General features: G+C 45.4%; 1 protein-coding gene and 1 long non-coding RNA gene across 5 annotated transcripts in view; both read right to left on the bottom strand.

The window, feature by feature from the left end:
• Nucleotides 1-1,037, bottom strand: part of LOC119701306 — an 8,357-nt gene extending 7,320 nt beyond the window's left edge. The window contains exon 1 of the long non-coding RNA XR_005257059.1: nucleotides 693-1,037. This is a non-coding gene — a long non-coding RNA (uncharacterized LOC119701306). The remainder of the gene's footprint in view (nucleotides 1-692) is intronic.
• Nucleotides 1,038-20,827: 19,790 nt separating this feature from the next.
• CD82 (CD82 molecule) lies at nucleotides 20,828-59,401 on the bottom strand. 4 transcript variants are annotated; one of them, XM_038137828.1, is made up of 9 exons: nucleotides 59,259-59,401; nucleotides 40,374-40,455; nucleotides 35,144-35,216; nucleotides 31,699-31,823; nucleotides 30,478-30,552; nucleotides 25,671-25,778; nucleotides 23,821-24,012; nucleotides 23,445-23,528; nucleotides 20,828-22,962 (listed from the first exon to the last, which is right to left on the bottom strand). In XM_038137828.1, the coding sequence occupies exons 2-9, from the start codon at nucleotides 40,434-40,436 to the stop codon at nucleotides 22,885-22,887; spliced, it is 798 nt and encodes a 265-aa protein (XP_037993756.1). In that variant the 5' UTR covers nucleotides 40,437-40,455; nucleotides 59,259-59,401; the 3' UTR covers nucleotides 20,828-22,884. The 4 variants fall into 4 exon arrangements, with proteins under 4 accessions (XP_037993756.1, XP_037993759.1, XP_037993758.1 ...); XM_038137831.1 differs by lacking the exon at nucleotides 59,259-59,401 and adding an exon at nucleotides 49,021-49,072; XM_038137830.1 differs by lacking the exon at nucleotides 59,259-59,401 and adding an exon at nucleotides 48,025-48,765.
• Nucleotides 59,402-71,680: the final 12,279 nt, after the last annotated feature.

Genomic DNA, 71,680 nt, shown 5'->3' with positions numbered 1-71,680 from the left:
TGAATTTTCAGATAGTGTCACTATTTCCTATTTTCAATTTAAAAGTCCAGCAGCAGAGATGAAACAATTTTCCCCAGAGAAACACATAACACTGAAGTGCACAATGTGAGAATTGTTTAGAGTCACAGTGATGGGCACCAGCTTTCTGATAGTGTTCTAAGACAACTGGTGGCATTCTGTAAGAAGGGCTTTAAGTTGTGTTTATCTGAACTGACAACAGTTAGAAGTACATTTCATCCTTATCTATCAACCATAAAGCTGATTTAACTGGATAGAGGACCATTTTCATGGAGGGCTGCTGCCCACAGTTGTACTCAGACAAGCAAATACAGACTTCATGTGGCCTGAACCACATGCAGATATTTGCAACAGTGCAAACTGCATGCAGAATGTTTTTCTATCCAGAATGGCAGCACTTTACATTTTCTTGCACATTTTCAGAAGAAAGGAGTCCACAGGGTCAGGACAACAAAGAATTTAACAGAGAGAGTGTCTGCAACAGAGGGAGTGCAATTATTATGAGTTACAACACTGTCAGGATTAACATGTCTTTTTAACAAAATGTGCAAAGGAATCTCAAGCCATTAAACTGTCTAGCTCCTAGCTATTATATTTGATCCATAAACAGTACCTTCAACAGTACAGTGCCCTCTAGCACTGTAATAAAGTATCAACCATTAGTTAATACTTACCCTCCAAATTGCTACTTAGGAGCCTCTGTAAGTCCTCCCATTCAAAACCTATCAAAAAAGAACAGTTGATTCTGAAAGGGCTGCAGCCCCATTTAGAATCCGTGTTTGACTGTCTTCAGACTGTTAACTCTTCCTCAGCCCCAGGGGAAGCAATACTATCACTCATATTTTACTGGTTTCTAAATTAATGTTGTGATTAATCTTCCCCTGGAGTTTTCATCAGCTCCTTATGACAATGCAGGTTACTCCCTGAAACAGGAATGGCAGTAATTGAGAAGTGGGAGCAGTTTAGGAAATCATGTTTTTGAAATGTGGCTAGGAACAAAGGAACTAGATAAGAAAAGAATTGGAGCGATTGACACCATATTAGACACCATATAGAATTGGCCATTTCTGAGAGTAGTAGCTGGATGTGTAGAACCATAACAAACTACACTCAAATTGGAGTCAGGATGAGCTGAGCTGCCTCCTCACCTCCCCTTGTCAAAATGCAGCTGAACTGTATGTATTAGGCTCTCCTGAGTGTTGGTCAAAAGAGCCAATTTACAGGAGCAGGATCAATCTCAGCTGCTTTGATCCCAGACCCCTAGACTCGAAGATGACAAAGCTCGGTGTAATTTTCTTGTAGAAAAGGACCAGAATATGGCATGGAAAACTAATTTTAACAATCATAGAATCATAGAGTGCTAAGAGGCTGGAATGGACCTCAAAGATCCTCTAGTCTCACCTGCCCTGCCATGTGCAGGGACATCCCAGGTTGTGGGTAAGACTCAAGGCCCTATCCAAACAAATTCACTCTTGAGGCGTGTAGAGTAATGGACCACAGATCGATAACTCCACTCTTAAATGGTCCCAATGGCTAAGAAGGAGCTTATCAGAAAACAAATTATAGCTGTGTACTGCAGTCATTGGGCAAAGCAATGGGTGCCAGCTTTTCAAGAGGAATTAGGGAAAAGCAAGGAAATACCAAAGGCCTTTGATACGTAGTCCTATGTTGCAAAGCCACAGCAAGGAGGCACCAGGCAGGGAACATCCATGTCCACACTCTGCTGACTTCTACTGCTGCCCAGGGGGACAGCTGAGGGTCTGTAGCAGTGTGGATACAGTAAAACCAGTGGGTTTGGTGAGCTGTGTGGCAGCTCAAGTGCCTGATTTCATGCTATGTGTCTGTTTGCAGGGTTAAACAAATGTAATACTCACTACATAATAAACTTTGTTCTTCAGTGAGGCACTTCTAACTGCTTCTTGAGTTGCTGGTCCTGCCTTAAAGTTCTATGGAACTTCAAGCTTCTCCCATGTTCATGTTCTTGGTATTTAGAACTTCTTTGTAGATACAGGCATGGACCTTATAATTGCAGTCACACAGAACCGCTCACCCAGGTTCTGCTGCATGGAAAGGGGGCTACAGAGACAGAAGAAGTTCTGTGCCTTTCCCCAGGCACTTATTTTGGCAAGATACATTAGGCTGTGCCTTTGAGCTCCCATCAGTACTTTTCCCCAGTCCTGTTTTGACTGTAGTGGACACCCCAAGTGACCAAAGAGGAATGGACGAGATAGCACACAGAAAAAGGAGATATTTTCCCACCTTTTATTCCAAATATCTATGATATGGATGTCATGCACAGCAGATTATATCTATGCCTAAAAGCAGCGAGCCACTTGAGGGAAATTGCGCTAATTAAGTGTACAGGCTGATTGTTGTCTCACTCAGTTCCTGTCAGTTCTGCCCTGAAAGAGGACACAAAGAAGAGATTGTGGGGACTTCAAGAAGCATGGATGAGTTTTTCCCGCAGTTTAGGATACTTACATGTTGGAAAGTCAGGAATCAGTTCACTTGCTGTTTTCTTCCTCCCTTACCTGCTTCATCTTAGAAGTCAGGGCCTGTTACTCCAAGCAAAGTCCATTCAGTCAGTGTGGTGGGAACTCTTGGCAGTCAAGAGAATTCCTGAGCAGCAGGAGTCAGTCATCCCCAGGTAGCCAGCTACTCCTTTTGGAAAAGGACACACAGTTCGGCCCAGGGGCGCTAGCATTGGAATCTGGGGGATTAGGTGGAATGCAGAATATGACAAGGGTTTTGGAAGCAAGAAAGGGAATCACAGCCAGACAATCCCTCCTCACATGGCCTCCTTCTATCTCCTTCAGTGGCCTGTAAGACGCTTTTGTTTCAGCCTTTGTTTTCAGTCTCTTTGGTCAGAAAAAAAAAGGAGCAGCTGGAAAATCCTTTTCTAAAGGCTGTGGAAAAGTAAGTTTGGTCCAGCTCACATGGAAGGCAACCAGAGCAATTCCTATTTTTTGCTGGAAGTCTTCTCTCACATGAACTGCAAGATCTCTGAAGTGCTGTCAGTGTTATTTGGGAATAAAAACCATAAGGAAGTTCTATTTTAAAATACTCTATGTGTAGAACCTTGTGAATACATGTGCAGAACACTCTGAATTACTGTACCTATTGTGCAGTTTGCATCATTAATGCATTGAGGCTGGGGCTGCTGTTAACTGACTTTCCATTAACCCAATACATTTAAACAATCCCACAAAAGGCACATATGACCTCTCAAAACACTTTATCACATGGAACTATTTTGAAAAAAATCATGTGCTACTGGTGCTAGCTAGTGGACTTTGAAGTTGTGATATTATGCATGAAAAGCCAATCTTGTCTCTCAAATGTCTCCATCTCTGATGTAGGGTTTTCCTTTCCCTGGAAGCTTGAACACCACCAAAAAACCCTCGCTTTAGTGCAAAGGAGGTGATCAGTATTCCAAATCAAGCCTTTAACCTCTTGGATGCATTACAAAAATACACTGTGGTGAGAGATGTTGGTTGTATTAGTACAGGCTTGGGATGCCCTGCATATCTCAGCTGTAGCTTTGCCAGATGCGAGGTGTCAGCGCAGCAGGAGAGGCTGCTCTGCAAGGGCTGAGGGTGACAGCGGGGCAGTGCTCCCACCCACGAGTGCAGGGCAGCAGGGCATGTCCAGTGGCTCTAATCAGGGCTGGACTCAGGCCAGCAGTTGCCACACAAGTCCACAAAGGCAAGGCAGCTCTCAAGCCAGGCTATGAGTTCCAGTCACTGGGTCAGGGACCACGGGGTAGGAACATGGCCAGGCATGTCTGCAACAGAGCTGCAGTAAGAGCAAAAGGCCTGAGCTTAACAGTGCCTCTCACCACTCTCCCAGGCCTCTCCAGGGGGGAACCCTGCCAAAGCTCCCCACTGATCTCACACAGCTTGTTTCACCCTGCCTCTCACCCCAGGTTACAGCTGCACACAGCAGACCTGCTCCTGGGCAGAGGCAGCCAAAATCCCTTGCTAGGGGCAAGGAGTGTTGCAGAGCCTGTTGGTGCACTCTGGCATGGGAGGGCAGCTCTTCCTAATCTCAGGAGGTGGTAAATGTGAAATCAGTGGATGCTATACCTCTACCAACTAGTGCCCAGTGCCTGAGGATGAGCTACTTTATAACAGTCTGGAAAACCACACAAAGCTGAACTGAACAAAATGTCCAGAACAAGTAAGCAAACAGAAAAACATCTGTAGCCTGTTATGGAGACACTCACAGAGTCACCCACATCCACACCCATTCACACAACACATCTGAGGTCATTGCAGAATTCTATTTGCTTCTGTGAAAGAGAAAGAGAAAAATGTGTGAAGCTTCCTTCTTGATGCATGTTTAGAATCTCTGACTCAACTTCCTCCCACTCTCCATTTGATTTGACTCAACTCAGTATACCTTTCTCCTGCATCAAGCATTTAAGTAGCCTAACAGTCTCTGCCACTGCAGCCCGCTCGTCCAGGACACCTAACAGCTACTAAGAAAGCTCCTGTAGCACACCTGAAATCAGGGACAGTCTCCTGATACCAACACCACAAAATACAAGAGATATTGCAACGCGCCCTGGACACTATCCCTGGGAAAAATTATAACTAAATACAGGCTGGATACTGAAGAGTATCTTCTTTGCTGCAGGAAGAAAATAAAAGACAGCCCTTACAGAGTACATCCAGTCGTTCTCAAGCAAAACCATCTGGCTGAGTCCTTGTCATTGTCCAGACGGGACTTCAGGACTGTATATCAGCACTGGCGTCCAGATTCAGAATATGTGCCACTCCTGGGACACCACGCAGGCAATATTTCTCAGGTGATGGCACAGACAGACACTGAGAAGGTGAGGAAGCGATTCAGTGACAAGCATTAACACTGTTTCGTCACAGTCCTTTGCAGACTCAGATTCAGATACCAGAATTCAGAAACAAACTCAAAGTCAAATGAGACTTGGAGATTAGCATCTGACTGTCTATACAGAGCTATAGAGAGGCTGTTATTGATGTGTTTCACATTCAAACCAATAAAAACTGAAACACTCGGCACTCCAGACAGATAGCAGATTTCTAGGCTGAGGAAAAGAACCTGAAGGGAGTCACAAAATTAATCTCTTGTCAGAAATGAGAAATGTTATCAATTTTGTCAGTGGAAAAACCCACCTAATGCCTGCTCAAACAGCATTTGACTCTAGCTTGTTTCTTCCAAAATTTTGAGATAATTTTGAAACTATGCAAAAGAAAAGGAGTCAAGAAAGAGAAGTGGGAAGCAGAGCAGTGGTACAAATTTAATCTTTTGGTGAATAATATCTCTGTGAAACTCTGACTCCACGGCTGGTGAAGTAGCACACTATGGCAAGAGGAAAAGGGACTAGAAAAACAAGAGAAGGAAAACAAATAGTTCTATCTCACTCAACACCACCAGAGACCATAAAAAAAGGGAAGAGGGTTCTCCTGAGCTTGGTACATCCCTCTGTAATGGGAAGGTCACAGGACAGCTTTTGAAAGTTCCTGACCTGGAGGCCTTCCTGCTCTTTGAGGGCCTCTCTTTCCACATTGTGCTATTCCAGAAAACAGAGACCACATCTCATACTTGCTTTAAACACTAAGTCAAGATCAGAGTATTAGAAAAGCTGTTAAATGTTAACAGGAAAAAATGCTTAGTATTTTTGGGAGTTTCCTCAACTTGGGAGGGGAAAGGTTAAATTAGTAGGTTCACTGACAAAGAAAAACCACTGTCAAATGTAGCCTAAAGGATTAATTTACTGCTAATCAGTGGATTTTCTGTAATCTGAATTAAAAACATGCTGTTGGATATCAAAGCACACAGGCTTTATCACTGAGCAGGGCTATCTGTAGTAGGGACCACAAGAACTGAAAAACAAGACTTCAAATGTAAGGCTTATTCTACCCAATTAATTCAGCCTACAGAAGAGAAGTTTTAGAGGTGACATAATTGCTGAATATAGGGATTTACACACAGAAAAGCATTTAATAGGCGGAGGAGGCAAGCAGACAGGCGTTTCAGTCTTTCTGTCAGAGACATAATGTGAACCAACAATTGCAAGTTCAACAAGAAAAGTTCTTTCTTATTTAAATAAGTTGTAATTTCTGGGAAGTCAGAGCTACTACAGCATAACAGTGGAGGTCACTGTCTTTTGGAGTCTTTTTGACAAGATTATGTATCTTTTGTATGTAAAAACACATACTTATTACCTAGGTTCAGGGGGAAAACTGAAAAGGGCATGTTCAAGCTGGCTCCTTCCCTCACAAAGTCAAGATATTTCTGTTGGGCATTCACCCTTCAAGCCAAACAGAGAAGTCTGGGATGGGGCTGGCTGCAGAGCAGCCTGCAGGACCACCTTTTGTACGACTGTCAGCAAGTGGCCCAGGCGTTGTGTGAGCAGCCAGCGCCCAGAGCCCCCAGCTACCCTTGCCCACGGGAGACAGCAGGCCAGCAGCTTCATGCCACAAAGGTCTAGAAGGATCTTAAGATCAGTTCAGAACAACTCACCCAGTGCAGAGATCATGTATCTCCCTCTGAAGCATTTGGCAGTGGCCAGAGACAGCATACCAGAGGAGACAGCCTCCTGGGCAGGCACAGTCTGGCAGGCGCTGCAGCCTTGGCACAGGCTGAGCAGCACACAGGGTGTCCTTGGAGGTCTCCTATGCATGCAGCGACCAGAGCTGACCCTTCTTAATTTATGAGCTCGTCTGAGATCACAGCCTCATGTATTATGGCTCCAGGCTCCATTGAAATGAACTTTATTAAAATAAATTCCAGCTGCTTGGAAAGAGTTACAGAAATGACAAAAAGAAGGCAAACTCCTCCATTCCCATACTCACTGACAGCAGAAAAAGAAATAGTTACTGGAGACTGCGCAAAATTCAGCTGGCTCAGATTGAAGGGGCATGAGAAAAGGATCTAGTCAAAGAACAAGCAATTTTGATAAAATTAGATGGTTACAAATACCAAGGCAGAACTCCCAGCTAGGCAACAGGCTTAAAGCAGAGAGACAGAAGGACAAAGGGTCAGGGGGGCACCTGATAAAGCTTCTGACTGAAGGTGGGATACATTTTAATAAATCAGATTCATTTGCAAGGGGTCTTGAATGCTTGTACCTTTCCTGTTTTGTCTGTTCCCTGGCCTTTGGTCTGCTGTATTTCCTTCCCCAGGATGCCTGTGGGCTGTTAATGGAGAATATTAGGGAGCAGCACCAGGATGTACCTCACTCAGCCTGTTGTTGCCAGCAGCCTACATGCTCATTATTGTCCCCTGTTCGGTAGATGCTCCTTTTATCCTTGCTTGGCTCCTGGGGAATTTCAAAAGGATGACATTTCTAATGAAGCCTGGCATTCTTGCCCAGCCACAACTAATCAGAAGTGCAGTCTGGTAAGGATTTCAGAAGAAAAGCTCCAGTTTTCTGCCCTTTCATGGGTCAGCAGTGAGGAGATTAGATCTAGACCCTACTAGAGTAGCAGAATTGCTCTCCTTGGACAGAGGATTTCCCACTCCCACCTCAGGTATTGGCACTGAAACTGCCCATTGGAGTTCTAATAGAAGCACCTAAGCTTTCAAGAGCCAGGGACATGAGACATTAGCAGTGCTTCTGTGACCTTGTCCTCATTCCTACCTTTCTGCTTCCCAGCGATGAATTCTCATGACCTTCTCACAGATTTCCCCAGTTTTAACCAGCATTGCCAGCAGCCTGCTTTCCTCAAGAAATTCTGGAGTCTCCTTACTATCATTTTTTAATAGTGCAGGAAACAGCCTTTTTCACCTCGTGTCAGGCATCACAGACAACATGAGCAACATTTACTTGAGGTTCCTAGATCCAAGCCACCTACAATGCAAAAAGAACCCAACAAAACAACCCCAAACCCACCCCAAACTAGAAGCCTGGGATCAGTGAAGTTCAGTGAAGTTAGTTAGTTAGCTCAGTGAAGTGGAAAGAGCACATCTCTAGTACACTCAGCAAAGCTAAAACATTTGCCAGATAATCCAGTAAATCGGGAAGATCTGCAGATCTTCAAAAGTTTAATGGCATGCACTGCTACTGAGGGAAGGATATCACACCTCAGTAAGAACAGGTTCCACTGAATGAGACGAGAACATTCTGTTTCAGCATTAATTTCACTTAATGTCAGCTCTGTAGCAGGGGTTTCATGTGAATAGTGTAGCTGAAAGCCATTAGACTTCTCCCTCATGCTATCATCAACCACTTTTGGCAAGGTCTGTTAAACAGAATAACTTGCAGAATGAGCCAGAAATAGGGCCTGTGGAACAGATTCTTCAGATCACAAATGTTAAACCATGGAAATGGATTGGTGACAAAGAGGGTGGAGGGGAAAGAGAGAAGTTTCCACACACTATTTTTCCCCCCATCATCACTGCACATGTGGTCTACACCCCTACATATGTTTGCCACAAGCGTAGCCCAGGAGACATTCCAGATCTTACTCAAGAGCCGAAACCTGGAAGAACCTGCCAAGTCTGAGATTAATCAAAGGGCAGGGTAACAGTGTGCGATGAGAGTAACAGTCACCCATGCTTAGATTCCACAGACAAGGGACAGAGAGGTACCAATGGCCCTGCAGTAATGACTCTGATCTGCAGCCTGAGGCTCTCTTCGGCAGCCACTGAAGGGCTCACCTCCCAGCTCAGATTAGATTTTCAGCTGTGGCTAGGCTGTCAATTTAGGCACCCCAGGTGTGGTCCCAAAGTTAGAGAGATGAAGTATGCTTTGGGGAGCACTTGGCTTTGAAAGAAGGTTCTTTGAATTTTATGGCTCCTTCCTTTCTTGCCTCTACTTCTGTCTCTCTCCCCACTACCACTGGATTGCTTTACCAATTTTCACAGAACATTCTGAGCATGAAAGAAAATGTCTCTTCACTTAGCTAAATCCAAAGTATGCCAAGATAGATGGTTGCTGAAGAGTGAATGCCATGTCAGGTCATGTCAGATCAGAAATAAGGAAACTAAATTTTCTAGCAAAAAGAAAAAAAATTAAATACAGCAAGAGGGTTACCATGGGACACAATTCTTCTACCACGCTCGTACAAATCTTCTGTAAATTAAAGTTATACATCTATGTTTCATAGAGACATTTAGGAAAAATAAGTTGGTAAGTTTGATAGACTTGGAGTCTTATATCTTTAAAATTCCTGAGAAGATATAACAGAAAACCAGGAATATAAATGTATGTACTAACACATTACTGGTGACATAAGTTAATTTAGGGAGACCTATTAGGAGAATGAGATAGTTTATATAAATGTGTTATTTTATTTATTACAAATGTTTGTGTACTTGATTTAAAAGACAGCTAAAGATTTAGTGGACCTTGGGATATAGGCTGGAGATTTTTATAAAGCTATAAATGAAAAGGGAGAAGAAAGGAGAAACACATTTCAATTTTATATACCCAGTACTGAGACTGGAGCTAAATACAGAGTAACAGAACAGTGCTCCCAAAGAGCCACAACTCTGTCACATGGGGGCCTGGCAGGTAACATATGGAATTGTTAGATGGAAAATGACCCACCAATTTTTGGCTTCAGTAGAACTTTTTTCCCAAAGGAGTAAGAGCAGTAACTAAATAAAAATTCATGGAATAGGCTGAATGTTGCAGGTCCATATCTTATCAGAGCCGGTGCCTGTGTTCAAATGATGGATTAGTTTTGGCAACTGAATTTAGAAATTTATTGCTGTTTTTATTTTCCTTCAGTGGAAGAAAGACGAGCAGTTGGAAAGGAAGCCTATAAATCTTAACATTAGAGAGGGGAAAGGGCAAGGTGTTTTACATACATACAGGGGCTAGACAAGAAATTGTTTCTTCTAGACACAAAGAGCAATGTGCAACAGATTTCTTTTGAAGATTTTTCATTTACTGAAAAATAGAAAAAATATTCAGTGCACATCCCCTTCGTTCTTTTAATTCCAGGTTTTATTAATTTTCACAGAAAAATCTGTAGGCATTTCAACATGAATAAAAACCTACAGCTTCTTTTACACAAAAGAGGGATCACAGATTTTTGCCAGAAAGAGGAAATCACAAAAGAAAGCAAACCTCTCTACCTCTTGGGAAGATGACATAACCAGGGTTTTTCTGGGATGAGAAGAGTTTGGGAAGCACCTCACCCTTTGATGAAGTATCTGACCCAAACAGTGGTTTGCTGCTCTCCACTATGGATCACAGATGGGGAATGCACAGTCCCAATAGGGAAATAGCCAAATAGAACAAGGCTGCTGAAAGGGTGATGGGAGCAGCAATTGTAAATGATAAAAAATCCTGACATCAGTTGAAAGCAGTCTGAGGAGCTCCAGCCTGCACAGGAAAGAACAAGAAGATGCAGCAGATCTTTAACTGTTCTCATAAAACTTTCCATTGGCTATTTGCAGTGATTCCTCCTATCCCCGGGCAAGATGAACAAAATTGCCTAAATTAAGTCACATCTTTGAATGTCCCAATTAAACCAGCTCCTCATCTTCTCTTGCTGAGAGGCACCCTGCATTCTCTGATTGAAGCTGGTGGCAGCATTTAATGTAGTCTGCTGAGAGCTTATGGCTAAAAGTTAGAAGCTCTGAGAATCTCTCCTGTGCCTGCGAATTTGGGATGGAGCTAGTAAGCAGCAGGCTCTAGAAGGAACATGGAGACTTTAGTTCGAAATGAGCCATCGAGGAAGTCCATAAACTCTCTGGTAATAGCAGGTGATGAGGGTAATAGGGGGCTGGCAGCAGCTTCAGAAGAGGTTTGCCTCTTACCTTGGCAACCACAAGGGAAACTCTCTTCTCTGCCTCCTCTTTCCCTTAAACAAAACAACCCCCCTCAGAGCATTTTGGAAAAGAGTATTAGTGCACAAGGCATTCTGCAACATGGGTCTGAGGAGCTGCTTCCAAGAAAGAAATCCTCATACACGCAGATCACAGGAACTTGAGCCCTTTTCATATCAAAGCAACTTGCTCAAGGGCCTTCAAAGTGCATTCTCCATTCCAAGGCCTAATGGAGTTGGAAACCTTCATGGAATGAGAAAAGATAAATTTCTGCCAAAGAGCCCCACTCCCTGGATTTTCAAGAGATCAAAATGTTTCAAGCTGCTAGGTCTGCAACTAAATATGGGATAAAATGGGATATTTTATCCCATTAACTACACTGCTTTCACACTCCTTTTTCTTCAAGTCCCTAGTTTAAGAAGGATTAGAGCAGTGGGAGGTGAGGGAGGGAGAAAAAGTACTGAAAGGAGAAAAACTGCTAGAAGACAAAGCAATGACATTTTAGAGAATGGAAAACTGAAATTAAATATAATTGTATAATTGGAGTAAGGCAGGATCAAATATTTCTGATTTATTACACAGCTTGACTTTGATTTCCAAAGTGCAGAATCAGCACTCTGATATATTGTGTGACTCACAGAAAAACAGCCTCAACTTGAAACTGTAGGATAATGGTGACAAGACCTACAGCTGATGACTCTGCAGCACCACATATAAGCTTTTGGGGTGTGATTTGATCAAGATCAGAACAGCTTGTGGCTGAGGTGAAGCCTTAGATCATGCTAAACTTTTTTTTCCGGATCTTAGTTTTAAATCCAGTCCAGCAACCACTCGCCACATTGAGCCTCATGCATTTACCAAAACCTTCAACCTTTCTCTTAAAACTACAAATCATGGATAAATCCCCAAAACTCCTTTTAGTCCTCAAACTTTCCTAAATGCTCCCAAGCCTAGCCTTACCTAAGGCTGTCCTGACTGGCACCTGACATGGCCCTTCTTGGAACCAGCCTTTATTCTTGCCCTGTAGGCAAGGAAAGGCAGAACAGAATGATTAATCTTTATTCCAGCCCAAATCCTGGCTGCCTCTCTGGTGGAAAGACACCAAGCTGTTCTGTCACCTGTGGCAAAATTCAAAGCAGCCTTACAACTCTGTGCTCCCTCTAAACACTGGATTAGGACTAAACACCCTCCACGCTGACTTGTGTTCATAGACCCATTTACACGGGCAGCCATCAGTAACAGCCCAGAAACTACCCCTACTCTGAGACCTGTGGACTTTAGCAGACCACAGGTAAGACCAGCATTAGGAGGCTGCAATAAACAGTTTTTACTGCAATGCCAGAGGGCTTGCAAAAACAATGAGCTTGTTGTGAGCCGGTGGCTCCAGCTGAACTTGCACGGAGACCTATTGCAGAGCTAAGTGAGCCCCAGGGTTCAGGTTGGATTTATAATTCTTGTTCCAAAATATAGGCATCAAAGAGTTTCAGCTGGACTCCTACATGTAGGTCTACAAAAGTAAGTGTAAGCAAGCCAGTAAGTGTAAGCAAAGCTCCTCCCAAGCCATGATTACTTTCTGGGATGCAGTGCCTCAACAGCCTTCAGCTAAAATTAAGATTATGAATAGGAAGTAACTGGAGGTCATTCTGTTTGTGAATTGCAGAAATTTGCACAAGCAGGCAGATAGAGCTCCCAGACTTGTGCTTTAATTGAGCCTGCAACATCAAACTCTTTTGAACATTGGATCTACAGCTGGGGGTGGACTTTACTTTTGGAAAAGAAGTACAGGCCATGACCAGTTCTTATCATGCCCTCAAAGCTTGCAGCAGAACAAGAAAATAGCAATTCAAGGGCATTATTTAGATGACAGGAGGTCTCAGCAGTTGTGGTGTAACATCAGGGTGTGCAAGAAAAATGAGGAGAATGTCAGTTGTTTTTACATAATAAAAGACTTCCGTGGATCATGGACAGAACTACCTTCAGTAGGATCCTACAGGTTGTACTCCACTGACAGCATGCTGTGACACAGCCTAGGCTTAGGAAGAAATCAGACTGAACTTCTCTCCTCCCTGACCAAGCAACAAAGTACTGGCAGCAGGCTGACCACAGATGCTGGTTTTCCAGGCACAGTCCTGGAACATTGCTGTGCCATGAGTGCTAACATCATAAAGACTGTTCTAGAACCTCGTACCCAACTGGCACCAGAATGTTTTATTTACAGTTTATTTACTGTCTAAACCCAAGCCAGTCAATAGGCTGACATTCTCAACTCATTTCACCCCACAATCATTGCTTCTTTCTCTGGTGTTAGTTTTTCAGAATACAGCAGTAAGAGGTGTTCTTAAATCTGTTCTATCCCACAGCTTACAAATTTAGCCATATATTAATAAGAACTTCCAGTGCCAGAAGTTTTCCTAAACTAGAGCCTTCTTGCATAGTTATTCACCCTTCATTCTTAACTCATGTCTCGTTTTATTCCAATGAGCAAGATGGTGCTGAAGCCAAAGAGTCCTATCAACACCAGCCTTCATTCATTCCTCAGGAAAGGACAAACACCAGCTTCAGCATTTCTTGTTCCAGCCCTCACTGTCCTTGTAAGTAACTCTGCAGAAAAAAAACCCAGGGCTGTTAGTATTGCATTCATACTTTATATTCATTACCATACACAGTGCTCTTCAAAATCTGGATAACCCTAAACCTGATGCAGCATGTCCGGCTGGTCCCCTTGGCACGTCTGATAGCAGCCCTGCTGTCTGGGCAGGCTTAGTCTCAACAGCAAAATACAGGTTCTTATAAAAAAAATGGGGACAGACCTTCTACTAGGACCTGTTGCAATAGAACAGGGATAACGGCTTTAAACTGAATGAGGGTAGATTCAGATCACATATAAGAAGAAACATTGTTACAATTCTAGTGTTGAAACACTGGAACAGGTTGGCCAGTGGGGTGGTAGATATACCTTTACTAGAAACATTCAAGGCCAGGCTGGATGGGGCTCTGAGCAAACTGATCTGGTTGAAGACATCCCTGCTCATTGAAGGAGGTAGTGGACCACCAGTCTAAACTACTCTATGATGATTCTGTTCAATATACTCCTCCTAACCCCCTAACCAGACTATCAAGACATTCTCTGCTTCTGTTACCAAACTGTCTGCTATAAACAGGTGAGCTTCACAGTTTTAATAAATTTTCATTTGTCCTTGCACAGATCCTAAGCATAGTCTTCCATTGTCAGTGAGGTAGGCTTTCCTTTACTGATGGAATCTGACCACAGCTGCAAGCACGACAAGCCTTCCAGTATCCTGAAATATGCCATACTCTCAACCTTCAGATGCTCAGCTTTTATCCTTACAGGAAACTGCTCTGCATATCATAAACCAATTACATGGGCTACTGTAGTTCTTTTCCTGCAAACAACAGTTAGCAAAGCTCTAATAAGGTCCTGCTGGCAGTGACACAAGGATGTGACAGAAGTTCTCTTAGTCTGGGAGAATAAAGTGTTGAGCATGAAGCAGCTGCTCAGGAGATTCCATCATTACGTCAGAAGCTAGCAGACTAACCTTTCCCACCAAGCAAATTTCAGGGTAGAGACAAAGAGACTGCTTTCTCCTCTACTTCTGCTTTACCTTCCCCTTTGCTACTGGAGCACAGGAGTCCCCAGCATGGCTTGTGAGGAATTTAAGAGGAGAGGAGAAGATCTCATTACCATTTTGCTGCCTAATAAAGAGTAAGACAATCGAGCAGTGGTAAAAAGTAAATAGCTGTATGCAATTATGAGAATCGCCAGACATCTCATTTCATGTCAGGCAACACTATTGCCTAATAGGAAGACAATATAATCCTGCTGTTGCCTTGCTCAGATGAGAGAGACTTGAGCTAATTAGCTTCCACTATAGCCAGGCATGAAATTGCCAACTTTATTTTATGATAGCCATCTGAACTGTGATGTGCTGTCTGCATCTTCTCATCACATAAAAGCTGGTGTAACCAGCTTCACTACTCTAACAAGGTGCAAGCTGCTCACTAATGACCACAGGGATACTGAGGGAAATCTAAGAGAAAACAAGAGAAGGCTCCCAAATCCCAGACATACCTCTGCTGTGGAGCCTCGGTCCCTGGAAAGACATCTTCCCACTTCTGCTCACAGCTCACCAGTGTTAGGAGATTCCTTACAGCCAAGAGACTGGACCCCACAGCATTCTGCAGCCAAACCTTCTCATTAAGTTTTGGTATTCATTAGCCAAAGCAGGAACTGCTGGGGACTCCAGGAAGAGGCAGCAAGCGTGAGAACCAATGTTCAATCTCAGTGTTACAGGAGGCTGGAGGTTGTTTTCATAACATCTGTGGTGAGAGTGTATAAAGCAATAGACAGACTGCCAATACTTGGAACTACTCAAAAGTCAACTCTGGCAATCTCACAGATTGTTTTATAAACAATTGGTTTCAAACTGATCCTGAAGTTAATGGGAAAGGCAACAGAGTCGCTTAAGGATAAAGGTGCTGTGGTTTCTGCATTCCCTGCTGACTACTTCTACAACAGCAGCCCTACACTGCAGTGCTCACACTCAGGCACAGAGATTCTGTTCATCTCTCACTGCTGGCAAGAACCAGTGTGGCAAACCTCACTGTCAGGTGGTTTTGACACCTCACTGCACTGAAATACAGCCTACCTGTCTTGTAAGTCCCAGTCTCCTGAGAACAATTCTTCCAGAGAAATTTTCTTCCTACATCTCCCCCATTGCTGGCTGCAACTCATCCTGCTACCCTTCATGGCCAGACCACAGCTTGGCATTTGCTCAGCAAACCCACCTTCCTGACCATGCTGGCTGGCACTTCAGGGCAGGGCTTTGCTCTTTGGGGGCCCTTCCTGTCATTGCCTTGTCAGGCCAAACTTCACACCTCCACTCTCTGTCCCAGACACCTCCCTCACCTCCAGACCATGTGCCAAGGCCTCCCCCTCCTCCTTAGGCAGTTCCTTCCTAAGAGTACATCTCACCTTCCAGAGGCTCTCACACTGCCCCAGCCCACCTTCCACACCACCTCACTTCCACAGGTTCATACAAACCTGGTCCTCGTGCATTTCCATGTAAAAACCAAACAAGACCAAAAAAAAAATCCCCTTAAACAACACCCACCAAACCTCACACAACAGTAGCAGTGGCTGCCTCATTTCAGCTTCTCCACCATCTCTCCCCAGCCTCATAACACACAAGGAGACATTAGCTCCCACCAAGTACCAAAGTGACACCAGGGACACACCTGCTGCCATGTAGGCACTGAAGTCAAGTCCTGTGCAAAACTGTACTCAGTTTTGAGGTGACTGGGAATGCACTGGTCTTGAGGAAAGGCATCCACTGATTTCCCCAGACAGCTTCCCTCATACACTACACGGAGCCCACCTCACTTCTGCTCTGCCCTACTTTGTTCTGCAGCTCTGAAGAATTGCCCACAGTGGTCTGGAGAAGCCTCTCCAAAATACAAAGTGCTCAGGTGTCAGCATCTTTGCCCAAGTAAAAAGTGACAGGATGAGAGGAAACAGCCTCAAGTGGCACTGGGGAGTGGGGAGGAAAGGAGATTAGATTGAACACTAGGAAAGACTCTTCACTGAAAGGGTTGGCAAACATTCCTCAATCTATCCCAGCTCAGAAGACCAACACACCCTGATTTTAGGTCACAAGTTTAGAATATAGCTTTATAATCTTATTTTGTTCAATCCCGAGTCTTTTGCATAATTTTTACTATGAGGTAACCACTCAGAAAGCAGAAGAAATCCCTCAATCAGAAGTTATTCAATTATTTTCAGTCTGTTTATGCAGAAGGAAAAAAAAAAAAACAAAACCACACTTTGTTTTATAGGAACTTGCATCCTCAAGGGAAAAATGGTTTTGCCAAAAAAATCCCAATCACTGCTTGCCAGAGTTAATTACAACATCATATTAAAAGAACAACTTATTTTTGAATACTTGAGAGTATCATGAAAAAACCTCTGCCAAAATTAAAGGTTTGCACTGTGCTGGGTTATTGTTCCAGGCTGTCTGCAGACATCACTGCATGAGTTATACTATTCTGACATCATTTTGCAAGTTCAGTGCACAAAGCACATGCCTATACTATAACATGACAGGACCTCACATTTCCACCCTAGTAAACCCCAAATGGTTTCCAGAAGTGCTATGCAGAAAATACCCGGGAAGCACTCTGGGTAAGCCATTCAGACGATCACATGCTCTGGGATTCTTGCTGTCTCTGAAGAACTTCCATATGTCCGGTCTGTAACTCTAAGGAGGGCAAAAAGAAGGAAAAAGTTAGTCTGGTGCACAATCCTCTGATCTCCTGCACTGTCACAGCTGTTGCTTTGGAGCTGGTTACCTGATGGTGGCAGACAGATTCCAGAAGAATTGCAGACCGACAACCTCCAGAAAAATTGTTTGGACAAGGAGAGACAACATGGAAAAGATTTAAGCTTATGAGCAGCAGATAATGCTGGCCAGAGACACATGATGGAAAAGGTCTAGCATTCTGGTGACATAGTGAGGATCTGGGGTCCTGCAGGAGGCCTAGGTCTGATGTCAGTATAGTTCCTAACCTGGTGAACACTCAGAACAAAGAGCAGTATCAGGATAGTCCCTGAGCTGCTGCCATTGCTCAAAGAAAATTGAGAAGGAATGGGAGTTACTGACATCTGGACCCTATAGCTGGGAAGGAAAATGCTCTCTTGTTTCCTAAAGATAAGGCCTGTTGTAGTTGCAGAGGTAGGTTTCCATACTTTCTGCTAAACTCGGCATTGTTGAGGACAGAGAAGTTACTCCATGATGCCATTCATCAGTGAGAGAGCTACAGGAAAGAAGATACCTGAGAGAAATTTAACTGAAGTGCATGTAAATACCATCCTTGGGACCTAAAGCAGGATTTTGCCCCTCAGATTCCGTACCTCAGAGAGCATCTACGTATTACTTAGAGCATCATCCTTCTCTTAAACATCTATTTTAAATATAGCTAATATTTTTTGTCCAGAGAGCTGAGAATAATTTTTCTCCAGGTACACAGCATCCTAATCCCTCCCCGCAAAAGCCAAACAGCACACAAACCCCAGTCAATTGTATTATTAGGAGCTTAGAGGAGAGAAACCAGACAATTTATACCCGTGAGAAGAAAGAATTCATGGCCAGGGTTACAGAATTTACTTAGAAGGTAATTTCCCATGTTTGGCAGAGAAGATTCCTGCCACAAGGCAAAAAAGTTGCACAAACTCTGCCAGCACACACGTGCTAGAAATGGTTTATAATGGCTAAAGCACACTTAGAAGCTTTACTAGCAATGTTTTACTAATAGCTTTGGTTCACTAATTGTGTATTTTTTCTAAGGGCCTTTTGCCAGTTCACAAGTGTTTGAAGACTTGCATGCTAGCAGGTTTTACACTGACAAGCTTTTAGTATCAACCCGGTTTAAGATGTCATTCAGAAATCCTGGCTGCTAACTGAGGTTTATATGTAATAAAAGGCCAAGGCTAGAGCAGAGTCTCAGAGACTAATGGGGTAGAGCCAGCCCATGAATAATTGAGGTTATGTTCTCCATTTATGGCATTGAGTGGTAGCATTTGTGGGAACCCCAGGGCCCTTTGGCTTTTCAGCAGCGAGCCCCTGTGGCTGCCCGTTCCTCGCTTTGCTCAACAATGTCGCAGAGTCTGACACCACCACTTGCAGTCTGTCCTTTGGCAGCCAGAAACCAGGATTTTCTGAAGTCTACCACGTTCAGCCTAAATCCTGAACAAAGCTGGCAGGAACAAGCCACACCACCACACATGGGAGAATTACAGGGAAAAGAACAGAACAGCTGCCACATGTTAAATTGGAGTATGTTCCATACAGAAAACAAGATGCATTGCGACCTACAGACTTACCCTTAGCCACTCTAACTAATGCAATTCCTCTTCCCACTCCAGGAAAAAGAAACACCTCATGGAAAGAATTATAGCAGCTTGTGAGTGCTTCATGATCACACAGAACAAGAAACTTCACCAGTTCATTACTAGGGGCCTTGCTTCAGGCCACAGGGTGGTCACAACTCTGCTCTTGCAATATTAATTACTGGCCTGGGACAGCCACAGAGCAGCTTATTGGCTGTGCACAAAATGCTTCCATGTGCTGAGCTTCTGCAGAGGCTGCCCCTGTGGGCTTTGCTAGACAAACACTGCAGCTCCCAAGAAGTCTGAGTGCTAGGCTGATTTCTAATTCCACCAGCAAACCTTCACCTCTGGAGAGGAGCTGGGAGCCTGGCCCAAGGAGCAGCAGCAGATTTCTTAATCTCTGAAGATCTGAGGACTTTCTTCCTGGAATCTTTTTTAGATCCAATTTATAAGTATTCAATGCCCTCTCCTTCCCCACAGACTGACAACTCAAAAGAACTGAGGATGGAGGGAAACAGGAAGAAATGGGGACAAGAAGCATCATGGGAATTCCCTCAAACTGAACTTCCACACCTAGGTAGAGCAGAAAAACAAGAAGGAAACAACTCTCACAGTAGTGGAAGACATGCAACAAAATATCCAACTGTGTGCTTCTCCGAGAAATGGAAGGGAAAATTATCCCTAAAAATGCCAAGCATGTAGCACAAATCGTTTACGAAGAGAATACATCTGTAATTACAAGTTAATTTAGCTACCCTGCTGCCAGGAGTAACTGGGAGCAGACGAAAGCGGTCAGCGTCATCTTCTCATTCCCTTGGGACCAGCCCGGGCTGGGTTTTCTTGGTGGAACACCTCCCTCCAGTGGCCAAAGCCAAGTGATTTCCACAGAGCTCGGGCAGCTGGGGACCCAAGCTGGGACAAGCAATTGTCCTTGAGTCCCCCACTCTCTCCTTCCAGCTCCACAACAGGCTGAATGGAAAGCAGCAGTGCCCTTCCCCACCTAGGAGCCATCCGGTCAGGGCTGGCAGTTTTGCCAGGAAGCGTAGCCCTCTAAGTCGTGGGGCCCTGGGAAAGCATTACCACCTGATTAAAGCAGGGTGCCCTGGGAAAACAACCAGAAAGGGGAGACTCCATGTGACCAAGAACCAAGCTCTCCTCAAGCACAGCCCAGGACAGCCTAAAGGAACAAGTTGTACTCACAGGTAGGACAGATCATTGTACACTACTGTGGCTCCAGGATCCATTTAAGCCCGTCTTGCTCTGCACTCATCTGGTCAGGGTTCCTGAAATCTTGACTTAGAACAGTTGCCACCAGTGTTTGCTGGTAGCAACCCAGTACCTTCTCTGCAAACTTCATTCTGTTTCTTCAAAACATGTATGAGGACTTAGGTCATGCTTATTGCTTCCTAAAGCAACAGCTGTAAAATTCATTAGTACACCACCTTAGGCTCTTCTGAGCCATTTCAAATGTCCAGATGCACCAATATGGTGCAGGATCTGAAGGAATTTTGAGATCTAGCTCATATCCACTTCTCAGTTGCTTAGCTGAGAAAAGCAAGAATATTTATATAGTTGGTCTATCTACTTCTGAAGAGCTTTTCAGTCACGGCCAGCATGTGGTGACATAAACTATGAAAAATGGCCATCTAGCTTTCTTCCTTCTCACAGTGGCAGGGCAGGGCCTGAGGAATCCTACTGAAGGTGACTAGGAAAAAATTATATAGTTAAGCTTGCAAGAGCTGTATGCACTGGGGGCATAGCAGCAAGCTTGTATTTCATCAGAATTAGTCCCCAAGGCTTATGACTTCAAACTGTGCAGACTGTGCAGATCTGAAGCAACACCTTCAAATATTTCACTTAGGAGATAGCAGGTAATTCAAGGAACTATTACTCAGTCAGCTCACCCTAAGACAAACATACTTCATAAAACAAGACAAAGTTTACTTTAGAATACAGCCCAGAAAAATTATAACCTCCCCCTGCTGGGCAGGATCTTTACAGCCCACACTGATCTCACACATGCGTATCAGACCTTTTGGTACTTTGAACAAACAAGATGTCAGTGATCTGCACGTAAAGCAGAAAGGGGTGGAGAAGAAGCAAAGGGAAATCACTTCAATACACAAGTCACAGAAAGAGATATATATTTTTTAGCAAAGTCTTTATTACAGAAATATTCACCCTCTAGATTTTTATATCTGTACATGCATTTCTTCCAGTAGGAAGATGTTGCTAAAACCAGACAAAAACAAAAAAGGAAATCCAGAATGGGCTCCTTTTTACTTGCTGCTCAGCATTGGCATCTGTAACTGAACAAGAATCTTACAAATAAGAACACATTAGAGAATAGACTTTGTGTTACAAAAGCTAGCAAGCTTTACTGCTAAAGGTGCCTTCTGCTATAGAAAAGGTCAGCTTGAAGGATCTGTGCAGGAAGGGGCAGATATCTCGGAATTGCAAAGCCTTATCAGACCTCCATAAAAACCAGTTGCCCAGTCACTCTCCCCAGTCATTGCTCTGTCCAAAGATAAGGACAGAGCAGGGACCCACTGCTGGGGCCCTGATTCCCTGCACCAGCCTTTCTTCCCAGAAGGAAAACCAAGTAGGTTTTACTAAGTAGGGTTATTACTACCTGCCCCACCCCTGACAGGAGATAGTCCTGGAACCACCTCTGTAAGGCAAAGGCTCTCTCACCAAGTACCTTGTAACAGGTCCCTGGCAAGGACCATCCACTTATCTCCCATCCAGCTTCCTGATGTCACAGTCATTGTACCATGCCTAACAGCAGGAAATCTGCTGTGCCCAAAACACCTCTAAGAGTGAGGATTTGCACCCAGCTCTCTTATGTAAGCAGTTGGGCCAGTGTTTCTTGTGCATTTCCTACCTTATTCTGGTCTACACCACTCCTTGCTGCTGACCACTGGCTCAATAGAACAAACAGCCCAGCCATTAGCACAAAATCCTGCAGCCTGCACAACTGCAGAACCTGCTACTTATCTGCTGCAGTGCTGGCACTTGAGGCAGAACTCAGGATGCAGCCATGGCTCCGGACCACAGTGGAGTCAGAAGAATGAACAACTGAAATAAAAGCAACTTATCTTTGCATCCCAGCTACAGAACCTATACTGGGCACTGATACCAGTGATATTCTCAATATACAGCATCAGCAATCCAGTCAGATCCCTCCATATTCATATCTAAATCCACAGCTAACAAATTTTATGTTCATAAAGGAGCAGGGGAAGAATCAAAATAATTGTAATCTCTATAAAGTTGGCAACCCGAGAATGCAAACAGCAGAGCCAGCCTGGGGCTGAGTCCACAGTATGCAGCAGTCTCTGAAGTAACCTCCAAGCTGACAAGAGCCAGCAAAGCAGAGCTAGGGGGAAAGGAAAAGATAAAGAGGCAAATGGGAGAAACATGTAAGTGTAAAAACCAAAACCCAAGGGATCCATTCCAGAAGCAGCTGAGCACCACCACCACAATCTGCTAGGTCACACTAGGAATAAATAAGCAGGCTTGGCTCCCTCCTGGTGGCTTCTTATCAGGCTCAAAGGGAAGAGCTCCACTGAAGGCAAGGCATAGCTGACTCCAGAAACAGGAGAAGCGAGTGTGACAGTAGCACTCTGTATTTCAGATGAGAACCTAGGCTGGATGATGTATAGTAGGAGCTGAATCAGGTCAACTGCAAGGGAAGAGAAGGCCTATAAAGCATGACTAGTTACCACCACAAGTCAGTGAAGCAAGTGAAGCTACCAAAGCACTGGAATCTCAACAGAATTCCTGGCTCATGGGACTTCAGAGGAGAGGTGAAAATATGTGCAGAAGAGCAAGGGAGAGAAAAGTTACAGTATGTTAGGTCCAGTGGGTTGTAGAATGAAGATATGAATAGCACTGTTTAACATGGAGCAGGCAGCAAAAGCATTGTCCCCTCAGGTTAATCGGTGTCTCACGTGACACGAGACAGTTTAAGTTCTGCTTCTTGAAGTAGAAATAATCCAGAGGCAGGATGCAGGTGGCCCGAGGACCCTATTGCCAGAAGATCAGGCTGTGTTGCAGCTCTAACAGTTCTTAGCAGAGTGGTATCAGAAATGGGATGTCACAGGAGTAATGGTCAATGGTTGGACAGTCTGGGTATGAGGCAGGAATGTTCTGTTTGCTCCTTTCTCTGTGGTGCCATAGCTCTGGAGTCAGCCAACTCAAGACTTGGGCACTTTGGTGTAGTCTTCGCTGTGTATGTTCTTGCAAAGCGAAATGGACAGTATCATCCCCAGCAGCTGGAATAAGTATGAAGAATGGGAACAAAATCAGCAACCAGCAAATCAGACAGGGGAGCTGAATACAGTGAACATATTTTAATGACACCATACAGGTGAACAGGGTTAGTCCGCAACACAAGGCAAATGCAGTAACTGAAAGGACAAAAAATTTGGCTTCATAAAGATGTGACTTAATCTGGAAACTATGTTATGGGCTTTTTAAGGCAACAAATGGGATTTCACTAAAGTGGGATTTTGCTCGCCTCGGTATTCTGGTTACAGAATTGCCAGAAGTCAGATACAGCAGGCAGAACCACAAGTAGACAAAGCTTTGTTCGATTTTCAATCCAATCAACAAAAGCCACAGTTCGGGCAGACACAACCAAGGGCTAGAACTGCACTGCCATTAAACCAGGTGTCTATTACTTGAGAAAACAGCTTTACCTTTAAAAAAGTCTCCATGATAAAGCAGTATAGGTTCATGTCAGGAAATTACTTACCTCTATAACAGCAACACCAGTGCAAACCCCAAGAATGATACCAAGGTTGTCCTTCAGCCACTCCTCTACACCATCCATACACCCCTATAGAGAAAACACAGCCACAAAGAGGAGAAGCATGGATCTAAATATCTCAAAACTGAAAATCCATAACGTATCTTTGCATGCAGGAATTATCCCAGTTACATGCTATACCATGTTTCATGGAAGCTTTTGCAGAAAAGGGCAGGATCCCTGTCACCCTGTCCCCCCTTGCCCCAAAGTCCACAGGTACTTCAAGCAATAAGGACATCAAAGAAGTGCTCTAAATTTTCAGAGGAACAAAGACAAGGCAGCCTCAGTGGAAGCTTCACAGGGCCCAGACATACTCACTCACCTGCTCATGAACAGGCCAGTCAGCATATGTTGCAGTGCCATTGAGAGGGTCTTCCAGATTGCAGAAACCTCTTCCTTCCACTAAGTCCTTAGATCTATTGGAGCAGGAGCACGGATACTCAGTGTTGCTTTTGTTCCTAAGAATCTCATTATTTTCCCATTCCTTTGCTCCAGTCCAACCACAGCAGGCAATCTAATAATGAGAGAGAGATCATTACAGTCTTACACTTTGCACTGGCAAGATAACTGCACATGACAAGAAGCAGGTAGAAGTACTCAGGAGCTCTCTGTGCAACAGCAGTCAGGCCATACAGTTTACATGAATTAGCAGCACTAAACACCACCCTGGTTACTTATGTGTAGAGCTGTCCAGAACACAGGGACATTATTTCCTTCTAAAGAGCCACTCTGCTATCAAAACACGAGGTCAAGGGCCCCGTGTCTCAGCTGTGGCCCCGGGGCAGCAGCAGCCACCACACGATGGCGTCCCCATGCCACCAAGCCCCAGCACATCACTGCGCACCAGCGTCCGCCTGGGTGCAGCATGGACCAGCTGGAACACGGGACAGGGAGACATTTCCACCCGAAGAAACATTTACATTCCTACAGAGCCACGTGATAAAACCGTATTTGCTGAAGGGAAAAGCACATCGGGAAGTGTAGCAAGGAGTAAGATCCTAAGCATGGATCCCAGCGCTTGCCCACTGGTACAGAGCAGAAAGGCTGTCTATGTCGAGGTAGAAGTTTAGGGAAAATCCTTCTTTGCTCGGAAAGGAAAAGTAACATTTCTGCTATAATAGACATGAGATAAAAGCAGCTGAACATCCACATCAGGACAAGCATTTGGTTTCCAAAAGAGTGCTGTAAAGACACAGCCTCCAGAAGGAACTACATCTCCCTCACAAGAGGTTTGGACTTTACCTGCTGGTTTACAGAACCCCACCCTCTTTCAAATGCTAGCTCCAGTGTGTGAGATGAAGTAGACTCTTAACACTCAAATTCTCCATCTCTGCAAAATCTTTTTCTTCTGCTCCTACATAAAAGAAGGGCCCAAGCAGTAGCCTCCCTCCACAGTAGAATCAGGCTTCTCTTGAGTTCACTACCAAGGAGTTACAACTACAGTGAAAAAACATACATAAATCATTCTCCAAGGAGGAGAAATACTGCAGGTCAGTGTTTTGCAAACCAAAGAACAGATAGAAGACAAATGCTGTTACTTGTACTTACTACACATCAGTCCCACGCTGGCCATGTATTTAACTACAACAGCCAGCCAGCTCTCAAGCTGTGGTTTGGCAGTAAACAGCTGTCATGACTCCAGTGTGCTTGAATACCCTCTAGCTGCTCAAGAGCTGACCCTGAGGCTAAAACAGAAACCATGGGCAGTTGGATGGCTCCCAAGAACGCTGATGCTTGCAGAAGAACCATCACAATAAGCAAGCACCATGCACCAAGTAGTAAGGCAGGTGGTGCTGCTGACTTGCCTAATAGTAAACTAGGGACTCTTTGCTACAAAAATGTGCAAAATGTTTTTCACACATGTTAGTATTCAGAAGGCCCAGCAGACAAAGAGAAGTGTTGGAGTGCCATTTGACAGGCTGGATACATTAGGCCACACAGCCAACACTAGCTAGCTCTAAAACCCAGCAGACAGGAATGGTTCAGGGTCTGACACAGAAGCAGCAAGCAAGACCATTTTCTAGTCTGCAGGCACCAAAGCTCACAGGCCACTTTGTAGATCAGCCAGATCAATGGGCAATAGTTGCTGCTCTGTCCTCAGCCTAGCTTTAAAGGTCATTACCTGCACTGACAAATAGCATCATCTACCTCTTGCTGCCCCCCACAACTCACCTGTGTCTGCACATAGTCCCACGCATCTTGCAAGTTCCTCTTATCTTCATTCGAAGGGTCATATTTTTCAATCAGATTTACAACTATACCAGACAACTCAACTTTCAACTGGCAAGAAAAAAAGAGGCAAGAGAGTTAGATTATCAATTCTTGTAGCCTTTTCTTTGGTGTTTCAGATACAGATATATAAAGCTACAGTCACTCATAAAAGCTGACTGCAAATAGTTAACAAGTACAGATAAGGGGAGCAGCTTTGCTGCTCAACAGCCAAAGCACAAGCAAGTCCTTGCCAGGACATGGGGGAAGCCTACAAATCAGGTGAGCAGTAAGGAAGCAGATCAGGTATGATTGGCCTGCTAAGACACAGGCTGAACAACTAATTGCCTGCCCCAGACAAGACAGATGTGCAAGGTAAGTGCAAGCTGAAGGACAACACTGCCTTAAGGACTCCCAGGTTATGTGTTTCTAACTTCATACTGCAGGCGAGACCCTGGTCCAGGATCTCTGCCACTGCAGTTCATCTTCACTGCTCAAGGAAGGTGTAAACCACTCTGCTCATGAATGCAGATGGGTTTTCTGATACACAGCTGATGGAAACTTGCCTTTTTCACAATGTGTTGCTCAATCTCTCCCCAAACTCCCACAAGTCCTGTTTCTATATTAAGACAGGAAGTATTACAACTACCTAAACTGCTCATTAACAGTCTTATCACAAAGTTCAGGTGTATCAAATCATCCCTTCACCACCATTCCTTTTCCAGAGATATTTACAACACCCTTCAGTTTGATGAGAGGTGCAAGCTACCACCTGGCAGACTCCTTCACCTTCTCCCTCCCACCTCCTTCTGAAGCTCTTCTTAAGCAGGCTGTACATGAAGGACAGACCCAGATGTACAAGAGGTTGGAGAAAAGTGCCATTAGACTGCCCGAGGGATAGGATAGAGTTACATCAGCCTAAGCACCAGGATGTTCCCATCCCACGTATTACCTTTTTGACTGTGGTGCTACAGCGTATTTCAAATAAGTGGAAATGGGTTTTCTCTTTTCTTCTTCTACTATGAAGCATTTTCAATGACCATGGCAAATACCAGGACACTCAGCAAGAGAAAACACTGCCTACTGTTGAGAGAAACTTCTCTACATCAGCAACTCCTCTTCCTAGGAAAACTGCAGCTCAGTTCACTGGGATCAGCTATGTCAGGCCAGACGGATGGGAGCTGCATGATCTTTCTTCTCTTGATGTCTATCTCTTCCCCTTTTAATTACTTCACTTCCCCTTTTCCTTCCCTTCAAATCAAGGCAACCTGACCTGTTTCTCACTAATGAGATTGGCCTTGGCTGCTGCCATAAGCCTTATCAGTCACTGAACCTCTGAGCTCCCACCCTGACCCCTCCTGCACACTGCTGCTCCACATGCAGAGGGAGGCAAGGAGAGCTGGGTTTGTTTTCCTACCCTGGGCCCATCTAGCCCCTTAGCTATTGGGTCAGATGGAGCCTACTGCCACTTCTGCAAGAATCCCAGACCCACCACAAGCAGACAGGACTTGAACCTGACGTCCCCAAACACAGCTACACAGGGAAGCTGTGCATCCGCTTTGCCCTTACTCTTACAAAAGAACAGGCAAGAACAGGCTGTTTGTCCTGCAAACAGCTCCTGTTCTCTTGTTTCAAGAAGTGAGGCATTTCAAATTAAAGAAAAAAATTCAGGCATTCCTAGGTGTTTTAGCAAGCAATCTGAGAGAGGGAGAATATTATGCAAACAAAGGCACAGCTCTGGAGCCACACGGGCAGCTTCCTTGTGGGTTTAACCCATAGAGCAGCCCAAAGGGAAAACACAGGCATCTGCAGCTGTTCACCCCTAAGCACCTGGCAGAGGAAAACCAAAAGAGCAACAAGCTAGAAAGGCACATGGAACACACAGGCTTTCAACATTCTAACCATCTCCACCCATTTAAAGCTATCAGGACTTAGCACTGTGTGAGACATGAATACCTCAGGAAATGGCTACCCTTGCTTTTGGGGCTTCTTGCTCCTTCCCAGCTCTAGCAAACCCAGTGTCTGAAGGCACAATCCCACCACCTCAAAGCAGGGGCACTTAGATCCTAGGCACCAAAGCCACAGCTCACTGCCAGAAAGCAGCAAGGCTGTCAATCTCCCCACCACATGGGCTACTGAAGAGGGAGATGGGGAAAGCTGAATGCCAGAGGGAAGATCAAGTCTTTGATCACACAATGGATTGTGCAGGCTTCTTCCCCTATCAGACACTGTCAGTCATCCATCCTGTCCCTGTCAAATGCCAGCTAGATCTTTCCCTTGGCACTTATTGGCATCTAGCCTGCACACAAAAGCACTCTCAAAAAACAGGAGGGAGCTCTCCTCTGCCTTGTCACTTCAGATTCTGAAACTCATGCATAGTCCATAGCCCCAGACAAGTCACTGCACACAATCACACAGGCCTGTTTGCTGCAAACAATAGCTAGCAAGTAGGGCTATTCCCAAAAAAACAACACTCTCCTTTATTCAAGGCACTTAGAGCCAAGCTGCACAGAACTGTGTGAACTAGGCCAAGAGAGAACTTGCCCAGGCTCTCACACATTTAGGGGCTTGTGATCCACTAGATGTAGGGGATAGCAACAATCAGTTCAAAAAGCAGAATATCATGCGCAGCATTTGTGATGTTACTATGTTGCTCATAAAAAAGCCCCACCCTGCAGTTTCAATCACCAACAAATGCAGGGAAACTAATCTTGTATCAACATCCTCCCAGAAGCACTGGGCAATTCCAGTCTGAAGGGGCATTCCTCTAACAATGCCCATGGGAGAGGCAAAGCAGCAGCCTTCCTGTCAGAGGCTCAGCCTTTTACAGTTAGTGTAACTCTATTTCAGTATACTTTCATTTGTCAGTGTGGGGGAGGATTTTGACACCAAAAAGGAACAGATATGCCAACAATAACTTCAAGTGAATCTATAGAAATAAATACTTCAGTTACAACTGAAGGAGTGAGTATCACCTTGCTACATTCTGGATCCAAAATCTTTTCCTTCACCCTTGTTGTTCCTTGTTTTATATCTACCCAAGTTCCTGAAGTCAGAAAGAAATAAACACAAAGAACACAATAGATATCTAGGGACTGGTTGTTGAGCAGTTTCAGTGTGCCTCACTGTGCTTCAAGCTGCCCTGGGATGACGTACAGCCAGTGAAGCAGAGCGACTTGCACAGCAGCACTGAAGCGCAGCCCCAAACCACTGTGCTGGAGGTTTCAAGGAAAGAGCTTCCTCAAGCAGTTTTTCTTAGTGCTCTAGGCAGGTACTTTGGAGGATCCCTGAAAAGAAAATGGCTCTAGAAGAGCTTTTCCATTAATTTTGTTCATTAGGGACTGAACAGGAGCATCTGTTCAAAGCCCAACTTCCCTGACCATTCTCCCAGATCTGTAAAAGTGATGATCTCAGTCACGCCAGCTCCAACAGCTGTGGAAAACAACCCCCAGCACTTTTAAACTCTCCCTGGTCTGATGAGGTTTAAATGAAGAGCTACAGCTTAAAAGTTGGAGTTTTCTAGAGTAGATTGGCAGCTGGATGAGAAATGCTAACAGAGGTACAGAATTTCCTGGTTTGAAGTCACATTTCCCCATTGCAGGGGAATGCCCATCCCCACACCTCCATATCTGCATTAGTCAGAGCTGTTTGTTGAGAATTATCTTTACACACCACTTTTAGTCACAGTTTTAGTTTCTCCTTCAGCTTCTGCTAGCCCAGAGAGCAAGCTACAGTCATACCACATTTGGCAAAGAACCCAGCCAACAGCTGCTCAGTCACCACAGTACAAAGCTTACATCAGTTATGGTGGAGGCAGACACCTTCCCCCTGTCCCAAACTTCTCCACCAGGCCCATCCGTAACTTCCTCAACTGTTCTGCTTTCTGTAACCATCAAGCTAAAGAGCTGGCTTAGGAGAGGAAAGCAGTCATACAGTGGTATATGCAGCAAAGGACAGGGTTACTCACAACTTGTACCAAAAGCCAGTAGTGACCCCACAGCTATAGCTTGTTTTCACTACATAACTGTGGCTCCCAGTTTAGCTCTCAAGTAGCTGAAGGCCTCATCAGGCATTGCCTTGGCCAGGGAACCTATACCTATGATGGACTGTTGCAATGCTTAGATAGCTCAAAAACAGGTAGTTCCCTTTTACACCAAGCAGCATATTGGAGCTCTAGAAGCACACACTGTGAAACTGCCTTCCTGACAAAGGGATCCACTTCAAAATATTAAGCCACTTGGCTTTAAACTCCAGCTGTAGAACAGGAACCATCAGATATTTGGGTTTGCTCCGGAGGAAAGAGGACAGCTCTTCCAAGAAGAGTTCTACCCGCAGATGCAGAAAGACTGAAAGGACAGAACAAGATGGCACAAGGAGGAAGACCAGTCAAAAAAGCACTCAGGCTGGTAACTCCTCAAGGCACCAGGGATGGCAACATAGTAGTAACCACTGCTGCTACATGTCCAAATAGTTGTCTACAGCAGGATCAAGAGGAAGTGTGGTCTAAAGCATTTCAGGACTTTTCCCACTGTTCCCACTACCCAAAAATAAAGTCTGCATACCAAATAAAATTTCATAATCCTTGAGAAAGCAGCAGTCTTGAGGCAGATTCAGAAAAATCAAATAGCAAAGCTATTGAGCCAGGGTAGAGAAAAGGAGAATCCAGTTATGCCTGCTAACAGGATAGCCCAGTTTGAAAGAAAGAATTTCTAGGTATCACCCTTCTCCCAAGCCAAGACTAAGGAAAAGACACAAGCTAATAAAGACTTACCGTTTCTTTCTGGAAGTAGATGAGCAGTGCAGCAGCAATCTGAGCTAAGAGGATTATCATCAGGCAGGTGAAGTACTGAAAACAAAAAACAATAGGTGATCACTGTCAGTCTTTAGAAAGGTCTGTATATACAAAGTTGATAAAATTACATATACAAGAGAAATCACAACATGAGCTAATGTCTTTTTGCCCGCAGACAAACTCTGCTATCAACAATGCTTTCCCAGGAAAAGGCTGGGACCAACGTCAGAGCAGTGCACTTCAGCACTTCTCCCATTGGGCCAACAGAAAGCCTTCAGGAAGGAAAGGGTTTACACACACTCTCTGCACGAGTCATCTCAACTGAGACTCTCTCTCTCACAGCCAACTCCATTCACAGACCATTCTGGCCTCAATCAAGCAGATGGACTCTGCCTACCTTGAACCTCAACAGAAAAAAAAGAGTCAATTTTACCAGCCTAATTTTTTAATGTGTTTTTTTAAAAAATCAATTACCCTTTTAAAAATGCTATTTAATTTGTTTGAGGATCTCAACTCAAGATTCACCAGCAAACTGCTGAGGTTACTTTTAAATGGTGGCAGCTACTATTGCTAGACAAGGAGATGCTGCTAATACCAGGACACCCAGTGTGTGCCATGTTCGGTTTCCATTACATATTTGCTCTGAATAAGATAGAGTCATGTAGCAAGCAGAGGTGCATGAAGCTGGTATCATCTCACCTATCATGGACAGAAAGCTTCCTATAGATGAACTGTTTGGAAAGAGGTCCTGACATACAGGACATTCCTTGTTGGGTCTCTCTCAACTCCTACACTTTCCGCAGATGTGACATAACAGGACACTGTCACTCTTCCTCTTTTCTTTCACTGCCCTTGGAACTTGCTCTTCCACCACTGAGAGCACAGTACCAACTGGGAAGTCAGGGTTAGGGGGACAGGGTACACTTCTCAGTTGGCAGTCCTCAACTGACTGTGTGCAAGAAGTGTCAGTGACATCCTCTCTCATTCACAGTTCTGAGCTTATTATCAGTAATGTCTGAGGAGGTCTGCTGCAGTCTGCTGACTGCTGGAGAATTTAATATGTGCAAATTAAGAACTAGATCTAAGTTGACCTAGTAGAAATAACATCCCCAGGAGACCGAAGCCCCATCTACAGCCCAACAGATATTTTACAGGAGATGTATTAAAAGTTGGCTCTAAAACAGGCATGAATACTCTCACCAGACCCAAGAGACATCGGATTTCATTGACGGCTCCAAGACAACCCAGGAACCCCATCAGCATGGTAAGGGCCCCAACACCAATGAGGATGTATGCACCAGTCTTCAGGGAGGGAGATGACATCTCTGTAGGAGCCAGGAGAAGGAACAACATTAACTACTGACAAAAATATACGTCTGTCATCACCATTTATAGAACCGCATCCATATCTACTGATAATTGTCTTTGTCCACTCCAAACGGATTGCACAAATGTGTGCTGAACACAGTGACAGATAGATGCTTCTGGTTGTCTTTTGATGAAAGCAGACTTAAAAGCCATCCCACTGGTCTCCTGAGTCTGGAAGACTCAAGGTCACTCCAAACAAATGAACCTTGTTTAGAAAAGGTAATCTCCTTACTGGAATTTTACTCCCTCATGAACGTATTCAAGTAACAGTAATATAAAAGATTATCTACTCCATAGTTACTGTCTATTTGCTTCAATTCCCTTTGCTATCTTCAGGGAAGCTTTCTTCCAAAAGTCCTAAACCCCATTTTTGGATAGCCTTTTCACTTTGAAGCACTATTTCTTGTTGTAGCCATTCTGTTTTCACTTATCCACGTGCAGTCAACACTGGGACAAACTAACTCTGCAGAGTGAAACATGCAACAATCTACAGCTAGTGCTGAGCACAGATGATGGGACAGGTTACTTAGCAAGTCTGGGTTGAATGGCTTGTGGCCAGGCACTTACCACAGGCTGTTGCAGCACCTGTGCACGACACCCTGCCAACAGATGCTATTCCAGGATCAAAACAGATATAATACCCAAATTAGCTGCTTTTACAAATCCTCCTAGATATCCCCTGCTATTGTTTCTAATGTCTGCGTTTCTGAATGCTCAATGGTTTTTCAACCAAGTTTAGGTCAGATTGCTTCAGACATGCTGGTGATGTCAGCCCTCTCCCCTCAGCATTTAGTACTGCACGCAACAGAAGAAAAACTCTTACATTTGAGCTGAAATGCTCTAGCATTTCAGCTGACTATTTCTTGCATTACAGCACAAAAGTTGAAGAGATACTCTGTCTAGAAACAGTAACTAGAAACCTCATTTATCATTAAGAGACATTCCTGTATCTGCAAGCTATAGAGTGTAGGTGAATTCTGGATGTCCAGTGATTAATGAAAATAACATTTTTAGAGCTCAGCATTTAGTTTCCTGAACTAAGGAAGTCTCAGGAGGCAAACTTCCTCTGAGCTTCTCCTGAAATATGTTAAAGGAGAATAATCAAGCCCAGATTGATACTCTCCCCCCTAATATATACTTCCCCCTGCTTCTGATACCTGGCACAAGCCACCAGCTTCCAAACTTTTTTCCCTAAAACATGCTGAACAGAAGAAAGTTCAGTTATCAAGAAGTGAAGCAGAGCCATTTGCCACACATGTCACTTCAGCCAGCTCTCCCTGGCTGGACATATGCCACAAACCCCAGGATCCTGCTTCCTCACCAGTCCTGTGACTCTTGCTGTGCGGGTTACGTGCTGATACTGCAAAGCATTTACTGAAGCAGCAGCCTTACAGGAGTGGCCTTCACAAATCTACCCTATTCCCTCCCTCAAAATCAGCTCTGCTATCATGCAAGTCAGTGTTCAAGTGCCCAGGTTGCAGCACCTCCACAGTGCCAGAAAGCATTGCTTTGTCAAACTCCCATTAGAAGAAAGAAAAAGGTACTTCCAACTCAAAAGCCCCTTGGAGAACTGATAGTGTCAGGAGACAAGAGCCACACTTGCAGTTCTCATCTGCAATGGTCTTGTCTTGCAAGAGAAGGCTCTGAGGGCATTCAACTCCTGCTTGTTTGCCATCACTCCATGTTTTCCCCTGCACTGGGCAGGCAGCCAAGCAAGTACAACAGGCTCCTTTGGCAGCAGCTGGGTGCCCTCCCTGATGCCTAGGTTACTAAAGCAGAGGGAAAGAGGGGCAAGGCATGGGAAAGGAAGTGAGGGGGCAGGGAGACAGCTGATACTGGAAATCTCCAGGAAGGAAACTAAATTCTTAAATGCTCTGTTAGCAGAGATTCCAAGTAAATGGGAAGAAACAGAGCCAAGTTCAGGGACTTCTCTCTCCACAAGTGGCTGTAACACCCATCAACCTGAGGGAATCAGCTGCTGACCCACTGGTACTAAGCACACCTCAGACTGTGAGGGGTACTGCAAACAGCCAGGATACGATAGGCTCCATTTAGGCTGCATGTACTGCTTCTGCTCACGCCCCCACTTCATTAACCAGCACCCCTTGCTGTGCTTCTTGACCTTCTAGTACTGCAGTAGCAAGCCAGGTGCCACAGCACAAAAGCAGAGTAAGAAGTAGCATTTGCATGTGTGGTATTAGCAGGGGTGTCTTCTCCACCCAGCACCTTTCAAACCACGCCAGAGTGCTCAGCAGGACTTGGGAGATAAAGCCCTTTGCAGAATCAGTGCAGCTGGGAACAGGGCTATGAGTGCCATTAGTGTGCATTCCCCACACGCAGGCAGCCCTCCTGAACTGTCTGAGGCTGGTGCCCAACTCAGCAACTCTAAGGCAGTGACAACAAGTAACCAGAGCCACCAAGCAGAAAAGTTTGAGGTGTTTCTAGGAAAGAGCTCAAAGGAAGCAGAGGTTGTCAAAGATGGAGCTGAGATAGTCATTTGCTGAAAGTCCACTTACAGTCCTCTGAAGCCCAGAGTCTGCTAAGCCAGCTCAAGTTTTCAGTTTTTGCAGAAAGCAGACCCTTTGTTAAGGCTCAAGTCAAAGTTTGTGGTTGATTTTAGGGAAAGGAAGCTAAGCCCCTTGCACAATACAGAACACCTCTGATGTAGGTCTCATCAAGTGTAATCAAGAGTATGTTTTAGTAGTCAAAGCACTTCACACACACACCCCCCTCCACATCTGCCTTCTCTACTGCTTAGCAACAAACATACCATCTCCTTTCAATGTACATGAAGCATCAATAAAACCAGGTACTTACTTTCTTTGGCATTTAAAACATTTAAATTGAAATAGACCATTACAGAAAGAAAGCAGTGGAGGACTCACACAGCAAAACTGCATTAAGGTACTGGGGGCCTTTACACTTTATGGTAATAAGGAAATCATGGTAAAAACACAGAGCATGCAGTGAAAATAGGATGAAATACTCAGCTCTGTGTTTAAGACAAAACATTTGGATAGTTGGTTGAAGAGGCAGTAGTCTCACTCAGTCTGACCATGGTGTTTCAATAAACAAGACTAAGAGGAATGCTGTGTCTCCAGGGCTGCTCCCTTTCATCGTGTCCCTGATAACAATCCCATCTTGCTAAATACCATGTTACTGCTCAGGCTACAGACTGTACACAAAAGTATTATTCCTAGACAACACCACGGTCAAACACAGCCCCAGAACAGAGCCAATTTAGAAAAAGAAGGAAGATGAAAAAACACAGTCTTACGTAGAACTGCAATGAAACTCGTTTTGTCAGCCAGAATCCATATTCCAAATCCCAGGATCACAGCACCCAGAATCTGAAAGAGCAAGAACAAAACATACACGGTTTTGTGTAAGTTATAAGCTTAGATAAATAAGAGGAGGCAGTCACTATTATCCATACTTCCAGTTTAAAAACAATCATTCCTTTGCTGTTCCCACCCATCTCCCCTATGGTACTCCTCCCAGGGTAAACAGGATTAGCACAACTCCAGGAAGAATGCCTCTGCCAACTGCAGAGAGCCCCAAGATCTGCTTGGCAGTTTTTCACACGGTATTTTAATAGAACATAATGTTGTATAGGACCATTCAAAACAGTCTGAGGAAGAGACACCCTGCTGCTAGAACATTGTTGTCAGAAGCGAAAGGTAAGTGCATTGCTCCTGTGAAGAACCAAGGAAAGACAAACAATGATTTCAAATATTTTTTTAAATAGAGAAACCCAAGAGGCTTGGCCCCTACTTTCTGGCAGAATACCTGAGCCTCAGCAGAGTCAAGAGTTATGAAACATTAGCAGTGGCCTCTGCCTTGCTCACCACACAGTCTTATGTAGGGCAAGGATTAGTAGAGCAATACATCCCTGTGAGAACCCAGCTGAATCCAGGCACTGATTCAGTAGCCAAGAAATGCATACATTTTCCCATCTCACTTTGAAAGGTCTGGGGTGCTCTGTTTTAGCTTTCATGTATCAGCAAGTCTCCTGGTTTGATAAGAAGCTGAAATTTGTGCTGTTCAGCCAACTAGGACTGAAAAACACTTGTGCAAAGGTCCAAAATAGGCTTTGAAGAAACAAGGAGTGGACAAGAACTGCAAGTGAACTGCAAGCAGCTGTTCTCACATCAGCAGGATTTCAAGATAGGATGAAGTGAAATAAACTAACAGGGCTAAAGACAGATTGCAGTTCTGTGTTTCATTAGATAATGTTTTAATACTTGGGAGACATGGAAAATGCCAAACCACCACCCCAAACCAAGCTGGCAGAGAGGGCTGTGTGGACAGGCACTGGCTCCACATTTTGAAAGTTTACACTACGCTTCAGCTGCTCATACAAAGAAGCTTTTCTGAAGAAAGATAAAGCCACAGTCTGAAATAAGCTGCTTGCAAGCTTTCCTGTCTTGGCAGAAGGTGCATCATGTAGTTAGCTCTGGGGACAGCATTACAAAGTCATCAAGCAAGTTCCCACCTACAAAGCATACTGACTCAGCTTCAGAAAGCATGTAGCTGCTGTATCTCAGAAAAAAGAATTCCCCCTTGCCTTATGTCCCAACATGCTACCCACAACGCTCAGTCTGCTGATCAAGCTAGAAAGGCCCCTTGAACATGCAGCAGCTGGGACACCTAAAAAATTCCTCTCAAACTTGGTAGTATCAAGAACTGTTGAATTGACAGTTTAAGGCAGTCTCACATTTCAACTATAGTTTTAATAAACATTTGTTTTAACAAAGATGCAAACCGGGCTGTATGTGACATCCCTTTTTGTTCACTGACCCTGATATGTCACCTAAGTTTTGCTGTTGCTGACAAAACACAGAAGGGCTGCTGAGCAGAGTTCCTGAGAAGTTATTTGTTATGAGGTGCTCAGACTATCCAAGGCCTGTTTTCACTCTGATCTTTGCTCCAGTCCACAACTTGTACATTTGCCAGGAGCTGCTATGGAAAACACTACAAGGGGAAGACAGGGAGACAATAACTACAGGCAGGGAGAAAACACTGTCCCATTAACAAGAGTGTATTTACTTCCTAGCAGGATAATATCTCTGCTCATCATCTTCAGGAGTTTGCATTGCATAGCAAGGCTGCTTCTGCCACTGGCTGGGCTTCAGACCCTCCATAGAAGAAATCACATCTGCTTTCCATGGAGTTTAATTCCTCTGTCCCACTGCTGTAAACTCCTGAATTGGGGAACAGATGTCTCCCCTCCTCCCTGGGGGATGGAGGTTTCACCCCCAGTTTCAGCAAAATGTCCTTCTACACTCCAAGCCAGAAGGATGCAGATCCCTCATTACAGGGCCAGCAGCTTCCCACAGAGCGGTAGTCAAGAGGGGTTTGGAAAAACTAAGCTGTGATGGAGCTGACTCATCTTGCTGGAAAGAGCAGCTGGGGGTTCCCAGCTTTCCTTCCCCAGCACTGCTTTCCTTCATGGTCAGATTGCATGATGTAACACTGAACCTGGCACAGGAGTCAACAGAAAGGCTCTAAAACTCCAGGCTTTGCTTTAGGTAGCAGCCTCCCATTGCATTTACTGAAGGATTAGAGGCAGGACAGACAGTTATATATTACAAACAAATAATTTCCAGAGACTGTTAAACTCGTCTTGCAGAGCTGTCTTCCCTTTAAGGGGAAGCATGTGCTGCAGCACGTGCCTGCTAGCCAAGAAGGCAGACGTGTTAAATTCTGATTAGGAAACTAAGATTATACTCCAAGCTTATCTGGTATCTTTTCTAGCAAGCTGGCAGGCAGTCCAAGTAACCTTCTTCCCTTCGGTAACCAAAGCAGGTCAAACCCCTCCCTGAAGTAAAGCTCCAAGACTGCAAAATACCACTAAGCCCCTGAACTACTTCAGCTATAGCAAGCGACCTTCTCGCAGACCTCGAGCTGTAGAGAAGTGCTACTTCAATGACTAACTTCTAAAAAGAGTCACCAGCATGTCTCTAAAGGCTTCAATCATCAGCAAGGCTGAAGAACACACTTTAGCCAGCCAGGGCTGGCCTGCACGGGGTGCAATCACATAGGCTCAGCTCAAGGTCCAGAGCAGACACAGGGCTCTGTCAGCAGCGTTGGTGCTCACCTTTGCTCAAGCACCCTCCTCACAAAGCTCAGCAGCTTCAGGAAACCAGCACAAGGCATTCAAAACCTGTCTGTGCTGACAGCTCACAGCAACTCAATACAAGCAGTTTCTCTGCTAATTAATATAGCTCTACCACACTGTACAAGCTCAAAAATCACCAACTACCCTTCCCAATTCAGACCCTGAAAAACAGTAATGGAAAAACGTCTCAGGTCACCTACTTCCTATGAGATGGAGAGAGTAATGTATGCCACCTTCCTCTACATCTGGTATGTGCAAAAAAGCCTGTCCTCAGTCTAGATGAAGCACACTCAAAATCTTCACTGTAGAGAAGTATCAAGCTCAGCCAGAACACAGTGGCTTTGGAGACCTCACTTTGACAGAGCAGTCCGAAGGGAAGACAATGCCTGTGCTGCACAGCAGGGTTAAAGAGCTCATTTAAAGCAGCTTCTCCCTTTAGTCAGCACAGACCTTCTCACAATACATCCTACCCTAAAGTTCTTACTCTCCAAGTCCAGCTCAGCAAATCAGACCAGCTTTCCACAAGAAGGAGGGGGCTGGGTGCTACACCAGAGGAGTTGGCTCAGAGCAGGGCATGCACAAGACAAAGAACAGCTACTTCAAATCACTTGCCACCCAGACAGGAGTACTCAAGCCGGAGTTTTCCAGGACCCAGAGAGGGATTCAGCGTCTGCCATCCTCACAGTCTTGCAAAATACAGGAAAGTGCAGCGTGGATGTGGGTCAGCCCAACAAAGCAGTTCAACTCTGCCTCCTGAGAACACATCTCTCCCCACAGGCTGCCTGCAATCACACCTGGCTCAGAGCAGAGCAGGGGAAAAAAAGCAATAAAGATGCCACAATGACCACAGACAGCATACAGCAAAAACAGTGACAGTGTTTTAAGGTTCAGCAGTATCTCAGGCTGAACCTCCTGAGGTCATCTTCCTCCTTTCCTATATGCTAGGCTGGCTTTCTTGAAGAGAACTTTCTCTACACAGAGATTAGGTAATGAACTCAGACTGAGGTTTGGGCTTTAAGGAAAACTAGACAGTGGCCAGATACCAGGCTTCAGCAAGACTCAAACACTGTCTTAACAAATACAGCTCTGCTTCCCAGGGTAGACTGGCTGTTATATGCTGCTTAAAATTTATCACTTCTTCAACAGAGGACAGAGACTGGATGCTGGTATCTGCAGAGGAGTCCTGCACTAGTAGGACAGGCCTGGACTCAGATGATTTTTCCTGTCTTTAAAGTGGACTAAATCATACTCAGAAAGACCTAGTGGCACTTGAAATACCTCTCCTCTCCCTCCCAAGAACCTTCCCCATGGATGCTCTGAGCCCCCCTGACTTTCGTCCATTAGACTGCAGTTACCTACTCTTGGGATGGAAGGAAACACAGAGGGCAAAAAGCGAGCACAGTAAGCCAAGGGAAACCAGATCCAGATGTGCCTCAAGTTCATCCTGTGTGCTACCAGCACAGTGCAGCTATGCAGGAAGCAGGAGTGAAGCTGTGTGAAGGGACAGAGACCAGAAAGCAGCTCTCATTTTATCAGGATTCACTTCCCTCCCTTCTCTCCCAGCCTGAAGTCTCCCTTGCCTCACACACTGCACAAAGGATACGGATATGAGACAGGCTATTTTCTTGCTGACATGTGGAAAGCCAAAACTTCCCCACCATACTGTTCCACTGCAAGAAGGCATCACCAACAATGCCATCACTGCCCACAGGACACACAACATCCAGGCATCAGAGAGATGCATGCAAGCATGTGTGTGGCCCTCCCAGACCCAATCTGTTCCCAAAGGAGTAAGTCTTTTGCTAAACGTCACGCTTGAAAATAACTGCACCCAGTTGGCTGTTTTATTTCCCCAGACAAGCCTGTCCCAGTCTCCCCCACCTCCCCAACTCCATTTCAAACAGGAGACTTGGACTAATTCATCTTGTCACAAATCAAAACCAGCCGTTGGGACTCAAACAAAATTAGAGTTGCTCTTTGAAGCCTGGCTGGCCTATTTAGGAGGGCACTGCCATTACTTGGCAGGTTTTGTAGCTTTGCTGCTCAGGGACAGTTCAGCTGCTGCTCCAGATGTGTCAGAGAAAGTAGTTACAACTACTCTCCTTCCAGAAAGAACCCATAACTCCCGCTTTCCCTTTCCAGTGCAGGAATAGAGCTGTGTGCACTGGAGACAGCACGTGGCTACTGGGAGTGGAGCTGCTTGGCATACCTGAGACACACACAGCAGCTCTGACATCCCCCAAATTCAGGGGTCCCCTCCCTGCTTCCAAAACTGTGGCCATATTATTTAATGAACACACTAGGCCAACATCCAGGAAAAAAACATCTTCTAGCTAACTTTGGTCCAGGCCTTTCTTCTTTCTCCAGAGATGCTCAAAATACTTACAAGGAACAGGAGGTTGAAAAGGAAGAGGAAATATTTGGTGACTTTTAGGCATCCAGACCCCATCTTCTTTCACTTACAGGACCTAAGGGGAAAGCAGACAGACAAGGAGTTATGTTACACACAGGTGCTCTGGGCAGCTTCAGAGCAACACCTTTACCCGGTGCAGAGCTCTGGGTCATCTGGTGGACCTCAGAGCACGTGCACACACAGCACAGAATACCAGAGCTGCCTCTTCAGTAAAACAGGACACCAGCACCACACTACAGTCACTGCTGCCAAGATCTCCTTGAGAGAGTGACACAGAGCTATCAGCAGTTACAGAAGAGATTTAATCACAAATACACTGCTAATTCCATCACTATTTATATGGACTGTGCAATAGTACAAGCAATCAAAACACCAACCCTAGCTACTACTCCTGGTGGTGAAAAGTGATGCAAGCTACTTCAATTCTCTGACAGCAGTAAAAGTAGCAGAAAGAACATGTAGCTTCTGGAGCAATATAGATTATTAAAGGCAACAGAGATTACTCAGGGGATGGAGCAAGGACAGGCTGTGAGAGTAAAACCTGTTCAACCTAGAGAAGAGATGACTGAGAGGGGACCTCATCAATGTCTATCAGTATCTGAAGAGAGGGTGCTAGAGGATGAACCAGGCTCTGCTTGGTGGTGCTAAGCAACAGGACAAGAGGCAATGGGCAGAAACTGATGCACAGGAAGTTCCACCTGAACATGAGGAAGAACAACTTTGCTGTGCATGTGACCACACAACAGAACAGATTGCCCAGAGAGGGTGTGGAGTCTCCCTCACTGGAGATATTCAAGAACCTTCTGGATGCAATCCTGTGTCATATGCTCTTGGATGACCCTGCTTAAACATGGAGGTTCGACCAGATGACCATAGTGGTCCCTTCCAACCATTCTGTGGTTCTGTCAGCTTTCCTGCTTCTCCTTCCTGGCCCAGAATCAGGTGTTTCCTTAAAATTTGCTCTACCAAACTCCTTGCTCCAAACACACCATGCCACTTTAAGAACCACCAACCAGAAGAAGAGCAATAACAGACTGGGGTCACCAGCCTGGCCTGGGAAGAAACAGCCCTAAGAGAGGGCAAGCTCAGCAAGGTTCTCTGCTGTCAGCCTCAGTGTACCAAGGATCACCAGAGCCCAGCCTGTTCTTTTGTTCCAATCAAAGGCTTTCGCTTAATCCTATTAAATATTTAGGTTAACCCTGGAGCTAAACTGGTATGTGGGCCTGGTTATAACTGGCTAGCCTTCCCAACAAGCACCCTCAAACTACCAGGAGAGAGCACAAGACTGAACTCTGTGGCTCAAGCTGCTGCTCTAACTTCAAGGAATGCCATGGCTAGACAGTGCTAAGCTCATCACTGCACAGCACCTAGAATGATGTTATTGAGATGGGAAACAGAAGAGATATAAAATGTCAGCCACCTGTGCTGCAGGCTGCTCTCAAATCTCGTCTGTATAGCAGTCATTGCACCTAAGGAGCTCTTACTGCACAGCAAGTTAGCAACATCTCAGTCAGTTTTTCTCCAATAAACTCCTCAGGTCAGAGGCCATAAAGCCAGTTGCACCCAAAAGTAAGTCCTTCAAATGAGCCATGGAAAAGTCCTGTAATAGTTTCTGGTCCATATGTACACCAAATATCAAACACACAGCATTGCCATTTCCAGTGCCCCTGGGTGCAGCCATCACCATGAGTTGGTTCTGTTCCAGCACAGATGCACTATACAACAGCTGCATCACTACCAACCTAGGAAAAGTGAATGAAGGCTCACTGTTAGCAGAATTCCTCCTTTCCTCTGCAGGAAAAATGTTCTCTCAGGCCACTAGTCCTGGAAGGTACCAACACCTAAGGCTGCACTTGGAGAGGATAACTAAGATGTAAATTCTCCCACCCAGCTGGCTTGCTTCCTGGCTTCACCATGAACACATCTCCTCGTAACAGGATCACAAACCTGAGCCTAGCAGTCTAACTAGAACACGAAGGCAGCCAGATCCCTAGGTGATGAAGAATTTCTCCTGTGGGAGTTACAAATGTTTTTCTCTTCTGTAACCTAGCCAAGAACTAAGCTAGGTAACAACTTCCTGCACAATGCACTGGACTTCTTACCTTAAGACATCTGATCCCAGGTGCAATCCTCCTAATTTTCAAACTGGAGGGGCAAGTCACAGTACTCACTGACTTGCTTCCTAGTACTGAAAGCTGTATGCTGCCTATTTAAAGTCTGCCCACATTGTTTTGATTTGCCAGGAAAACAGATTCACAAAGCTGTTAAGATCTTTATAAAAGTTATTTCAGCTAATTAAGCAGCAAAGCAACTTTACTGGGGAAGAAGATATGCCTGAGGTAACAAGAGTAAAATATTGCTTTCAGGGCTCTTCTACTCCTAGCTATTTGTTAAAGGAATACCATCTTCAATAGTTATTGAAAAATACAACCCCAAAACAAACATTGAACCCCAACAGCATTACAGCATTATGCACTATTCTCTTCTTGCCACAGGGCAATGTATCTCTTTCATAGCCCCTAGCCATAAAGTAATTCAAAGTACAGTTTTCATGTCAGAAGAGAAAAAGCATCTTAAGGTTTTGCTTTAAGCTTTTAAGATACTTTAGAGCTTCCTTGAAATATTACAGATTTTCCAGTTTTCCATTCTTTGCAAATTAACTTATTTTGTCCATTACATCAATGAAACTCCTCAAAACTCCTTCTTCTGAAATTGCAAAGTCATGAGATCAGCAACACTGTCATACAGTAGAAGCAGAAGCTTAACAAAATTTGAGATAGGTCAGGTTTGGAAGCAGATGAGCTTGGAGTTAGCACAGCCAGGCATATCCAAATGCCACTTGGCAGCAAAAAGGCAACTTAGGTACCACAGCTAGTGCTGCAGTAAAAGCTGAAGTTTGCTTTCTGAAGTTGGTCAAGTTTTGAGCCTTAATGTTTTGCAGCAACACATTGAAGATTAAATGAAGTCTGCAGCTTTCAAATTCCACCAATTGTTCACAATTATTTGTTTTTTCCTCTCCCTCTCCACTCCTACTGCTTTGACCATTTGAATTTTCATCCCCAAGCAGCAACACCCACTCTTTTCAACAATCCTGTATGTACACATCCAGATTTTCCCTGTCATTCTCCAGATTGATGCCAGCTCTGTAGAGGATTTTACAAGACACCATCAGCTTGCAGAATGGCATTTCTTCCAACCTCTCATTCTCCATCTTGTAAAAATATACAGGATTATTTATGCAGTGTGTTGCTTTGAGGCACTACTGCAATAAAAACTTGGTTGCCAACACAGCCTGGTCAGCTGCTGTGAAGTTGATCCAGGGTGTTTCTTAGCCCAAGGTTCAGACCTAGGACCTGAAAGAAGAACTAATTCCAGGAAGACATCAATTGATCCAGAACTCAGGGGTTTCCTACCAGGAAGGAACACGTTTTCACAGGCTAGAATGGCATCAGGGGATGATGTCCTGTCCCCTCCATGACTGCCAGGTCTTAGGCCCATCATTCTCTCAGCAACAGCAATGACAGCAAGACCTGCATGTGGAGCAGCAACATAAAATCCAGGACAAGTGTGCCTGATGAGATGCAGACAGAGGCCTGCTTTGTTAGCAACTGCAAAGGATTCCCACCACAGCTCAGAGATTAAATTATTTTTGCCACAGGAGCCTGTGAAACTCCCAGTCCCCCTCCTGTAAAAGTGACCCCAGAGAAGGACAGGTGATATGGGGAGAGTTGAATAGCTCTGCCTCCTGACCTGCATTGCCCACAGAGGCAGCAAGGAGAAAATTCATGTACAGACATTATAACCACATCAGTCAAGGGGCAGAGAGGCTAAGTTAATTTTTAATTGTAATTCTGCTCTATCCAATTAGATCCTGTAATGCCTCACCCAGCAAGCACTGCATGCTTGGTGCTCAGTGAAGTTTATGATATTTGGCCCAGGCTAGTTCTGTACATGCCTGGGCCACGCAGCTCTGCTGGGAAGGGCTCAGCCCTCTTCTGCAGCAGCACCCTCACGCTCACTCCACGGGTTTCTTCCTGATGAGCTCTGGCAGCTGAAACACCTCATCTGCCAAGTTACTGTACAGCACAAATAAGGGGTTCATTTATGAGTGCAATAAAAGAAAAGAACCACAAAACAAACCAGAGCAGAACAGCTGTGGAAATCACTGTCCCAGCAGATTTACAAAAAAATGCAAAGATCATGCAAACCCTTAAGGACAGCACACATGTTCCCAAGAGCACTGAGCTCTGACAGTCAGTCCCAATACTCCAGCTCAGGCAAAGAGCATTCACATTTGACTGTATCTACATAGCCTGAGGATGCCGTCCCATCTTCTCCACATCCTATTGCTTAAGGACAGGAAATGACTGGTTACAAAGAAGCTGCAGGCTGCTTCTGTGTACTTTGACCAGTTGCTCCCTACCAGCACTCCTCAGGCTCTAACACCAGGGGACATAAAACAAAGGTAGACCCTATAGGATGCGCTACTACCAACTTCTACCAGGCTAGGATGAGGTCAAACCAGCACCAGATTTGGCTTTGACAAGTTGCTATTTCCATTGCCCCCACAAGCACCTCGAATGACCTGTAAGATCAGCATGATGGCTCAGATCTGCTATCCCTCCTGTCTGCTCAAGGAGAAACTTCCAGTTTGACAGATGCAGAGATGCAGCAGCCAGCACTATGAACTAAGGTTCTGCAACATATCCTAAGGCTCCTGATCCTCCTTCACATTTTGTATCTGATGTGGAAGGGGGGGATCTTTGAGTGAAAGTCCAGCTGGTCCACTGAAGGAACCTCCAAAGCAGCCTCAGCTGATCTCAAGCATTGCAGGCACCTCTTGCACCTGCTTCACAACAAGCAAGCACTTAGGTTAAGTCTTACACATTTCAACAGGTCATTTCCCTCAAGATATTACAAGGCTGGACACTTAAAATACCTAAAACTGTCCCTGATCCAGTCTCACCTCCCTGTCTTTTCTTTCTCACACCACAACACTGACCAAAATTAGCTGGATTCATTTGCAGACAGATTGACCAAGAAATCCTGGAGATGGAACAGCCACTGCTGTACTCAGGTTGCACAGCTGGCTCCCTCTGCCCAAAGTAACTAGCAGGTGTCCCCAGGAAGGCATCAGCATGCTGCTGGTTCCATAAAGATGTTTATCTGCACAGTAATTTGCATGAGGCTGAGGCCATTTTGAAGGCCAGTGGAGTTACTTTTTACAGTGTTATCACAATCCAGAAGCAGATTAGTGGTATAGCTGGATAGAGACCCACAGAAGCCAGCACACTAGAGTTGCTCACTAAATGGCCACTTTCTAGCCCCAAAGCAGACATCCCCATGCAGGAGAGACTGAGGAAGGGGCAGCTCACAAAGCCATGGGGCTGAGGAGGTCATTCTTTGCAGGCTTCTGAACCCTTGCACCCCAAAGCCCAGCTGCTTCTCCATCCATGCACATGCAGAACAGACATTTGGCAATCAGAAAGTCTCCTGATAATGACTGATGAGACAGGACAGCTTCACACAACAGTACCAGTTAATGAACAATGACAGAGTTACTAAGTCTCCGGTTAACCAGGTACATCACTGCCCTCAGGGCAGGGACTGTAAGTTACAGCCCCATTAACATACAAAGCGTATCCTAAGGAGTTCATCTTGTTGACGTTAATATACAAAGGCCTTGGACTTTCAGTACACCTGGGAGGTACATCTTGTCTCTGGCAAGCAAATAACCACAGAGCTGATGAATGACCCAAGTCTGAATTCACTGAACTTTCCTTTAAGCTTAACTGAGATAATGCCAGCTGTGTAATGACCTTGAAAACATAAACAAGGTTCTGTTTGTCATGGAAATTTTCCAAATGGCATCTCTTCACAAGTTAAAATGGAAGGATGGAGGGAGAAGCCAGATCCTAAAAATTAAGGTACATATACTACATATTACATATATATTTACTTATTTATATGTGTGTATCTCAGTGATACTTATACAGTTTCTTTTTGAAGGAAGGTGTCAGTACAAGGTAGAAAAGTATTTCTGCATATTACAAACTTCGAAAACAGAACAAACCAGACCCTCTCTTATTCCATCTACTACTAGAGAGTTTCTTCTGAAGTAGAAGTAATTGTCTTCAGTGGTAGAGGAGATGGTCTGAGGGCTAAGCACAGAGAGACCAGCACAGCTACACCAGCCTGCAAACTGCAGCATCACACTCAATTATCTGCAAACTTCGAACTACCAGCACAGACATACAGTGAGACCCTGACAGCATCTGCAAGACATCTGCAGGACAGAGACTCAAACATGCACAAAGTCCCTCTGCATTTGCTACTCCTGGGGCAAAGGGAGCAGACTAGAGCAAGGCAACAGCTGCAGAAAGTACTGCAGAAATACCACTGAAAAGAACAGATTTCTCAGAAATAGTTTCTGAGGGAACTTATCAGCTCACAATGTAAAGGTAGACTTGCTCCTGGTAAGACATGCAGCTTTTCTGTCTGACTTCTATAGTTAATACACTGTTGTGTGAATTATCTGACTAGCAACTGCATTCCCCAGCAAGACCCTGGATTAGAAAGCACCTGTAGGACTTCCTACGATGGTACAGATTTTTCAGTATGTTTTATCACAGCAAGCATGTGTTGCGTATTTTATAAAAAGGAAATGCGTATTTCAGAAATGTACTTCTGATGCTCCACAGGAAGTGATCAGATATTTATAAACCACTATCATATCGTTAAAAAGAAACCAAGCTCACAGCTCAGTATCAAAGAGCTGCAGAGGTTTTAGAAGCGTCTGGTTTTATCTCTATGTTTACAAGCAGTGTAACACATTTTGAGAACATCTGGCCTTCACACTGCAGTTTGAAAGCCAACATTTAACTAGGTCTTCAGTCCCTACAACTGACAAATTGAGAAAGTTCTTTGCTATTTTCAGCCTACACACACATGCTTGCACAGCATGACAGTATTTGCAGGACAGCGTTTCTCTGATTTAAGCAAAACTTTCCATACATCAAGACCAGAGATAGAACTCTGCCAAAAATGGGAGGAAAAAACTAATCCCAAACCTGACAAACCCTCCCAGAAGTCATTTGATTCTCCTCTCCCCTAAAAAAAAAAAAAAAAAAAAAAAAAAAAGAGTAGAAGAAATGAATCAACTTACCAAAAATAGCAGACAGTACAGTTTAGTGGACTTTCTCTTTTTAATTACTGCGTATTAGACTGTTAGTTGTGCAACAAGCTCTGCAGGTCAGGTCCAGAAAGAGGTCTCCACACTAACTAAAGCCAGCACACAATGCAGTAAAAATGCAGAGTTTTCACAAAACTGGTTGGGCAACTCTGTCACTTGACTACATTGGCTCTTTAATCGCTTCAACAACGAGACCAGCTCAGCTTTGTTTTCTGCACTTGGAGCTGCCAGGCTGCAAATCTAACCTCTGAAATGGATGTGCCCACCACTCCCACTGCCATCTGTCAGCAGCATCAGTGTGTCAAAAGCAGCCCCCCTGCTCTGGCCTGCCCCACACCTCCCCACAGAAGAGCAAAACCTGTGAGCAGGACCTGCGCTCCAAACTGCAGCAAGGAGACCAGCACAGAGAAGGAGCATTCCACTTGTGCTTACCTGATAAGCCTCTCCCCAGCATGGTTCTGCAGCACAGCGGATGCTTCAAAGCGTTTCCCTGTGCCACTCATCAGCCTGGAAATCCCAGGTGCAAGTACATGCACTGGACCGGCTCTCCTATCTCCCTTCTCATGCAAGCAATGCCTTGGAGGTTAACAAATCTCCTCCAAGGAGTTGCACAATATCCCTCCCAATGCCACTTGGCTTGGAGACACCTTCCCCAGACTCTGCCAGAGTACCCAAAAGCTACCACAGTCCAGGCGGGAAGAAAGCATTTTTTTCTGTTTTATGAAACAGCTACAGAGACTGTGAGACTTAGGTAGGAGTCAGGTAGTATAACTGATTTTTATCTTTCCTGCCTCCTCCTCCCCCTATAAAATGCAAGAGGTCAAGGTCGAAGACTTTTCACTGTAAAGTTCCCTTTCCAAACAAACTGGTTTTCAGTTACTTCCATTTTCTCAGATGCTAGGGCAAATAGCTAGTGGGTGGTTAGATTCAGCACACCCATTCCAAACATGGGTTTGAGAAGTTACAGTATCTGAGAAGTTACATGTTTGTGCTTGACCTGGGAAATGAGGTTTCCTACTCTCTTGGTTCTTTTCAGGAATTAGCAGAGAAAGTAGTTTTACTTCAAGGACCGGAAGTTTTCCACAGCTTAGCAACTTGCACAACACTTAAACAAACAACTTCTCTCTCTACCTACCCTCTGCTTATTGAGCCTTCAGACCCCACACCTCTACAGACAGGTGGATGGGGCTGAGCAGAGCGTGGGCACCGGCGCCTGGCATAGGAAGGAAGCTGAGCTTACCCAGCACCACTGCCAGTAATTGCAGGTTCTCCTGGAGTTCATTTCATAGCTGAAGCCAGACACTTCTAAAAGTCAAAGTACTAGAGAGTGCCTATTCAGAAGGGCATAGGGCAATGAGCACTCCCTTGTCCTTCTCAGATTAAACCTCTGGAGGAGCTCAGACACACTGCCAAACTGTTCTGACTCACCAGAGCAACGAAGTCCCTTGCAGCTGACAGTCCACAGAAGAATGGAAGTGTCCTCTGCCACCAGGATTCTCCCCAAGACCTCTCCCCCTAGAGTACATCCCAATGCCCTCAAGTGACAGAAAGGAAAAAAAAAACCAAAACACAAAAAAACCAAAAAAAAAAACCCAACAGACAAACCAAAAACCCAATATCCACCACAAAGCAAACAGAAGAGGCCTCTGGCTTGTTATTCCAAATGACTGCGAAGCTTTAGAATCAAGTAATCTTCCTTGAACAGAAGAGACAGGCTAATAGTCTACTTTAATCTTATCACATGCTTTGTGTCAGACTCTGCTGATAGCAAGGCAATGATCTAAAGAAGCCAAGGCTTTAACCCTTTAGCCCACAGATTAAGTAGAGCTGGTAGAGTACTGCAAACCCATCATGACTGGAAAGTGAAAAGAAGTCCTACTGGCACAGGAAGGTGCCTCAGGCCACAAGGGGATACATCTTTTGGCTTGTTATTTGAAACAGTCCTTTTACTATTTGTAATTTCAGAAAACTTTGGTTTTGCCAAATAGACATTTTGCTAACATTCAGCTACTTAACTACTCCTGTGCCCCTGCTAGTACATTGGCACTGCTACTTGGGATTCTAGAGCAGAAGAGCACAGATCAGCAGCTGTAACTATCTCCCCTCTTCAGCAAGGTCTGCCCTACCATCACCATGGGACTCCAATTGGAAGGCCCCCACTGCAGGCGGACAGTACAGGAATCAGAAGCACAGGATTCCTGCTGGATTCTCACACAAAGTACCTCGTGATCTCTCCCAGACTTGCATACCAGGGCAGACAAGGCAGGCAACTCAGCCAAACCATTTGTTACAAGCAGGCAGGGCCGGCTGAGCCAGGGGTCTCCGACCTCAGCAGTACAGAATCACACACACTGTGTGCTGCCACTGTGTGTGGCAGCAGTGACACAGCCACAGAAGGTTACTCACGGACCCAGCCCTTGCCCCAGAAGAAGCTGTACTTCCACCAGACCATCCCAGAGTCACAGGAGACCTTGTGCCCTGCTGGAGTGTGGTCTGCCCTGCTGACCCTGCGGGGAGCATTGTCACAGACAGTCTGAGGATGAACATTTCACAACATCCTGAGTTCCACACCACAGATGCCACTTGACACTACCAAAGGGTATGAAGGAAAAGAGAAAGCTGGAACTATAAAAAGCTCCTGAGGAAGGGATTCTGACTCAAGCAGCCCCTGTTTCCAAAATTATGACATACAGAGGGCAGGAGGGCAAGAAAAGCCCTGAAGTGCAGGACTTTAAATCACAGATATTTTGAGTCACTTCCTGCTACTCAAAAACATTCACCCCAACCACATTTTCCCTCTCCAACATCATGGTAAATAATATTAATAGTTTCATATTTGTAACTGGCAGTACCTGGCCACAGTAGCCAAACCCCTTGCTGCCCTGATCACTCTGAGGATGCAACACAGAAGCTATTTCAAACCTTGCTCTGGAACAGTCAGTCCCAACAGGGGCTGCTGTACAGTCTCTCAGATGTACAGCAGCATTGTCTAGCACTTTTTCCTTTCACCTTTAGAGAACACTCTCCTCATGCCAAGCTCTTCTGACAGGAGACAGAAAATGGAAAAGAAAGCAACATTGTACAGCAGTAAAGAGCAACGCTGTGAGGAGCAAGAATAACACAGCATGAGCTGTTACAGAAGCTGCAGCGAAGCTGCTTCGTTCCCAGTCTAAGCATTTTAGGAAGTGAAATGCCACAATAAGAAATCTCAGCAAGACAAGGCTGGAAAGCAAAGGGGTCCTCTAGAAAACACTTAGCCAGCTGGAAAAGATACCCAAAAACTTTTGGTCGCCCTTCTATGAAGATGGTCCTGAACTCCAAGGCAGGCTGCAATACACAGAGGGGTTTTGCTACCCTGATAATTGTTACATTACCATGCAGGTAATCCCAGCAGAGTTAACTGGAGCAATACAAAAACATTGACTAGTGACAGACCTGCCACCTACAGTTAAGATCAGTCCTCCAACACCACCCCAAAAAAAGAAAATAATCAATCAACCCTTCTAAGCAACACATGTGTAGGTTCTGGACAGAACTGTTTCAAGCCAAGAAGAACAGACATATGGAATAGGTTCCCTAGGAATTTGGCAGATAAAAAAGACAGCAAGACTTTGAAAAGCTGGGTCTGTTTTGGGAAAAAGAGAGGCCTCCTTGGAGTCTCCAGACCTATGCACAGTGGTCTGGAAAACGGGTTCAGCTGAACCTGAACCAAGAGAGGCTGGGTGGCCTTTTCTTTCCTGAAAAGGTCTCCTTTTCTATATTTAGAGCAGAAATATTTCCAAAGACTATTTGATGGAGGAATACTAGAAGAATAAGATGGAAAAGAGTAGTTTAGGGATATTTACATTAAAATAAGAAAGCACCCAGAATAATTAATTTACAAATAATCCACTGAGCCTCAGTGCAGACATAAATGCTCCCATTTCAGAGGGAAAAAATTGCAGGCTGTTCCATCTTTAATCAGTAAATCATGATTGAGGCTAAGACTACTTCATAATAGGATTGCAGACACAATTTTTTCTTGCTTGTCTCTGTTCCACCACACTGTTGTCTTTTCCTCCACGACCTGATGGAAAAAAAAATCACCTAGAACTACAGCAAAGGGTCTCATGCATACTACCTGGGCAAGTCATGGTTGACACACGGCTTCCTCTGCCCCCACACACAATCCACCCCTCGCTAGTGCAGCAGGTTGAAACCCAGCCCAGCAAAGCCCCATTGCCTGCTCCTCCTCCCACCCATCGCAGAGCACGGGGGCTGAGATCCTGGGCACAGGAATAACCATCAGACAGCACCACAGTAACAGAGCTGCTGACCTGCCTCAGCTCACACATGGCTGCACAGGCTGTTCTTCCTGACAGCAAACACCCTGTGGCAAAGGCTGTCTCTCTTCTGGGCAAACAAGCAGCAACTGTTAGGCTCCCATGGGGCAGCACCGGGTGCATGGCCACCTACTTGTAGACACACCGGTGGGTCTTGCCAGTGGCTGACAGCTGGGATAGGAAGAGGTTTCCTGTCTGCCTGAGGCTACACAAAGAGGGAACCTAGTGTTTTACTGCAGGATCAAGTCTAAATCGCTGCCACAGCAGCCTTCAAAGCTGCAACACCATGGACTGGTAATGAATGCAGAAACACTCAGGCTCTGAGGCCACCAGCAGGACTGCAGCACCAAATCAAAGAAGCCTTTGAGGTCTTGGACTTGGGAATTAAAGCAGCTTGCCTTTCCTCAAAATAGCCCTTCCTTGAAATAGTCTCTTCTGCCAAGGCAGCAGCCAGTTTGATGCAGTTTTTGACATCAAAAAATTCCCAAGAAGTTTTGGCAACTGCCTTTTTGTCACCTCTGTTTCATTCCAGGAAGCCCTGAGTCAGAACATCTCCCCCAGCGAGAAAGGGCAAGAGGAAACTCTGACATTTCAGGTCCTCTCACATCAGGCAGGAGAAGAATCAGCAGCTGTGGGCACCATCAACCCCTCAGGAGCAGCCAGGACCACCCCAACTTTAGCAGCACTTGCACAAGGTGCTCTCACCCTTGGAGGATCTGGAGCAAAGGAGCGGCTGAGCTCTGTGCACAGGGAGCAGCCACCTCTGCAGCAAGACCCCCTTGGAGGGAGGGGCTGGGGCTCACTAGCAAGGCTGATCTATCACACAGGGCTCCACTCCCCCACACCACCAGCCTGCAAGAACTCCTCTTGTACCTGAAGCCTCTCCCCCCCACTCGTGTGCAGTCACCTCAGAGAAGTGCAGCAGACCCCTTGAGAACCAGGGAAGGGCTGTGCCTTTACCTTGTTTCACACGGCTCACCAGGACTGTTTCACGCAGCAGCTGCTAAGCAGAAGTCCTCTCTAATTAAAAGAGCTTCCTTTGGGAATAGGCAGATTTACTGCACAGCTCAGAGCACTCTTTAGCTATTCCATGTGCATAGCTGCAAGCCAGCATCAGAAAGGGACTTGAATGCAAAGAAGAGTCCAGCAGCTTCTTAGACTGTTGGGAAAGTACATTTAGGCAACTGGAGTTTTATCTGTCCTCCCTCCCCTGAAAGATTTCAGAGGTGAGTATAATTAGAACTCCTGCCTGCCTTTTAAACCCCAGTTTCTTCAATCATGCAGCACAGATGCTGCAGAATAGTTCCCATATCTGTTTGGTCAGTGCAAAACACAAGGCAGCAGCAAGAGCAAACAGCCTTGCTAACCTGCAGGTCAGCAGTCTGTCTCCTTAATCTGAGTCCTGCTCTGCTTCTGTGTTTTACAGGAGTGAGGGGACCAAAAGGCCGAGGAAGCACATTGGGAAGTTGAGGACATTCCAGCAAAGCCACTCAAGACTGACTCATTACCAGCAACTTCAATCCACGAGAGACATATGACCAATTCCACAGCACTACATGAAAGAAGCCCCAGAACCAGTGCAGCCCTAGAGACAGTGTCCTGTTACCACACCACACAGAACGGCACCCTTTTATGCAAAGAGTGCTCTACAAATTAATTGATTACAAGCAGAGAGGAGAGGAGCAGAGCAGTCTGCATAGCAACTTTCCAAGGCAGCCCCAGCTCTGGGGACCAAAGTCCAAAAACCCCCTTGACACTGTCACCACTGAATACAGAACTTCTTTTCAATTTCTTTCCACACACATTCCAAGTAATGCTAAGTAAGTCATTTGCATGACCAAAAAGAAATCAGAAAAAAAATCATATAGGAAGGGAATAAGACACTCCCAACAAATATTTTTCCTCTATTACTAGAACACTTAGAAACTGAAATGCCACAAAAGGTACAAAAACCTCCCTGGAAAGGTCTAACTAGACTATGTTAGTACACATAATCTATTTAATTTAGACTTTGCAATTGATTCCAAACAAAACTGACATCTATCACAGGAGACATAACAGCTCCAGGCAATTAGGATTTGCATATTCTTATATTATGGATGACAGTAGCAGCCCTTGAAGTCCTAGTCAAGTGCCAAAGATGCTCTTTCCACACCTGCCCTGCATGCTGTTCCAGAAGCCCAGCACCAATACAGCTCAAGTCGTTGCCCCAGAGCAACCCAATGCACCAAACCCCAGAACCAGCTCGCTCGAACCTGCACCAGTCTGGTGCACCAGCCCAAGCAAAACCAGCATCCTGGAGCAGCTTACTTTTAAAACTAGACAGACAAGGTGCTGCATGAAGCCTCTCCTGTAGAGGCAGGAGCTGAGGGTATCACATTCCTGTGCGGTCCCTTGAACCCATCCTGGCAAGGGCACAGAAACCTCACGGATCACAGAGGCAGTGACCCAAGCAAGGTGCTGGAGAATATGTTTAGATCCAGTGACTGTAACCCCTTTTCCAGAACAACTCTGGGAAACAGCCTCCTTCATTCCCAACAGGTACAGCTACTTTACAACATGCTCAGTCCCTGCTGTGCAAACCCCTCTGAGATAATTCCTTTCCTTTCCCAAATTACCTCCTTGACAAAGGGAACAGGAGGGACCAAGGGCTGTTCCCAACTCCAGCTGTGGGAAGATCAGCTCAGCTCAAGGTGCATGGCTGCAGCTCTGACAGCTCATCTGTTCTTTTGCTTGCGTATGAGAGACTGAAGCAGATTTGTTGTGCCTACAAAGGGAACTCCCCATTATATAACTTCAAATCTTCAGGCTGCTGGATACCCTAATGTACACAGTTTGTCCCAGATCAGCATTTCTCCAGTACACATGGCATGGGATTATCATCATACTGGAAGAGATCAGCAATCTGCTTACAGCTCAGTAACAATTTTGTAGTAAAGCCCTTCCATGATGCACCTGCCTCGAGGCTGTGCTGCAAAGCAACTAAAATCAGCAGCCCAGCGGCATCCTGAACAAATTCCACCAGTACTTCGCTTTTGCACAAGGTTCTTCCTCTGGTCCTTCTCAGCTTCTGAGCTCCTTAAAGACAGTCAGGGCACTTACCACTCCAGCAACTTTCAGATATTAAGTACATGCACTGGACTTCGGTTTGACTTGCTTTTAAATGGTGGTGTCCCAGTAGGTGGTGTCCCAGTTCTGAAGCTCCATCAAGGAGACAAAGAACTAGAGCAGTCACCCAGACAGCCTGTGCACACACCTCTTCCCACAGGACAAAGCCTGTCCTCAGCTTAGTCTCCTTCCCTTTTTCCCCTGTATTTACTTTGGATGAGCCACAAACCACCCAGTTTCCCTCTGTTCAAAAAGACACATGTGTGGGTTCAGAGCTGGCAGTCTCCAGTCCCTGTTCCCATCCCCACAGGCTACTTACTGTTTTATTCCCTTTTTCTTCTCTGAGCAGCCAGACAGTCCCTTCTGCAGAGCTGCTCACAGTAACGCCTCATCCTTCTTCCAGAAAATTAGCTAGCTCTGAAGCTGACAGAGCACACAAGAAGTGATTTAAGCAATCTCCACTACACAATTCCTTTGCTTCACTTATCACCCCATCTAGACTGAAGTCAGCCATTAACTGCTTCAGTGTTTCCAGGCCCTGCTAGCCCAGAGAGCTTTCAGCAAACAGGCTGTGCCACAGCCAACCAGCCGTCAAGGAACTGCTGGCGCTGACTGTGCCTCCTGGATTATTCCTTTTACCATGCCAAGACAGCCTGTAATTTTTAGCCTTTCCTCCATTTCATTCCCTCTAAGAATACAGAAGAGCCAAAAAGACACAGAGGTGGTTAGGTAATGATTGCATCTCATTAGACAGTTGCTAAAGGAAAGGTGGCTCACTCAGCCATCCCTCCACACGTATATCATTAATCAGTAGCCTGTAGAAAGCTCCAATCCCACATTCCTCCAACAGATGCATTAGTGCAAGGACACAGTTTACTTCTTTGCCCATTAAAGCTGACACACACATGGTGGTGGGTAGGTTACAGGGGCCAACTACTACTTTGCTGCACAAAAGAACTCCAGGACTCTGGATGGCATGATCTGTGTGCAGAGACAAATGAAGGCAGGGAAGGAAAAGAAGGGGATAAGATGTCGTGCTCCTATTTTAGAGAGGTGAAGTTAAGGCACTCCAGGGTGAATGCCATAATTCTTGGCAGTAATAAGTTAGCTTTGGTGCATGTAAGTTTTTCCACAATGGAAACTGAGGAGTAAGTGCAAGAAGGCTGTGGTTCCAATCACCCCTTGTTACACAGGCCCACTGGAAATAACTGCTACCTCCTCCAGCCTTCCAAGCTACTCAAACAGAGCCTGAGCCCCGACAGAACCCACTCCCTCTAGCACCTCCCACTCAGCGACCAAGAGAAACCGGACCAGGAAAAAGGTGGCTGCCATGCCACAGACACCCTTAAAGTGGAGCAATAATTACTGCTTCAGATAGCATGGAGAATGATCCGCAGATAGCATGGGGCATGATCCCAGCCCCAGCATGCCCCTGGCATTCCCATAACAGACCCTATCCCATCAGTGCCCAAAGGTCTTTGTGGCAATGCCTTTTGCCTGTGCTGTGTGCTTCCTGCTGTAGCAATGCCAGCAGGCACCAAGAACCACAGCCACAGCTTGAAAAGTGCCCTGGGGCCTGTAGTTACCAGAGATCTCAAAACTCCCACCTGCATCCCTCTGACTTAAACATCTACTGGATGAACACCTGCAGTCCTGAATAGACCCTTACTGCCTTACAGCTATGAGACCAGGACACGGAGTGTCAGAAGAGTGGTAAAACCTCTCCTTGGTTACAGTCAGATGAGAAATTTCATGTGAAACCACCCCTTGCACTTCAAAGAGCTTGAAACAGAATGGTTCCAGTAGTAGGGACAAGAAAACCTGCATGGAGCTGTGGGAAGGCCTCGTTAGAGCATTTCCTGCACGAGCTCACAGTTGTAGGTCACACTACACCTGCCTGTCACCCCAGAACTAAAATAGAGACAATAACAGTAATGGAGAGAGTCCAGATGAGCCACATCATTAAAGCTGCTAAATCCTCTTAAGGGAGGAGCTTCCATGCAGCAGGACAGAGATTGCCCACAGGGAGGGCTCTCTCCAGGCACTCAGCTTGTGTCTTGCTCTATTTCTGTCGCACACAGGTAGGAAGCTGAACAAACACTGCAAGACTTCACCCAGCCCTGCAGCACAGGGATGAGAATGTCATCTCAGTGGCCCCCAGAGCACTTGACAAGGATGGAGAAATGCAGCCAAAGAGGGATTTAGGTCCAAAGAGGCTACACCAAGCAAAGATATTCTGGCAGTAAGATCCTTCTCTAAAAGGGATGGTAAATGACACAATGTTAGGAGTGAGGAGAGGCTACTCACTCCTCTGAGCCACTCCAAATCCACACACAGGCTTGCAGAGCCGTTAGCAAAAGTTCCTCTCACCTGTTTGAGCTGCCCAGTATGAGCAAACACCCAAGGATTTTTTTTTTTGTAAAGAAGCACAACTTTACACACAACTCCTGCAGTTCTAGGAGTTCTGGTCCCACCAAAGAGCCAAAAATAAATGTAAATGTTAAAAACCACCTCACTGTTGCAAGAGGTTCTGCTATGGAACACTGGCAGGTCTTCCGATGCCCTTGCAGTGACACTGCAGAACAGGTCACTGAGTGTGCCACCCAGTGCCCTTCTGCCTCATTAACACTTTCTTCCCACTTAGTGCTCATGAAGTATTTAGTAAGAGCTGAGTAATTTGTCATTTTTACAGTTTGTCATGTGCTTGACTTCAGCATACAGCAGAACACTATTGAGACTACTCCTCTCACTAGACACCTCCATCTAGATTTTCAGAGCAGTGTTTCTACACTTTGACCTTGTGGTCCACCAAAATTATTCTAGCTGCAGGCTTCTGCTCGACAGTTCTCATGCAGTGAGCCAGCTTCACAGCAGCAGGCTCATATCTCAGGTTTTGAAGGGGATTTTTCTTAAGCCCAAGATGTCTGCAAAAGTAAAACAAAACAAAAAAAAACCAACAAAAAAACCCATGGAGAGGAAGTATCACTGATGGCAGATTTCAAGACAGCACTCTCCAGCTGCTCACCCTCATTTGCACAGAAGCACACGGGTGTTGTCAGAAGCTAACACTCAAAGGCCTCACAAGTGGTGGGATGTGTTACATCCCTGTGAACCTCTACCCTCAACAGCAGCTCAAACACCTCCAAGAGCAGCTCTTCTCCCCAGCCACTGCCTCTGGGAGCAGTGCAGTAGGACACTGTCCCTCCCTTGCACAGGTAGTAAGTTTCAAGCTCTCATCTTATACACAATATGCCAGAGCTTGTCCAAGACATAGGAACACTTTATCCTAAACTAGCTTTACAGTTTATTGAATCCAATATTTAGATCCCAGGATGGTTGGGTTTGGGTTCTTGGTTTCTTAATATTTTGTACCAAACATCCCATTTTACACGAAAGCATTCACAGCAGAGCTTTAATGCTCTGGGGCAGAATCAGCATGCCTGGAGTACAACAAGCTGCTATCCCCTTATCAACAGATTTGTTACCAGTCACATTGCAAATACAATTCGCCTTTACAACATCTATCCAGCTGTTGAACTGCAAGCGCTATTCTGAACTGCTCACAGGGATCTTAAAAAGGAAGGAAGGAAAAAGGGACACAGCAGGCTGGGCCAGCACCAGATTTCTGTAGTCGCAATAGGGTAAGATCGCTACGGAAGCATCTAATCCACATCTTGGAAATCAATCAAGACAGAGCCGACTGAAGCCAGCTGCATGCCCAGTCTCATCAGCAGGCAGCAGAGGCACCCGGCCAGTATCCCCGCACAGCAGCGACCCGCCGGGCCAGCAGGACCCGCTCCCGCGGGCACCGCGCTCGCTGCACCTGGCCGCGGTCTCAGGTCGCTCAGCAGCTTCGCCAGGGATCACCGCTCAGCCCCCGACTCGAGCGTGGAGGGGCGCGCCTGGCAGCGCCCAGCAGCGGGGGCTGGCGCCCCGAGCGGCTCCCCCGGCCCCGCTGCAGCCCCGCCGGCGGGGCGCGGGGGCTCCCCGGGGCTGCGAGCTCCGTCGGGGCTGCCGAACCGCACTGGGGGCTCCCGCCCCGGCCACCAGAAAGCCCCGCAGAACACCCCCGGGAAGTCCCCGCCGGGCACGGCCCCCGTCCCGCCACGCCGAGAACCGCGGGTGGAGGGGAGAGGGGTGTCCGGGCGCGGTGGAGGGAGCCCCGGCCCGCGCCTTCCCCGCCCGTGCCGCCCCGTTCCCCGGCCCCTCTGGGGCGGCCGGCCGCAGCGCGCCTACCTGCTCCGCTCGGCGGGCTGGGCACGGCTGAGCTCGGCGGAGCGCTCCCCCCCCTCCGCCGATGTGGCCCCGGAGCGGGGCGGAGCCGGCGGCTGCGCTGAGCCGGCCCCAGGGCGGGCTCTGCCCGGTCCCCCCCGGGCGCTGCGCAAGCTGGCGCCTCGCCCGGCCCCGCCGTGCCCACGGCCGCGGGCTCTTGTAGTGCCCGGCACTGCCCGCTCCGAGCCCGTGCTGCTCGCTCCTCACAGCGAGTCTCGAGTTTTTCACTGCCCACCTGTGGGCCGCTGCCGCCTCCTCTCCACCTGAGCCCAAACCAGCCCATTCCCTCGGGCAGGGGCCAGGCAGCGCGCTGGCGCCCTTTGCCCTGCTCGCCGCGCTTGCCGTGAGCCCGTCTCCTCCCGCGGGCCCCGTGTCTGGCCCGCCAAGCAGGTGCAACAAGCGCACGCACAAACACCCCTTAAACCCCTTCAAGGTCGCTCTCAGATTGTCTGGTGCTGCAAGACGCAGGCTGTGGCTCCCTGCCCAGTGAAAGCAAGCCTGATGACCCACCGAAAGATTTTTCCAGTGGGCTATTTCACTGCCCCAGTGAATCCTGTAAACATCAACCGGGCTGCACATTGTTCCCCCTCCAAACCCCGTTAAGCTCTTGTTTGCCCCAGTGCCTCCAGCACCGTGAAGATGGTGAGGTGTTCGCGTGCTCTGGCTGCTGTTTGCTCTGCTGACCAGTGCCACTGCATTGTTTCCATGGCCTTCTCTGTTTTGTGTAGCGTATCCGCTCTGTGCAACAGGCAGCAAGCTCAAATCACCAGCTCTTTGTTCTTGGCACGTGGCATAATTAGCTCAATGTGATCCTGCCTCTTCTGTACTGGCAGAACGCAAATAAAAATAAAAGTGATAAGGCAGTCTAACAGTAACAACGTGATTCTCTGTAAATCCTCATTGCAGAGATGCTGAAACCAAACCCATCAAGCCAATGCTAAAATGAAGGAAGATCAGGAGGTCACTCACACTTCTGAGGAGCAATATTCTTCACCTTCATGTATTCTGCTGTCCTGGCAGGAAGAGGACCAGCCAGCTCATGTAGCTCAAGGTCTCAGTCCTCATTCCTGGGGGCAGCAAAAACCAGTTTGGCTTTTGTGCTGAGACAGGTGTACCATGGCCACCTTACTCTCTCCTAACAAGATGCTTCTTTGTCATCTTTCCGTGTCTAAAAGCTGATTCCTTACTATGCCACCAGGCTTTGAAGAAAATAATTTAAAAGGTCCTTTTCTGGGCTATGCTTTATTAATTGCATTTACTTGACTTTCATTCTGGTATTTAGAACTCCATCCAGTCCAAACCTTTCCCTGCAGCTCCCAATCATTTCCTCTGGTACCAGGACTAAACACATCCTTCTTCCCTTTTTCAGCAGCGACACTCAGCAGCTTTTCCACTAGCCTGTATTTTATCCTGTGGATATATTTTCTGTCAGGATAAGCATGTGGCCATGTAATGGGCAAAGCCAGGCCACATAGCAAGTCCTCCTTCATGCATGGATGGCGTGAGGCAGGAGGGGCCATGGGAGGAGGCTGCACCTGGAGAGCAGGTGTCACTTGCTGAGTACCACGCACATTGCGTGCAGCACCCTGGGCTCCTCATCCTCCTCCGTGCCACTAGCAGGTAGCTGCAGGCTCGTCAGCTGGCACGAGGGCTCAGCTGGGGAGAGGGGATGGAAATGCAGGTGCTGAGGCAGAAGAGGGACATTAAGGTGGAAGTGAAATGACTCGCTCTGCAAAGGGGTTTTTGTAGGTGTGGTCTCACCACCCCTATTTCTGCAGCTGCTCACAGCAATACCAGGCTATCTATGGCCTGCAAGCTATCTAATTTTGCTCAGACTCCTTCCTCATACAAAAAAAAATTTGTAAGGCTGGTTGTTAGTGTCTAAGACAAGGAGAAATTATGCTTGAGAATTATGTGGGGCAATATCTGAAAACTCATTTACAACCAGTCTTGGGCATTGTGTCTTTCTGGAAATCAGCAGCACTCCAGCATCTCTTTTCAAGCAGAATTAACCTTCATTAAAAACACTTATATTCTCAAACAAAATATTGAGTACTTTTTCTTTACCTCTTCTCTCTCTGCAATAGTCTTTGTCTTTAATTCAAACATCTGCTAAGGCTTATGCTTGTACTCTGTAAGCCAGAATGCTTACCTATAAAGACACAAGGGTCGGTGGGGCAGGTGAAATAGCATCTGCCTGTTCTTATATTTAGTCTTCCTTATCTCTGTGCCAAAAGATTATCCAAGCCTACAGGTACTGAGCATGTAGCTTGTTTCTGATACTTACAAAAATTGTCCTACTTTGAGGAAGGAAGCCTGGGTTCAAAATATTTCCCCTGAGGATTAGTGCAAAGGCTGGTTCTTAAAGAAAATGGGTTTTAAATAAAAAGTGATTACAAGGTGCAGTGCAAATGGATTGTGCCAGCAGCTCTGTGCCTGAATTCATTTGTGTCAGAGGCTTTGAGAACGGGATCCATGTTAGCAAGGGCAGTGTGGGAGTACATATGCATCAGTGACTGCATGCGTAACTGGTTATGCTCGAGTGGCACTCGGATATGAACCAGTGAGTCCAGAAAAAGCATTAAGTCTATACCACTGCATTTGCTGAGAGAAGAGCATAGGCTTTAAAAAAGAGCTTCCAAAGTGCCTGAATTTTATTAGAAAGTCTGACGTGAATCATGCTCTTCAGAAGGCTTGCAACAGGAACTTGGCAGCAGAGGAGAAACAGATCTACTGCGATGTTGTAGCTAAGCTGTGCACAGATGGCAGACTAAAAGCCCAAGTATAAACAGCATCTTTTACAATGTACACATCAGGCTGGATTCTCAGCTAGTGATTAGACAAAAGTGCTTGTAAGAAAACACCCAGGCTGGAGAAACCCACCATTATGTGGCATGTAAGGCCGAAAACTGAATACCATTTCAAAGGCAGCCAGAGACCAGCCAATGGGTCATTGAGCCAAGCAATCTGTTTTTGCCTTGGGCCATCTTCATTTCAAACACAACAACCATTCCCTGTCAAATGAATACTTTCTTTTTAGGAGGAATTAATCCCTGCACCAAATCAAGTCATGGCCTATTTTGCGGGTAAACAAGGGAAGTCTGCCCAAGAGTCCAAGTCCCTGGGATCTAGCTTCATACAGGTTCTGATTCATTTGTACACAAGGTCTGTTTCCTCAGACACAAGGGAATACTAATGCTCTGCACAGAGCTGGCTGGCTGTGCTTTTATGGCTGCTTGCAGCCTTGCCCGGGGTTGTGAGAAGCTGCACAGTCCCCACTGCTTTGCAATGAAAAACTCAAATGTGGCATGGATGGCTGCTAATTATGAGTGGCTGCTAGTGATGGAGGGAGCTAAGGCCCCCTCATCCTCTCTTAGTAGACCCATGTCTGGCTGGGTAGGGGCCATCCTGGAACAGCTGGATCCAAGCAAGAAAATTTCCACCATTTTATGTATAAGCAGCTCTTCATATCTCTCTGAAGATGGGCTGAAAGGTCTCAGGGTTGTTTGGCTGCAGGCTGCAGAGTGGAAGGTACCGAACTTCTTTTCTTTAGTCTCACAGGATCTGAGAATAAAGGGTTTGAGTTGCAGCTGGCACAGATTTGTGTCCTGTGTCGCATACACCAGAAGGAGGAAATTAGTCTTTCGCATTAGGGAGAACAGAGAAACAGGAAGACACGTGGATTTCTAGTGTTTGCATATCTATTTCCCTTTAAAAGTCTTTGAATTGGCCTCACATTACTGTGACTCTAAGAGAGGAAGGATTTCTTTTCTGATAGGGCCAAAACATTGAGTGGTCCAGGTGATATAATGACAAGGATGTAATTATCAGTAGAAACTGCCTAACTTAAAAAAAAAAAAAAGTTTTTTCAAAGTTGCTTTGACTAGGAGAAGAGACTTCAAAATAGAGCAAAGAATTGCTGAGGGGGTGAGTGTGTTTCTGTTCAAACTCCAAGTTAAAAACAAAATGACCAAACAACGTAGAGTTCATGGTTTGTGTCTGTTTGATGGCACAGTATAAAATAGAAAGAATGCAAAGCACAGTCTAAAATTTTGGATTTTTTTCAAGTCTAATTTGAAGTGTGTTCATGGCACTGTGAGTGGAATCCTCTTTTATTTGCCCCAAGCTGTGATTGAGTATCAGACTTATTATATAGAAAGAATAATGCTTAGAGTGAACAGCCATAAAAGTGCAGTGGTTGCTGAAGCTTGTGGCCCAAGAGGGGATTATTTTAATTTATATTAGGGAAAGACATGTTTATTGAAAGGTATGTTTTCATAAAATATTTTTAATATTCTGTGTTTCAGGACTTTGAAGTTCACGGCAGCTTTAGTAAACTGATCTTATTTTCCTGATGACCAGTTGCCCTCCCCTGGCTGAAATGAGAAATGCAGGCAATTGAAGTTTTCCAGAAGTTGGACTTGGATAAGCTGAAAGTAAACTGTTCTGCCAGAGGCACCATATAACTGAGAAGCAGATTTGTCCATAATTGGGTTATTTTGGATCCTGGTATGGGTCCCTCACAGCTGACTATTACAGAGGTGACTGCACTCCCAAACTTGGTATTTTGCGAGAAAATGTTGATCCCCCTCAATAAGTGCTGGAAAATCCAACACACAAGGATGTGTCTTCCTAGGCACTAGATTTGGGGCTATTGAACTCTACGTTTTTGTGATCTGTTAAGCAGTAGCAAGTATGGAAGCATGTGCCTCCATACATGTTGGATAACTATCTGACCCTTGAGATGGGAAATTTGCTGGAACAAATGATCAAGATTTACTATCCTGTGCTGTCCATAATTTTTCTCTTTAAAAAAAAATCCTCATAGAAAAAATCTCAGAAGGTGTGTGAGCAGGTCACAGATGTCTCTGAATTGAGAAGAATCCATGACTGTTGCCATGGGCTTTCTCATTTGAGGCGGATAAGACAGAAAATTACTGGAAAGGTTTCAGAAATGCATCCCACTCACTAAGTTTTGGTGAGCTCATGGGCATGCCTGGGCTAACAACATCCACAAAGTGAGGCTTTGGGAAACTAGGTGAATCTAGGACTTAACCCAATTTTACAATCCTCATTGTGCCTTTTGCAGTCATCTTTGTCAACCAGATATTCATTTCAAAGAGGCAGCATTCAGGCTCAGTCCTTTTAAACACCTGTAGATATGGATGAACACCTGAAGAGCTTGACTGTATTCCTGAGGCTTCTATAGTAGACACTGATCATTTTTTTCTTCCTCTTACACAGCAGTATCCTGCTTTTTCAGGTGTGCTCTCTTTCCTTAGAGATACAAGGTGTTTTGTTTATGTCTTTTGCTGCATGCTGATTTTGGCTGGGATAGCATTAATTTTTTTCACAGAGACTGGGGTACAGGGCTGTGTTTTGGATTTGTGCTGACACAGGGTTGATAATGCAGCGATGTTTTTGTTATTGCTGAGCAGGGCTCGCTCAGAGCCAAGACCTTTTCTGTTTTCCATGATGCCACAGTGGTGAGGGGACTGGGGGTGCATGGGAGATTGGGAGGAGACACAGGACAGGTGACCCCAAGTGACCAAAGGGCTATTCCAGACCATATGGCATCATGCTCAATATATAAACTGTGGAGAAAAAGGAAGAGGAGGGGACATTTAGAGTGATGGCATTTGTCTTCCCTAGTAACTGTTTCGTGTGACAAGGCCCTGCTCTCCTGAACACCTGCCTGGCCATGGGAAGAACTTAATTAATTCGTTGTTTGGATTTGTTTGTGTGTCTGGCTTTGTTTCTTTCTTTTTTTTTTTTTTTCTTCTTCTTTTTTTTTTAATTAAACTGTCTTTATCTAAGCACCCAAGTTTTCCAGCTTTTACCTTTCCAATTCTCCTCCCAGTCCTGTTGGTGGGGAGTGAGCAAGCAGCTGCACAGGGCTTCATTGCTCACTGGGGTTACTTTGAATCCCAGCCTCCTGTTCAGAGAGCAACAAGAAGGTCCGTTGCTCTTCCAGGAACCAAGTACAATCTTGTTTCTAAAGGCAGATTGCTGGAGCACAATAAGTTTCACCTATAAACTTCTTTTGATCTAATAGTTACAGACGAAGTGATATTCTGGATTTTATGAGCAGGCTTGCACTGTGAGGTTACAAAATGCTGAAGCACTATGAGATTAGTACCCTCCCACAAGATTTGAGCTGTTTTGCTTAATATCTTTCCACAACAGTATTTCTGAGGCTGGGCTGCCTGGCTAAGTATATGCATCTTTCTGCATGGTAGGAAGAAGGAGCCAGAGTACTGATAAGATTGCTTTCCTGCTAAGTTCATAGCATGAATGCAGAGTTGAATGCATCTGCCCTTGTCTTTCAAAATATGAAGCAGAGAATTTGCACTAGAAAAATATGGGCACGTCTGGGCAGATCTCATACATCGTTCATTTCTGGCACCCATGTTGACCTGGACCAGCTTCATCTGATAGAAGACTGAATAAATGTTTTTGAACACTCATCTATCTCTTGAAATTTCTTTTAACTTTCTTTTACATCGGATTGAGAGGAATGAACATTGCTGATCCCTGTTGATCTGAGAGAGGTGTGTGCCAGGAGAGATGCTCTTGCCTAGGCAGTATTATTTCCACACCCCACAGCTCCAGAGACTGGTGGGAAGTCATCCTTTTGAGTCCAATTAACATAAACACCTCAGAAAACCCGAGGAAGGAGAACCCAGTTCAAGGTCTGCTGAAGCAAATGAGAGCATTTGGGAGCTGGTACTGGCAGGCTGGGTATTTTCCCAGGGAATTGTGTGCACCACTGGCACGATTTACCTGAAGGAGCAAGGCGAGTGGAACAAACAATCCTATGACACTAATACCTCTTACATAAGCTCAGATCCACAAAAGTATTTAGAGACTTAATTCCCTTCAATTTCATTTATTAAGGCATCCAAGTTCCTCTTTGCTATGTTAAGCCATTTCAAATCATGCATTGGAAAGAATCTCTTTTCCACCTTTGCCTCTCTCTCTTTCCTCACACAGATGCACGTTTCAATGACCACATGGCCAGTGAAGTGCCCAAATGCACCCCTGCATCACCTACTTAGGCACATAAAGCTGCAGCAAACCACACAGAGGAATTAAATCCTTGAGGGCCTCTGGCATCTTGCAATTAGCCATGAGTCTTTCTTCCACTTGGTGTCTCCCTTTAGTCTCAAATCTGGGGCTGGATCTCCAATAGCGCACTGCTGGGGACGAATATTTGTTATTTGCACCATATAAAGCACCCCAGAGTTTCAGTGGTGCACCACGACTCCCCTGTGATTAGCAACACAGAAAACTCACAAAATGTGAGACTTCCCTCCCAGCTGAACAGCTTTTCTATATGCTTCCTATCAGTTTTAAATGTGTTCAAGAAATTCAAATACTTATTTTTGGTTACTGTTTGTCTTTGAGAAAGAAATATATTCATTGTCTAATTTGATCTAATTTTTGTCACAGACAGCTAGGGCTGGTTTAACTCACCCTTTAATAAATGCTAGAGAAGTTCACAGGCATACAAGAGAAATGTAAAGTGTTACTTCACTGAATTAATTAAATAATATTTTTTAAAGGGATGATTTCAAAATAACACCAAATAAGAGCACACTCTTTGCCGTTGTGCAGAAACAGAAAAGGCAAGGGGTACTTCTAGACTTTCTTCATATGGTAGTGGAAAAAATTCAGGGCTGGGGGGAGGTGATTTAAGCTTATTTGTACTGGAACCCAATTTATTTTATGGTATATAAAAATTACTTGGTAGGGAAATCTCTAAGTTTGGATTCCTTTTCAATTTATTTATAGTGCAAGCCAGTTTTTCAGTGACTAAAGATACACTGGAAATTTCTGCTTTAAAGGCTTCAGATATTTGCAAGCTACATGGAAAACACTGTGGCTCATGGCATATATGTGCCAATATGCTTGATTCACGCCTGTTGCTGGGTCTTTTCTGTTCTGCCAGTTCCTCTGAGATTAAATCTCTGAGAGAAAGTTGTCCAAATCTAATGTGTTTGGCAGTCCCCTCAAATAAAAGCTCCTTTCTCCAAAGACTGCTTGGTGTCTTGCTTAATTCTGATCTGGAGACCTAGAGACTAGACTCTCAGCTAGTATAAATGAGGGAAGTATACCACATAACAGCAGCTGAGGATCTGGAAAATAGTGTCTACCAATAACATCTTACTTCATGTGGGTTCTATCCAAATAATTCACTAGCCCTCCTGTGGGAGAACAAAGCACTGTATATTTCTTTTTACGAGCTGTTTTGCACATAAATGCTCTTTGCAGGCCTAGTACATCTTCACTGAAACCAGTGAGAGCAAGTTGGCAAAGTCTGTGTGCAGCTTATTTTTAAATCCTTTTAAAATCACAGAGGAATGTTCATCAGATTGCAGATCCCCGATGCAAAATAACTGCAAATTGTGCCAGCATTTTCATAGAGCAGATCTGAGATAATATATCATCCTTCTGCTGTGCTTGTGTGGGATGAGCAGGGTATCCTGGACTTCCACAGCTGTGAGATACCGAGTTTGGATGAGGATGGACATGCCATCTAGCGGCTGCTTGTCCCGACTGCTTGGACAATCTTATCACAAATTATTAACAGGATCCCCCGTTTGTCTCTGCAAAGTGAAAAAATAGACATTGCAGAGTTGTATCTGAAAATCTTGACTGGTCCATCTCTTCCCTATAGCACCAAGCTGGAAGATTTCTGTATCAGGCTTCATCTGGTTAGCTGGATTTTCAGCAACCAGTGTTTCTAATAGTCAATCAGTCAGGGGTTTGTCCACTGTCCCTTCCTCTGATACAAGAAAAGGAGCTTCTGTCACTTGCTGTGGCTAGAGGTTTCCCTCTCCAGAAGATTTTGCCCTCTTCCAGCTGCAGGACTTTCCCTGCCATGCCCCATTTCACTCCTACCCTTTTGAGCTGTCTCAGCAGCTCCACTTAGTCCCTGGTGCAGGAGTGCCACAGGGGTGGTAGCACTGCAGAGGAGGCTCTGGAGCAGCTATAAACAGCTCTTTAATTCTAGTCCTCATGCCAAAAACTGACTAAGGCTGCTATGAAAGGGGTGTTAGATGTGGGAAAGCAATTTCCAGCCCTCAGGATTCTGCTTGCCACCAGCAGAGTTTCCCCAGCAAGAAGAGGCAGAGAAGCATATTCCACACTCTCTCTAGACACCCTCCACTGTGCAATCCCATACATCAGGCCAATATCAAATGCAACCACAGAGGAGGCTTTCCCTTATCTTTCAGGACAATTACCAAGCTATACATCACTTGAACAGTATGGGAACGATGGGAGATTGTGGTTTCTAGTAAAACAGGGAAATCTTTTCATGGTTAGTGCTAGCAATGAAATTTGTAGCCCACCTCCATCTGGGCTGAGCCATGGGTGATCATTCTTGGAGATGAGCTTCTCTCAATGTCAAAGGGCAAATAAATAACTAATTATGTGTGAATGTGTGTTTCAAGGAAAAATCATGCATTTTTTTCCTTCTCCCTTCCCACCCCTCGTTTTGCCTTGGAGGAATTACGGGTTTCCTCAGGTCTTCAGAGAGGTTGAAAACTGTCCAAAATGTGCTTCAGGAAAATGATCACTCAAAGTGAATCAGTTTGCAGTGTCTGCTCACCATCTGTGTGCCTTTAGGAGATTGTCACACTTTCGGCTGGCTTCATCCATCTCTCTAATTCCTTGGTTACAGTCAAAACAGTTTTAAAAGGGTTTGGTTCCCACAGTGGGAAAGTAACTTGGACGCTGCCTGCAAGCATCACTTCACCCAGGAGCAGCTGACGCCTTTTGGAAAACTTTGAAAAGCAAATTTCAATTCTGAGTCAGTTCTGCTGATGTAGCTTCTACTCTGAGAATTACTCTGCTCTTCTCTGTTTCTATACTTGCAAGGGAGCTTGTATGAGAAGAGGATCTTGCTTTCCTGGAAGGATGCACTGCCTTCGGTGAAGTCATCAGCATCTGTGGCATTGGTTCACCCACTCTGAACCATCTGAGCTGGTTGATTTTCAGGCAGAAGGAGTCTGATATGATGAGCCATGGCTTTCTGGTCTGACATGTTTTGAATTATTATTCCTCTGTTACATTTTTCATAGAAATGCCCCAAGCCACTGACAGACTTGGTTTAGCAATAAAGAAATAATCGTCTCCACAGCAGTTAATGGGATGCCAACAAAGATGCTATGTGGCTGAGTCATCTTTGTGTTGCAATAGTGCTGCCCAGCTAGCCACCCTACGAGATTTAGCAGGCCCAGACTTTTCAGCTGGGGTAATTAATCTCTTGCAGTCTCTCTCAATAAGCTTCAGTAACTAGAGGGGTGAAAAAAATGCCCTTTTCATTGCAGAAGACAACTGATGGTCTCACCACCTAAAGTGCTGACTGTTCCAATATGTATCTTCATTAAATTTGGCAGTCAGTAAGAAGGTTTGGGAAAAAAACTGTCCTTTCATGTCTGAGAGCTCAAAGAATGATCCCATAGCACCCACTGATCTGTTCCTAAGCTCAGACTGTTGGCCCATGGCTGGATTTCCAGTGCACATCATGGCAGCTAAAGAGGAGTTTGATATCTGAAAAATCATGGTGGATCAGGGCAGGATTAGAAAGAGAGAGGAAGCAGCAGACCAAAGATCAGTTTACTGTGAATGAATGATTACACCTTACTACTTGCCTGCTCTCTAGAGAGATAATTGCACCCACCCTGCTGATGTGAGCAGCACCTGCTCTCTGCTGCTTCCATGTCCTGAGCAGGAATAGTTGTCTCTGCAGCTTTTCTTGCCTGTTCTCATCTTGCTACCACTTGCTGCCATGTGAAAACTGTTTGACTTTGGTCTGTTGGGCCATCTGTCTGTGCTAGATCCTTGCCCAGAGAGCAGAGTTTCAGTTGTCTCCCTCTAAGTTCAGTGAGGTTCTCTGCATCCTGCTCAAGAGCTCCAGTTTAGCTGGGGCTCTCCTCACTCACCTTTTCTGTAGCATTATTTGTAGACTGGCTTTTAAGATATGACATAAAAAGGCAGCTCCCAAGCTGTGTCAAGATCTCAAACCCTTATGTCACCTATTGATATCTGGGGCCACTGCCTGGAGCTGTACACAACTGAAGGACAGGCAGCAGGGAGCATCCAGTGGTTGAACAGCAGCACCATGCTCCAGACAGGTTGGGTCCTCACTAAGCAGCAGCAGCAGTAGGTACCTTCTTGGTGGCCTACCTTAGCTACCTACCTTAGGGTGGCCCTTTCCACCCTAAGGGTGACTGTGCGACTAGGAGAAGGGAAGAGGTCACTTCCTGGTGGCCCCAGGAGATGGCCTGATTTATCCCGGCAGTGTAGAGGTCCAAGTGGGCATTTATAACACAACTCCCCACAAGGGATTTATGGCTTGGCTCTGGCACAGTGGCAAGCTGCTAAATACTATGAGTGTGGTATAAATTGGTCAGGGGAGAGGCACAAAGCCAGAGCTCCAAGAGCAACACGCAGGAGGTCTTGCTGCCTTATGTGTGTGGCAAAATGATGGCTGAGGAGGCTGCTACCAAAAATGTGGCTATCACATGTGTTGCTGTAGTAGATGCAGCATCATGTAAACATCTAGGAGTTACAGCTCTTAAAATGGTATTCTGTAAGCACAGGGTTGTTTCCCCTGTAAAAGAGGCCACCTCTCTTTTGCAGTACCAGAAGAAATAAGTGCATCTCCATTCTTATTTCACTTTGCCCTGATGCACACTAAGACAAAACTAGAAGAGAGTGGAGAGGGAGGCAGTAAAGAGGAAAAATGTGTTTGCACTTCCAGCATGCAAAGAGTTTGAACATTGCAGTTTCACTTGGACTTCGAAGCACCCTATGCACCCCAGCTGAAGGCCAGACACCTTTGGCATGCTTGTCAGTGTTGGGCTGAGGAGGAAACATCAGTGTGTGGCAATAGCCAGCTATATTCCTTTCTAAATTCCCTCTGCTGGCCTGAGGATGAGTGTGCCACAGCGACATGATCCCATAGCCTAGCAGGGCTCATATGTGCTTCTTGTCTTTCCAGCACCTTTCAATGCTTACTGAGGGCTATGGCAATTTAGGGGAAGGCTCTGGTTATGACCCTGTTGAGAGCTGAGTGTTACCAGAGGTCATCGCTGCTGATAGCTCTTGCCTGTGTGAGAGAAGCCACTTGGGTTTCATCCAAACCTTAGACTCAACAACACTAAACCCATCACCACATCTGCTTGCACAGCTGCGCAGCCCCTCACTGGCAGGCTCGGTGGAGAGAATAGTGCTGAAATATGGTGCAAAGCCTGATGACACAGTGTCTTTTGTGGAGATAAAGGGAGGCTGGTCCCTTTCATCACTGCTTAAGCAATTGTTTCCGATGTCTTTGCCTTGCTTTTCTTCTGGTCAGGATGGAAGTTGGAGGATCT

The sequence above is a fragment of the Motacilla alba genome, chromosome 5 (genome assembly GCF_015832195.1).
Source record: "Motacilla alba alba isolate MOTALB_02 chromosome 5, Motacilla_alba_V1.0_pri, whole genome shotgun sequence".
NCBI classification, from domain to species: domain Eukaryota; kingdom Metazoa; phylum Chordata; class Aves; order Passeriformes; family Motacillidae; genus Motacilla; species Motacilla alba.
Note: the sequence above shows the minus strand (reverse complement) of the source record. Positions and strands in the feature narration are given on the sequence as shown.

Excerpts from the sequence above, each read along its gene's own strand:
- CD82 (XM_038137828.1), bottom strand. The coding sequence starts at position 40,436 with ATGGGGTCTGGATGCCTAAAAGTCACCAAATATTTCCTCTTCCTTTTC. Across the intron at positions 35,217-40,373 it reads TTTTCAACCTCCTGTTCCTT|ATTCTGGGTGCTGTGATCCT; the intron begins GTAAGTATTTTG and ends TTGCTCTTTCAG. Across the intron at positions 22,963-23,444 it reads CTGGTGTTGCTGTTATAGAG|CTGCTGGGGATGATACTGTC; the intron begins GTAAGTAATTTC and ends TACTTATTCCAG.